Here is a 72,089-nt window from a genome sequence, read left to right as displayed (position 1 = left end):
TAGAATATGGAAACAAAGAAGAAAATTTTCATCCAACAAAATCAGTGAAAGTGTTAATGGAAGTAGAAGCTAGTGTAGCGTTTAATGCATTAGAATGTTTGTTTGCTCAACTAAAAAATGACTTTTTTTTCTCTATTTTATTCTTTTCCTTTTATTTTTATTTCTTTCTTTCTTTCCTACTCGGATTCCTTCAATATTTTATCACACAAATCACCTTGTCCTACATGTAAAAGAAAAGAACAAATTGATGTTGCAACTTGTACCTGAAAGGAGCTTTTGAAAAGTAGCACAAGCTTCCTTCCACGCTGGCCTTTCAAGGATACAAACTTATTTAAATTAGGCTATTTTAATTACAAACACAACATGAAAACCAATTATTGTCCTATGCAAGAATTTAGCCATATACTCGACCATTAAAAAAAATTCTCATCATTAGATTGCACAAGCAGCGGTAGATTCAAAGGAAAAAAAAATGGACAAATTATTGTCCTATGCAATGAATATGAAAGTAAAAGAACTAAACCACAATGTCAAGCTACTAATAATAATGAATAACTGACCTTTGCCAATGATAAGACCAAGCTGCTTCAAGGTAAGTGTATGTCCAGTTTGGTGAAATTGAGTATGAGGGCAATTGGAATCAAAACAAAATCAGAGCAGCATTACCAGAAAACCAGTTACATACTAAATCAATCTTAAAACTAAAATAAAATCACAACAGCATTTCCAAATAACCAGTTACCAAATCAACATCAGAACAACATTATACCAAATCAACATTAAAATCAATATTAGGTGACAGCAAAGTAACTCGCAGGGAAAAGCTCACCAGGGCAGTGGCGAGTTGCAGCAGAAATAGAGTGGTGATCCAGACAACAACGGCGGCACACAGCTCAACAGCGACGGCAAACCCAACCCTGCCAGCGACGGCTTGGCAGCAACAGAGGCAACCTCCTCCTCCCTCATCGTGTTTCTCTCTCTACGTGAACCCTTTCTCTCTCTTCGAGCTCCTCAGTGGTGGCAGTGATGGGAGGTGCGATGGCGACGACGTGCTCGACGGTCAGGACCTTCAGCGGTGGTAATGGAGTCCTTGATGATGGTGGCTACTTCTCCTCTCTCGCGCGCATTCTTCTCCGTCTCCACACCCTTCGGTTTGCGTGACAATGGCGGCGGCTCCACAGAACGGCGGCGACAGACGGGCAGGGCGCAGCGACGGCACGTTGTTCTCCCTTTCCTTCCCTTCTTCCCCGATTCCCCCTTCTCTTTTTTCCTTTTCTTTCTTTTCCCCTTTCCTTCTGTTTCCTTTTTTGTACTTGTGTTTAGGGATGTAGGGTAACAAATTTAGAAATTTTGTGAAATTAGAGTTTTATTTGGTAATTCTAGAATTATGGCAAAATATATACGAATAATACAATAATTTTACAAAATATTTGAGATAAAATAATAATTTAGAATTCAAATTTAATATTGTAAAGATTACTTTTAAAATGCATAAAATTTTATTCATCGATATATCAATGAGCTAAAATAATTATTTTTAATTTAAATTATAAAATAAATGTATTAATCACATTTTATAAAATACAATTTTAAACCTAAAAATATTAATTTTTCAAATTAAATAATATAACTTTTCATCATTTTTCATCGCCAGAACTTTAATTTCAAATTATATGAAATAACCAATTAATAAAAAATACACAAGAATATTAATTAACTTAACTCCAAATATTAATAAAATTAATTTAATTATTCTTAATAGATTAGTTTATAAAAAAAAGAGTTCAAATTAATAATAAGTCATAACTTTTTCATAATAAAAGTTACTTAAATTAAATTGTACAATTCTTTCTTATTTTTCAATTACTAAAATTATATAAAATATTCTATTATAATAAAATTACTTAAGAATATTAATTGATTCAAAATGAATTTATCTCTAAATCTCTTTAATTATTTTCTAATAGAATAATTTCTAAAATTATATAGTTTAAACTTAATAAGATAAAATCACAATTTATTCATATTTAGATTTTCAAAAATGCGAGATGTTACATTATATATTTATAACAAAAATATATAATATTTATTATAAATTTATTTTAATTTTATTTTTTCTAAAAATAATGTGTTATATATTTATAACAATAGTTTTTGAGTATTTTATAAATTTAGTATTTATAGAAAAAATTATTTAAATTTTTATGATTATTTATAATTATTTTTATATGTATCTTTTAATTTGTATAATTATTTAAATAATATTAGAAAATTATTGTTTGATAAACAATTGTTGTAATGGTTATAAAACCATTCTTTAAAATAGTCAAAGAGAACGGTTTTATTTTGTTGCTATGTAATGAAAAATTGAACTTCATCAGCAACACTGTAAAAACTGTTGTCTAAAACTATCTAATAGAACGGTTTTAAAGTGTAGTATTTTTGCAACGATTTTTATGCGTTTTTTTTGTACAATTATTTAAACAACAATAAAAAATCGTTGCTTGAAAGCAAATCATAGTTATGGTTATAAAACCGTTCTTTAAAATAGTCAAAGAGAACGGTTTTAATTTGTTGCTATAAAATAATGAAAAATTGAATTCAACAGTAACACTACAAAAAATCGTTGTTTAAAACTATCTTAAAGAACAGTTTTACGGTGTTGCAAAATTCGACGTTGCTAAAGTCCATATTTATTGTAATGTGACCAATATTCCACCAATTTGCCAATAATGTCACCAACATCCTGAATCGGCATTCTACTGTTTCTTCACATGTCCAGAATCAGCAGTAATATAGACAAAACTCAGACAACACCTTGTTCCTGCCAACCAACATGATCAACCGCCATGAAAATGGCTTAGTTCAAGCTTCAATTTCATTAAATCAAGACAATAAAACAAAAATCTTCTTACCCAATTCTCATACACACTTTAGGGAATTTAGGTTGCTCGAAATCTTCAATTCTTTGAGGACAAATGTTCAATACCTGAAAAAATTCTAACTCAAACAAAAAGATTAACTTTAAAATTCACATACCGTGCATTTCTTTCTTTGTGACTGTTTTTCTTCTTTACTCTTGCATATTTTTATTGCTTTTTTTAGCTTTGATTTCTTTGAGTACTGCTCACTTGTGTTGGGAGATCTCATTTTGTTGTGATTGTTGTTGTCGAAGTGTGGACCAAACTCATTTTATGAAATAAAATAATATCTTGTCTTTGTTAAAAAATTAAAATAAAACGTTCAATTATTAACATAATTAATAATAAAATATTAAAATGCAACTGAATATTAATTTAATAATATTAGACAATTACTAAAAGATAATATATAATGTTTGACAAAAGATAATTTATCTTTTAATTTCTCAAAGATACCGAAGTAATTGCCATTATATTATGGAGTAGTATTGATTGCAACCTAATTTTGTGTTTGAAAATATTTTTTTTTATATTCTGAACAGACGGGATCGTAGCCTCCTTCCCCCTTTTTTTTTTTTTTGTGTTTTAAATATATTACTAACAAAATCTTATCTCACTGGGATAAATAAAAGTCGCGTATTTCAAACATGTTAGATGGTCAAAATTTAATTTCCCGTGAGTTCGTTCCCATCAAATATTTATTTTGTTCTATTGCATAGAGTTCGGTGAAAATTACAAAAATCCTCATTATGGAGAAATTTGTACTTGAGTATGGTTAGATGAGAAAAAAAAGTATAATAATGTAGCTTCCCCACTTTCACGATATTGTTAATACCGAAATCATTACAGCCCTCCAAAAATTGGAAAAAAAAAATCAAAGCATTACATATTAAATAACGCGTACTAGAAAATTTTCTTAATCACCTAAGAATTTTTCCCCCTCATGGGAAAGAGAGAGTTGTGATATGAAAAGGCAGATTCCATTTCGATTGTAGGGTATAGCTGCAAAAACAACCATACATATATTATTAATGAATAATTATATAGTACTATAACTATAATATAATAATAATGCACAAGCAACAATAATAATTAGATAATAAAAAATAAATAATAATCAATTTGCAAGTTAATTAAGCTTTTCCTCCTTATTCTCCTCCCTATAAATGCTTTAACTTAGAGCTCCTATGTAACCATGTTCTCATCAACCCTCTTTCCTAAATAATAATTAGCCTTCATCACACACTGATAAGAGAGAGAGAGAGAGAGAGAGAGAGAATGGAGTTGTATGACCATGATTTCTTGGATGAGTTAATGTCACTAAGAAGAGAAACATGGGAAAGCACAAATAATAATCCATGTGATGAAGAAGGAAACTACCAATTACTCTTCTCAAATAATAATGGGTGGGATAATAGTGGCGGTTTTGATCATCAAAATTATTACTCATCACCTTCTTCTATTTTTGTTCCAAACTCCTCTTATTCTTGTTCTTCTTCTTCTTACCAAGAAGTTCCTCAAAATTGCAACGATTATTATTGTGACACTACCTTCAATGAAATCTATAGTTCCTTGCTTGAAGAATTCTCAGCACCACAGATCAATAATAGTGACACTACTACTCCACCACCAATACTAATGAGTGATCATCAAGAGGATTATAATAATAGTAATAATAATGAGAATCCATTATTGGTGTCTATGTTGGTGGAAGAAGAGCTTCAAAGCTTGGAGATGCAAAGAGAGTGCAAAATGGAGGCAAGTCAATCATCTTCTCCTCCTGTTTTCAACTCGGAAAGGAAGAACAATAATAGAGCAAAGAAGGTTGAGGGCCAACCCTCCAAGAATCTAATGGCTGAGAGGAGAAGAAGGAAGAGATTGAATGATAGGCTCTCCATGCTTAGATCAATTGTCCCTAAGATTAGCAAGGTAATTATAATTATATTAATCATTAATTAACCATCATTTATTATTATTATTTTTTTTAAAAATACGAAGCCTAGTTCCGGCTAAAAACATAAAATTACTATTTTGTTAGGTAGACAATGATTTTTGTAAACAATGTGAACAATAGATTCTAAAATTAATCCAATAAAATAAAAAAACACTCCACTCCCAAATTATCTTTTAAACCTTAACATTAGAATGACCATCGGCACATCTAGCAAATTGAACATCCAGCTATTGTTAATTGTGCACGAGTAAATCGAATCAAAAGAAATAACCATCCAATTAAGAATAATCAACATAATCATTTGCATACCTATTAAATTGAACATCCGACATATCCATTGTTCACGTTGTTTAGTATTTTCATTGTCTCTCTATACTTTTCCATAAAATTAAACATGCTAAATCCAACTAATACAAACATCCTATTTCAACAATTGCAAATACAAACTAAGTAAAATAAACACCAAAAGCATAAAGATTTATTATTATCTATAAAAATTTCTAATATACATATCTGTATTTTTGGTTAGTAATCAGACTCTTATTCTAATCAGATTTTGGATCATAATTTTGGTTGTTGAATGGTTTAATTTACTCAGATGGACAGAACATCTATACTTGGTGACACCATTGATTACATGAAGGAACTACTAGACAAGATCAATACTTTGAAACAAGAAATCCAAGTGGTGGATGACTCAAATGGCATTTTATCCAATGATATACACCCAAATGATATTTTAGTGAGAAATTCTCCCAAGGTACATGAACTTAATTGAAGAATAATTATGAGTGGATTTGTGAGTGTAATTACAAAATTATTTATTTAACATATATACAGTTTGATGTGGAGAGGAGGAATAATAATGGAGACACAAGAGTTGAGATCTGTTGTGGTGGGAAGCCAGGGATGTTGCTATCTACAGTCAACACTTTGGAAGCATTGGGTCTTGACATTCAACACTGTGTTATAAGCTGTTTCAATGACTTCACAATGCAAGCTTCTTGCTCAGAGGTTATATATAACTACGCTACTTACACTTTACTAAAATTCATATCATATTTTTTATTATTTAATCACATTTTTTAATTTAAAAAATTAAAATAAAAATTATTACTAATTTTTTTTTAAAAAATACAACTTTAGGTTTAGCAACTACCAACACTTAAAATTAAAGTTGTATAATTATCATAGTCACTATAACTAAGCAGTAGAATAGACCGTATCGTACTATATATATCTATATTATATCTTACTTATTTCAAAGTAATTTAGCCAAAATTGTGGTGTTTACAGGTTTTGAATTCTCAGTATGCATGCATATGTAAATAGTGTTGAGTAGCAGTGAATTAAATTATTTAATCAATTTTGTTGTGATCCTACAGGAGTTGGAGCAGAAGAGAATGGTGAGTTCTGAAGATATAAAGCAAGCACTGTTTAGGACCGCAGGATATGGAGGGAGATGTTTCTGATAATACAACAATTATTACTATTATTAATCATCATTACAAGAAAAAAAACAAAAGTGAATGCAGCAAGTGCACCTAAGCTGCTGTATGTGTATAGAAGAGGAGTTTTGATGGGTAGCTTATTATTATTATTATTATAGTGTCTATTGAGATTTACAAGTAGGGAATAAAGCTTGGTTTAATTTGTTTCTTAGCTTTAATTTCTTAGTCTTTTTTTACGGAAGTAATAATTGATTTAATTTCTTCAATAGTAGCATCATTGTAACATAGCTTTCAAATTATATATATCCCTAGCTAGTAGCTACTTATGATTCATGTTTATATTATCGTTCGTTCTCTAGTACTCTAACATATGACTATTAGAAAAGGCAATAATTTGAACAAATTATTATGAACTCGTGATTAATTAATTTTTTTAGCTAATAATAGATTAATCATATAAGTTCATCTGGGTGGTGTTAATAATTATTGTATATATGTCAGGGGGACTATATATATAAGTCAAGCAAAAAATGTAGATCTGCCTTTTTAATTTCATTCTCTTTATAGCTTAGTATGGCTTGTATATGCAAAATTAAAGAATGAACACATTTTTCTATAGAATCTTGTGACAACGATAATGTTTATTGTATGATTTTTCTTTTCTTTTCCTTTCTTTCTTTTCTTTTTTTTTTTTTAAATAGAAAAAGAATCAGACCTTGCGTGCCAACTGCCAAGAGTATAAATTGGAATTTATTGGTGGTTGTAATCGTTTCATGAATCACACATAAGACACCAACAGAACTATCAATATAAAAAAGAGAAAGAAAAAAGAAAGGTAAAATAATTACACTTTATAGGTATTTAATTAAGAAGCATCATAAGACAAATTAATTAAGAGTGTTTTTTATTCACGGTATTTTTCAATCCGACATGCTAAAGATTGATTTGCAACATATCTTAACTCTATTTAAGGGTCTGTCGTTGACCAATAAATTGCTACATATATAAGGCAGGATTCATACTCTTAACACTTGTTTGAATAGACGAGTAAACTAATCACTCGGCCAATCTAAATTAATTACAAATTAAGAGTGATATTTCCATTTTTTTAGTGCTATATTTTATTTCTAAATTCTTATAATTTTTTCTTAGGGATACAAAATATTATTTTGAAAGAAAAAGCTTAGCACTCTAAGTAGAGCATATATCAAACAAAGGACAAACATGAATAAAGAAATTAAACTAAAAGCAACGCATATGTCATCTTCACCATAGTCATCAACAATATGAGTTAAGCACCACACTACTCTCTAGAACAACAAAAAGTTCCAGCAACACAGTGTATTGTACCACATCTGTTGTCTTGTTCTAAAATATGATATCATTCATACGTAGCCAGATATTCCATATAACTGAGAAGAAGCCAACTAACCATTTTTTGCTCAACTCTTTTCTCAATGGCATGGTCCTCCAACATTTAGTGATCCACATGCACACCACATACATATGCCAAGAATACTCACAAGTAACAAACAAGTGTTGTACTGTTTTAACATTCTTGCTACACAGAATACATAAATTATCACTTTGTTCAATGATATCCAATTTGCTCAGCCAGTCCTTAGTATTAACTCGGCCTACTAGCACAAATCAGATAAACAACTCAACTCAAGGCGGAACTAGTCCTTTCTAGATTTTATTTGTGAATCTGTAGCTAAGTATATCATCTACCAAAGTATCTTATTACAGAACTTCACAAATATCCACTCTATCCCATCCCAAAATTCACAATCTCCAATTACAGATCTCCTTTGGTTTGAAATCAAGAAGATTCTCGAAAAGGGATCTTTCAGCTATTCTGCTTAGAGCCATGTATCGTCTCGAAATCTGGTTGATCTACCATCCCCTACTTCCATAAAGGCTATTAATCATCTTCTCTCTGACATGTTACTCCTTTATTTGCAGTTGATATATGTTTCTCCACAGACCCCTTTTACTGATAATATTTGAGTTGACAACAACTGATTAGGATTCAAGTTATTATATGAGCATATAATCTTCTTCCATAATGAATAATCCTCTTTTGAAAATCTCCATCACCATTTAAACAACAAAGCAGTATTACGAACAACCAAATCTTCACTCCCAACTCTCCAAGTTTCTTTGGTGTCTGTGTCATCTCCCACTTTAAAAGAGCTAAACTAGGTCGTCCTCTTCCTTCCTCAAAAGAACCTCCTTTGCAATGAAATTATTATTCGCGCAACTGCAATTGGCATCTTATACAGACTCAAATAAAAAATAGTTAAAGTATTGATGATTGACTTAATGAGAACCATCTTTCTAGCTTTACTAAGGACCTTTGATTTTCACAAGCTAAGTGTCTCTTCCACATTATCTATTACTGGCTTCCAAATTTTTACTAACCTCGACTTTGCTCCCAGGTTAATACCAAGGTACCTCACTGGTAAAGCTGCCGCCTAACACCCCAATAGCTGACACATCCATTCAATCCACTCCTAACTGCAATTCACTAGTATCAAACTGCATTTCTCAAAATTAATACTCAACCCAAACATCATTTCAAAATACCTTAGAAGTCTCTTATAATTTTTTACTGCCTCCTCTTTCGGTGGATAGAATAATATAGTGTTATCAGTAAATCGTAGAGATGATAACGCTATATTATCCCTACCCACTAAGAGTGGAGATATATATTCGCCTGTTTCTTATCGCCTCCCCAATCATCTTATTCAACACATCCACTATAAGAATGAACAAAAATGGCAAAGATGGATCTCCTTGACAAAGCCCCTCGTCATCTTGAATGGTTTCGATGGTGACCACTAACCATAATAGAGATAGATGCCAACCTAATACACTCTCTTATCCATGCTCTCCATCTTCTATTGAACCCCATCTTTTCTAGCACAATATCAACAAAGCTCCACTTAATTCTATCATAGGCTTTTTAGAAATCTATTTTGGTGATTGTTGATGCCTTCTTCTTCAATTTCAACCATTGCACGATTTCACATATAATTAAAGTTTCCACCATGTATCTTTCTCCCCTTAACAAAGGAACTTTGTGATTTTTCAACTAAATTTGGCATTACACTCCTCATTCTTCTCATCAAAACTTTAGATATAATCTTATAAACATATCCAACCATGCTGATAGGTGGTATGGAATTTTGAATACCACAACTGAATCGGCAAATGCACCGGGTCATACCAAGTAATACCTCAAGTGAGTGAGGGTCGATCCCATAAGGATTAATGGACCAAGAAACAATGGTTGAATGAGTCACTTAGTCAGACAAGCAGAAAGGAGTGTTTTAGGGTTCAAATTACATTAAATAGTAAATCAGGAGTATAGAAAGCAAGCAGTAAATTTGATGTGAAAATAATGTGAGAGAACATTTAAGGTTTTAGAGGTATTTATTTTTCCAGATTTATATTTCTTACCAACTATTTTAATCATACAAGATCTAATTCATGGCAAACCCTAATTGACTAAATCCTAATTCCTTAGTAATTTAGTCTCTTCTAACCTAATCAATCACCAATTCCTTAGTCACTTAATATAGATTAAAGGGTTAAGTCCAGTTCTAGTTTATTAGCCACAAAAACCTTAATTACTCAAATATAAGAGGATTATATATCACATATCCTGTTAAGTCCAGGTAATTAGTGATTTAGGAGGAATTACTTTCAAGCTATTATTCAAGTGAGTTAACTTTTTCAAGAATCAACAAGAATTCATGTAGAACAAGAGTTATTTTCTAATACACTCAAATTCATAAGATGAAAAATGAAAGTAATCCTTGAATTTAGATCAATACAATAATTAAAATAGAGTGATAATAGTATTAATCTATAGAATAAACAGAGCTCCTAACCTTAACAATGGAGGTTTAGTTGCTCATGACTCAGAAAAAAGTTAGGGTTCAAAAGTGTGTAAAGTGTAGAATCAGGTAGAAGAGAGGAGATAGCTCGAAGGGCTAAATCTTTTTCCTTTTTATATCTAACCTAATTTGATTTGAAAATAAAATAGAATAATAAATTCTAAACCTAAAAGAATGTGTTTTGAAATAATAATAACCAAAAGAAAATAAAATAAAACTAAATATTAATGAAAATTTAAGCCAACAAAGCATTCCTTGAAAATCATATTTGCGCTACTGGCGCTAAAGGCTAGACTTGGCGTTTAGCGCCACTGAGGTAGAGAGTTTCTAGTCTTGCTGTCTTCCTGGCGCTAAACGCCAGATTCAGCGTTTAGCGCTGATAGTGTGAAATTCTGGGTGCACTTTACGAGGTCTTTCGTGCTAAACGCCAAGTAGTAGCGTTTAGCGCCAACTCAAAAGAGCGCTTGCACACAGTACGAGGCACTTGCCGCCAAACGCCAGGCAACAGCGTTTAGCGCCAGCTTGGCAGCATCAAATTTCTTCCTTTTTCTTCTGCACGAATTCTGCTAAACTTGCCCATATTTTTCCTAATACAAATAAAACGACAATGCGCCTCAAAGTAGCATCCAAATAGGCTTCAAGCACTAAAATCTTAATAAAACTCAATAAATTTACATCTAAAATAGTAAGAAAATATAGAAAAGATGCTCACGCATCAATAAGTTTAAGGTCTTTATCTTTTTCCCCCAACAAATTTCGGAGTCAAAGCTACCCATGTAACATTAGAGTCTACTGGTAACATTGTTGTCTCAAAAAAACTCATCACAGCTGTAGTAAATTCCATTCCAATCTCCTCCCAACACATTTTTTTGTAAAAGTTATGTTATATCCATCACTACCTAGAGCCTTAGATGATTTATAACCCCAAACTACCTCTTTCATTTCCTTCACCGACAGCATCACCTCTAGCACTTCAGCTTCCTCCATCTTTATCCAATTGATTAAATCATCACTAAAGCTAATACTTGGAGAAGATATTTGGTGGTACAAGTTTTTATAAAAGTCTCTAATTACAACCTTGATCCTCGCATGATTCCCCACCAATCTCCCATTAATCACCAATGTCTCAATCCAGTTATTCCTTCTTCTCGCCAAAGTAATGTTAGTGAAAGTATCTTGTGTTCCTATCCATCTCCTTAGCATGTCGAGATCTAAATAATTGCTTCCAGTGAATATCCTGTCTAACATACCACTTCTCACAATACCTAACTAACGTATTTCTCCTTGCCTCCACTGTACCATCATAAATCCTGCTACTAACCATACCATCTACCTTTTTTTTTTTTTATCTCATCTTCGAACTTCTTTATCTTCTCAGTTATATCTCTAAAGTGTTGCTTATGCCATCTATCCAGAATTAAAGAGAGGAATATATAATTATTTTCTAACTAATACTCTATCCATATTAAAAGAAAAAAAAGTTTAGAACATTTAAGTGTAAGACGTATGGCTAACCAAACTATATATACTTTATAATAATTGATGTGTGATACATCGATGAATATGAGATCACATAATTTCTCCTATCGTATATTACAAATATCTTTTGATAGGGTCGGTAAATTTAAAACCGAAAAGCAATAAATCAGATTCATACGTTATAGCTCGGCCCTTGTATGTTATGACACTCAAACGTCATAATTCGAATTCACATAAGATAGGTATCATAACGACCTAATATATAATAATTGTCTTTCAATGAAAATAATTGCCAAACCGTAACAACCCCGCTCTACCTTATGTATAAAAGGTACGACCTCTTATCTTTGGAGATATGAAAAAATATACAATACTGACTTAAGCATCGGAGTGCCTTTTGCAGGTACACTCTCCCTTTTTGTTTGTTCTCTCTAAAAAGTGATACACTTCTGGACGAAAAGCTCGGGCTTTCAAGCCTATAGCTCGGTGTTGAGACAACAGCTCGGCATCGACTGTCAGGAACCGAGTTACATCCAGGTTACTCACCCAAGAACAATTAGCACCCACCGTGGGGCTGAGATATAACCCTCTTTTCCTTTTTTGGCCTCAAAACTTTCGTGTCCATCCATGGCTGATCTACTTCCTTTGACACCTTCCGAACTCCTTCGCATGGTAACTGAGCTACAACAAGAAAATCAACGTATGGCGAAGGAAAAGGATGGCGAACTAGATCGCTGAGTTAACTAATGCTCGGATTGAAAATAATGGTGATCGTAATGAGAGAACAGAGGAGGTGACAAACCCCAATTTGACGGTTTGTTTTGTATTGAATTTAGAGCATCTTGATAACCTTTTGTCACATTTAGCCTAGGAATTAGCATGATTTTGTTATCTCTCCCATATTTGTGCTTAAGTGTAAAAACATGCTTTTTAAGCCTTATTTTGATGAATTCTAGTTCTTCTTTGATTCCATAAGATGCTTTGATGTGTTTGCTAGTAATTTCAGGATTGAAATAGGCTAGGCATGGATCAAAGGAAGCAAGGAAGGAAGCATACAAGTGGAGAGAAGCATAAAAAGTCAAAGAAGCAAAGTCAGCCATGCACGCGCACGCACACAAGGCGCTCGCGCGCACATCGCAGAATTAGCCAGGGACGCGCACGCGTAATGTGCGCGCATGCGTCGATGAGGGCACATGACCTCACTAATGCAACACGTGCCTGGCGATTTGAGAGGGTTTCTGAACCCATTTTTGGCGCCAAATTGCTAAGGGAAAGGAATAAAACGATGAAGGATTAAGGGGAAGGCATCATTTTATCATCCCCAACCACTTTTCACTTTTAGTTTAGAGTTTTAGAGAGAGAAGCTCTCTCTTCTCTCTAGAATTAGGATTAGGAATTAGGGTTAGATTAGGATCTCATAGTTCTAGGTTTAATTCAAGTCTCCTTCTACTTCTACCTTCAATTGACGATTGCTACACTTTGGTTCTTCTCTCTCTCCCTATTCTCTTGTTGTAATTTCTCTTATTTTGTTTCTAGGTTTTGTAATCATGATACTCTTGCTCTCTTTATTTCTTTCAATAATGCAATTTGAGGTAATTCGTGATAATTGTGATTTCCTTGATTGTTGTTGTTAATTCTTTACATTCAATTGTAGTTAGAATTCATTCTTGTTGTGATTGACTATACTTTTATTTTGTGCCTTCCAAGTGTTTGATTAAATGCTTGGAAGAATTTTAGACTAGGATTTTATGTTCTTGGCTTGAGAAGGTAACTTAGGATTTATTGAGTCACTAGTGTCCAATTGATCGATAGTTGATAGCCATTAACTCTAGCCTTCATTAATCCAATTAGTGGAAAGCTAGGACTTATGGACTAGGATTGATATAACTCATTCGACTTTCCTTTGTTAATCGATTTAAGGATGACTAAGTGGGATTAATCCTTGCAACTACCATACTTGTGGCTAGTGATAGTGATGAAGACCCTTGACAACCAAACCTTGCCAAGACCATTTTGTGAATAAAGTTTTTCCTACCATTTACTATTCACATTCCTCATCCAAAACCCCAAAATAAACAAGTCCATAACCAATAACAAGAATACTACCCTGCAAGTCCTTTGAGAGACGACCCGAGGTTTAAATACTTCGGTTTATAGATTTTAGGGGTTTGTTACTTGTGACAAACAAATTTTTGTATGAAAGGATTATTGTTGGTTTAGAAGCTATACTTTACAACGAGAATTCATTTGTGAAATTCTATACCATCAAAAATCCATTCGTCAAAATGGCGCCGTTGCCGGGGAATTGCAATGGTGTTATGTTATTGGTTATTGTATATATGTGAATATTATGAATATATTTGCCTTTTGCTTCTTTGTTAGTTCTTACTAGTTTTTAGGATTTAATTTTCTTGCTTCTTATTTGATTTTATTTTTATTTTCTCTTGCTATCATGAATTCTCACTTTGGCTATGAGTGTGATTACAACTATGTTGTAGGTAATGGGGGCTACAATGAAGATGTGTATCAAGAATGGGATAACCAAAGGTGGGAAGAGCCACATGCACATGATCAATCTTCATGGCAACAACCTCCACCAATACACTATGAAGAAGAGCCATTCTTTGATGCATATCAATCTAATGGCTATGGTGAACTCCCTTGTGACTTTCAAGAACCACCGCCATATGCCTATGAGCCGTACCCTCAACATAACCCTCAACCATACTCAAAAGCCACTTTTCACCAACCACCTTCATATGACCCTCATTCGTATCTACCATTACAACAACCGTATGAGCCATATGAACCACATATAGAGCCACCACCATCTCAACATCACCACTTCCAAGAGCCACCCCCTCCATGTTATTACCAAGATGAACCACCTCAATTGTATGAAAATTTTCAACCACAAATGTATGAAAATTTTCAACCACAAGATGAATACCACTTTCCACCACAACCCCCCATGGAAGAATATTCATGTCCATCAATCCAAGAGCCATATGATCCTAATCATATTATCCAAGAGGAACAAGAGTCAAGGGATCGTCTCAAGGAAGCATTGGATCAATTTCAAGCAACCATGGAGTGTGTTGTGCAACAAGTGGAAAGAGTGGAAATTATTGAACCACCACAACTCTACCAAGAAGAACCACCTTCCTACTATGAACCCTTCCCCCAAATTGATGAACCCTTCCATCCACCCCAACCTCCAATGGATGACATCCTTGATGTTCTTGTTCAAGGACAAGAGGAAATGAAAAGGGATGTGCAACAATTCACGGCCGCCTTGGATGAGGTGGTAAACCGGTTAGCATCCCAATGCTTGAACTCTCAAGGAACTCCCATGGCTACATGTGGGGAATCAAATGAAGAGCATAACATAAAAGAGAGATTGGTGGAGAATGAGGGAAGTTGCTTTGTATTGGAACAATTGGAGGAAGCTATGATTATTGAAGAAAGGGAAGAATTGGTTGAAGACTTAGGAGATGCGGAGCCTCCATGGGAATCTAGAATTGAAGAAAACCCCTCCAAGATGATTGAAATTGATGCTAGGAAGGAAAGTGCACACCTTCCAAGACATATTCCATATGAAGATTTGGATGGGATAGAGCAAGAAGTGAGTTCCCTTGGTGATGAAGATCAAGCATCAAACCTTAGTGGTGAAGAATCCTTTGAGCATGAAGAACCTTCTCCCAACAAGATGGAAAGCAATGTGGAGGTAAATTTTTCTTACCCTCCCATTTATGACTTGAGTAGGAGGAAAGGTTTATATAAAATTGTTGAACAAAGGCTTATAATTGAGAAGTCTTGTGAAGAGGTGGAAATCCTTAGAAAAAGGAGGATGGGAATTGAATACGCTTTATCAAAACTCTTGGAGTTGTCTTTGCCTAGGTTGCCATCTACTCCTTCATTTGAGTGGGTGAAATTTATTTCTATTAGCTTTATTATCCCACTTGAATATGGTTTGCTTGAAACGGATGGCCAACTTAGGGAGCTTTGTGGGATGAAGCGTAAACGAAAAAGGTTTTGTGGTTGGCGTTGCAAATCAAGGCTCATTATGGTTGATGCATCAAACATGAGATATAAAGGTTGGAATAGTGCTCAATTAGATGGGTCTAGGAGGATTGTTGGCCACTATATAGAGAATTCATCTTGTTCACCACCCGGTTGGACTTATAATGATGATCAACCTCAAGACGGGTGTGAAAACAAAGTGTGAGATCCCGGATTACAAGAAGAGGATCAACTTTGGGAGCCCCAAGCTTGTGAAGAACTCCATCAAGACTTGGCTCAATCCATGAAGAATCTTGGGGCACAATGGAGAACCAAGCATTGGTGGGAGTTCCAAGATGAATACAAGCACAAGCCACCTTGATGAGGAGCTCCCCATAAGTCCAACTTAAGGACAATAAACAAAAGTGCTAGGTGGGAGACAACCCACCATGGTAAAATCCTTTCATTTTCTCTTTTGTATATATTGGTAGAATTAGCTTAATTTCATGTTTTGTTTAGTTAGTTGAGTATGTTTGGTAGTTTAAGTATGTTAAATAAGGTTTTATGGTGTTTTGGTAGCTGTTTGGAGGTTTGGAATGCTTGGATTGGTGCAAAAACATAGAAAAAAAAATTTTCAAAAACAGAGCACCATCCACGCGTACGCGTACATGGTGCGTACGCGCACTTACAGCATTTCCGACCATCCACGCGCGCGCGCCATGCCTGCGTACGCGTGGATTGAGAAGTTCCAACCTCCATACATTTTCCAGAGAGTTGTGCCTGCGCCGCGCCAACATTGTGCCTTTCGCACAAACCAACTCGCGCGTACGCGCACATGACGCATACGCGCCACTCTCGAAATAAGCCAACGACGCGCGCGTGCCATGCGTGCGTGCGCGTGGATGCCCTTTCTTCCATCCATTTCTTTTCTTCTCCTCCTTCCATTTCTCCCTTTTTCCTTTCTCCTCCTTTCTCCTACCCCTCATCCAACACTTCCAAACACCATTGACAACCATTTATTTTAGTTAACAAATTAGTTAGTTAGTTAGTTGATTAGTTAGTTTTAGTTTAGTTTTCATTTTATTTTCTCTCTTTTCATCATAAGTGTTGGAGTATTGACTTTGTTTACTATACATTGCTATATCCCTTATTGCCTAAATGCTATTTTAGCATGAATGTTTTTTGATAATCTTTGTTGGATTCTATGATTGAGGTTATATTTTGTTACTTGGTTTTGAGTTCTTCATGCTTACCTTTTGAAAAAATACCAAGTGATGAGAATTGTCTTCGAGCTTATAACTCTTTTGAATTGCATGTTGTAGCTAGCCACCATGTGATTTGGATCCTTTTCCCTCGATTAGGCAACCTCTTGATGGATGATGTTGTGCATTTACCTTAATGCATTGTGTTCATGATTATATCCATCCATATGTTTGACTTGAATGCTTTCATGCTTCTCTAATGCTTGTCTTACCTTACAAGCTTACTTAAAGCATCTCAAGCACACTAGGATAAGTGAAGTGCATGCTTCTTTTGTGACATAGCTTTTATGCTAATGTGTCTTCTAAACCGCGCAATTTAGAATTCACACACCTAATATTTCTTAATGTCACACTAATTCACTCACTCAATTCTAGTGATTTACCTCATTCCAACAATGTATGCTTCCTTGCTTTTATATCTTCTCATCTTATGGTGTTATATTTTTGTTTTTCATAACGAATGCACCACAAGCAACCATGGAAGCGGAAGAAAGAACACATAGCAATCCGGAGAGTCGCCGTACCCCCTTGCTCATCTTTGAGTGCACCGAGGACGGTGCAAACTTTTAAGTATGGGGAGGTCGTCCGACCGGTCGGCGATTTTGGGTGACAAATTTCTAATCCCAACACTTTTGCATTTAATTTTAGGTTCTTAGGATTCTTACTTTCATTTTCTTATTTTTTGCATATGTATACACAATAAGCTTAGTCAAAATAATGAGAATTTTTCAAGATTTCTATCTATAGGGCATGTCAATTGATTTGAGTGAAAACTTTTCATAGAACTTGCTTGAATTATATATACTGTGGAACATGTTTTGAGCTAAGAACACAAGCTTGTGAGATTTGAGCCTAATGATGTGGTTACATCTTATAACCACTTATTTTTCTTTCTTGTGTGCATTATTCTCTTTCTATGATTGTAATCTTTGATTTGTTTGATTCTTTATGTCCATTATTTTGTGTATTCATGCATTTATATGATTGAGGCCATCATTTTATTAGCTCACTTACCCAAATAGCCTTACCTTTTATCTTCCTTTGTTAGCCAAATTTGAGCCTACGCTTAACCCACTTATTTTTATTTTAGCACATTACAAGCCTTAAAGCGAAAAACAATAATTGTCCCTTAATTTGGATCTTTGATTAGCTTAGGCTAGTGTGTGTGAGTATCATTCAAGTGTGGGAACCTTGGGACATTGGGTGAATAAAAGGGTATTTTGTATTGTTATTGAAAATATTGGGAATTGGGTACATACTCATGTATTGATCAAATGTAAAACCTTATGCATTGATGCTCTTGTATATAGAAAGAACAAAAAAATGAGAAAAACAAAAGAAAAAGAAAAGAAAAATAATATGGAAAAGAAAAAAAAAATAGAAAGTATATATGCACAAAATAAATGCATTTTGACAAATATAGGTTGACAAACCCCATTTGTAGGGTTTATCTTGTATTGATTTTTGGGGATTTTATCACCTTTTACCCATATTTATTCAAGAAATAGCATGGTTTTGTATATTCTCCTTTAATTGTGCTTGAATGTGAAAACATGCTTTTTAGGACTCAAAATAGCTAAATTTAATTCACCTTGATTCTATTAGATGCCTTGATATGTTTGTTAAGTGATTTAAGATTTAGGAGGCAAATATTAGATCAAGGGAATGAAGAAAGAAAGCATGAAAAGTTGGAGAACTCATGAAGAAATGAAAGAACCGGAAAGCTGTCAAGCCGACCTCTTTGCACTTAAACGACCATAACTTGAGCTACAGAGGTCCAATTGATGCGGTTCCAGTTGGGTTGGAAAGCTAACATCCGGGGCTTCGAAACGATATAAGATTTTCCATAGTTGCATCACGCATAGGGGCGCGCACGCGCACGGTACGCGGACGCGCCGATGGTGGCACATGACCCACTTAATGCAAACGTGGCCAGCGATTTTAGAAGCCTTGTGGGCCCAATCCAACTCATTTCTAATGCTATTTAAGCCAAGGATTGAAGGGAAATGAAGATACTTTTCATACTTTTCATACTTTAGAAGTTAGTGACCATTAGTTTAGTTTTAGCTTAGTTTAGTAGTGAGAGTTAGTTTCTAGAGAGAGAAGCTCTCACTTCTCTCTAGAATTAGGATTAGGTTTAGTTCAATAACCTTAGATCTAGATTTTAATTCATGCTTTCATCTCCTTCTACCTTTCAATTCCTTGTTGTTACATTCAATCTTCTTCTATTCTTTTGTTGTAATTTCCTTTATGTTGTTCTTATGTTTTGTTGTAGATCTACTTTTGCTCCTTCTATTTTCTTTCAATTCAATAAGAGGTAATTCATAATAAATGTGCCTTCTTTGCTTTTCTATTGTTGATCTCTTGTTTTTGTAGTTGTAGATTCCTTTAATTCTTGCATTTAATAATGTTTACTCCTCTTACACTTTATGTGTTTGTTGAAATGTCTCTTTTAGTTTTAGTGTAGATTTTGTTCCTCTTGGCCTAGGTAGAGTAATTAGTGACACTTGAGTTATCTAATTCCTTTGTTGATTGATAATTGGAGAGATTGCTAATTGGTTTGGAGTGCACTAAAGCTAGTCTTTCCTTGGGAGTTGGCTAGGACTTTCCTTTAATTAGTAAGGGTTAACTAAGTGGTAGCAATGAGCAATTCTCATCACAATTGAGAAAGATAACTAGGATAGGACTTCTAGTTCTCACACCTTACCAAGAGCCTTTTATAAGTTGTTAGTTTATTTTCATTGCCATTTACTTTTCATGCTTCTTATCCAAAACCCCAAAATAACTCATAACCAATAACAAGACACTTTATTGTAATTCCTAGGGAGAACGACCCGAGGTCCAATACTTCGGTTTATAAATTTTAGGGGTTTGTACTAGTGACAAACAACTTTTTGTATGAAAGGATTAGTGATTGGTTTAGAAGCTATACTTGCAACGAGAATTCAATTGTGAAATTCTAAACCGTCAAAAATCCAATCGTCAAAATGGCGCCGTTGCCGGGGAATTGCAATGGTGTTATGTTATTGGTTATTGTATATATGTGAATATTGTGAATATATTTGCCTTTTGCTTCTTTGTTAGTTCTTACTAGTTTTTAGGATTTAATTTTCTTGCTTCTTATTTGATTTTATTTTTATTTTCTCTTGCTATCATGAATTCTCACTTTGGCTATGAGTGTGATTACAACTATGTTGTAGGTAATGGGGGCTACAATGAAGATGTGTATCAAGAATGGGATAACCAAAGGTGGGAAGAGCCACATGCACATGATCAATCTTCATGGCAACAACCTCCACCAATACACTATGAAGAAGAGCCATTCTTTGATGCATATCAATCTAATGGCTATGGTGAACTCCCTTGTGACTTTCAAGAACCACCACCATATGCCTATGAGCCGTACCCTCAACATAACCCTCAACCATACTCAAAAGCCACTTTTGCATTTAATTTTAGGTTCTTAGGATTCTTACTTTCATTTTCTTATTTTTTGCATATGTATACACAATAAGCTTAGTCAAAATAATGAGAATTTTTCAAGATTTCTATCTATAGGGCATGTCAATTGATTTGAGTGAAAACTTTTCATAGAACTTGCTTGAATTATATATACTGTGGAACATGTTTTGAGCTAAGAACACAAGCTTGTGAGATTTGAGCCTAATGATGTGGTTACATCTTATAACCACTTATTTTTCTTTCTTGTGTGCATTATTCTCTTTCTATGATTGTAATCTTTGATTTGTTTGATTCTTTATGTCCATTATTTTGTGTATTCATGCATTTATATGATTGAGGCCATCATTTTATTAGCTCACCTACCCAAATAGTCTTACCTTTTATCTTCCTTTGTTAGCCAAATTTGAGCCTACGCTTAACCCACTTATTTTTATTTTAGCACATTACAAGCCTTAAAGCGAAAAACAATAATTGTCCCTTAATTTGGATCTTTGATTAGCTTAGGCTAGTGTGTGTGAGTATCATTCAAGTGTGGGAACCTTGGGACATTGGGTGAATAAAAGGGTATTTTGTATTGTTATTGAAAATATTGGGAATTGGGTACATACTCATGTATTGATCAAATGTAAAACCTTATGCATTGATGCTCTTGTATATAGAAAGAACAAAAAAATGAGAAAAACAAAAGAAAAAGAAAAGAAAAATAATATGGAAAAGAAAAAAAAATAGAAAAAAAAAAAGAAGAAAAAAATAATAAAAAGGGGACAAAATGCCCCAAGGCAAGGTCCAATAAAATCAATGCATAAGTGTTGTGAAATGAAAAAGAAAATGCATGAGTATGTGAAAAAGTGAAGAATGGGTAGCTAGATTAGAACTTAATTGTATAGGATGTCATAGGTTAGGTGGGAAGTTTAAGCTTATCAAAGATTCAAATTTCAAGCTCACTTGACCAAATATGCATCCTACCTTGACCCTAGCCCCATTACAACCAATGAAAAAACCTCATGATACTTGTATGCATGCATGAAATAAATGTTGATTGTTAGAAGAAAAACAAATCTTGGAAAGCATGAAATAGAGGAGAATTGAGTGAATCAACCCTAAACACTTGAGCGAATAGAGTGCAAACACATCCGGTGAGGGTTTGATGCTCAATTACATGTTTTCACCTATGATCATCATTCTTCATGCAAGTTTGTAAAAAATATTTAATAACTCAATTCAATTGTGGATTAGACTTGCTAGTCCTTAGCCCTTGTGCATATATATTTCTTGGGAATTGATTTATTTTGACCAAGCACTTGCATTCATTTAGATAGTTGCATATAGGTAGATTGCATTTAGTAGATGAAAATCCATTCGTCAAAATGCCGGTTTAGTAGTAGATGAATAATATAAAAAAAAAAACTGCATTTTTGTGAATTGTATGATGGTTGAGTGAATAAGAGTTGTGAACACTAAGGGGAGCACCCAGCAAGTTTTTTCTGAAAAAAAAAAAAAGAAGAAAAAAAAAAGGGCGTAGTCGCGCGCGCACAACGTACGCGTACGCGTCTCGGTGCGCATGCACCACGAGCCACACTCTCGAGAGTTGGGCCTCTCTTGGGCAAACATTGTGCCTTGAGCCCAACCTGACCCACGCGGACGCGCACTACGTGCGGGCGCGCCACCTATTAGAACATGGAAGTTTGCGCGGACGCGCACCTGCCGCGTCCGCGCTGATTTGCTGCTACAAATGATTGGGCCAAACCCCAGAGAGTTAAGCCATTTCTGGGCTCGCTTTAGGCCCCAGGCCCAACCCGATCCGCGCGAGCGCATGCATTGCGCCAGCGCGCCATTTCACAATTCGTCAATGTACGCAGACGCGTACATGCCGCGTGCGCGCAGGTCTGGAGCGCGACTCCCAGGCCAGTCTCCCGAGAGTTAGGCCTGGGTTGGGCCAACTCTAAGCCCCTAGCCCAACTCCATGCACGCGTGTGCGCACGGTACGCACACGCGTCCTTTCCTATTTTGCTCACCCCCGCGTAAGCGCGTTGTACGCGCACGCGTAGGGCCCACGTTCTCTCAATGGACGCAGACGCGCAAGGTGCGCGCGCGCGCCGATTCAAAAATAGGGATAACCCTAGCTCGCGAAGCACACTGCGCAGTCGCACACCCCTTTCCCCAACCTCCACCTTCTTCTTCTTCTTCTCTCCCCCAACTGCCGTCGCAGCAGCAGCGCCGTCCGCCGCCGCACGACCTACCTCCGTCACCGCCCTTGGCCATCATTTCCCTTCCCCTCTCACCACCACCCGTCCTCTCTCTCTCCCTCTCACTCCTCTCACCCATCTCGCCGTGACCGACCCCTCCGCCGCCACCCCGTCATCACTGCCGGCGGCTTCCCCCTCTCTGTTCTTCCTGCACCTCCTCCTATCCTTCTCCTCTCTCACCATCACCCTCCTCCCTCAGTTTCTCACCCCTCCGGCCAAACCACCGCGCCAGCCGTCTTCACCGCCACCGTTCACGGCGGTGCCAGGTTCTGTCTCTGCTGCCCCTACCTTATCGTCGTCCCCCTTTCCATTCTCAGTTTTTCCCGGCTCCCAGGTTCCTGCTCCATTTCTGTTATTTCTTCTTCTGTTTTTTTCTTTTATTCGTTCATTTATGTTAGTTCCTGGAATTGCATGCTAGATTAGCTACATTCAAATTTTGTATGTTAGGTTAGATAGATATAATTGCTGTTAGGTAGCTAGGGCTGGATAGAGGATTCTAGGCCTGATAATTGCTCCGTATGTGCATATCTGCCGCTTGCTTCCTTGGGTACGGTGTGTTAGTTTTGGGTTGATATTCCATGCAATATGTGTTGCCAGATAATATTTGTTTGCTGCTGTGCGTGATTGATATTATTTTTTGTGCTAATTGTGCCATTTTGCTATCCGGGAACGTCCAATTTTAAGCCGGAATGCTGCCCAATTTTCAAGGAAATTAGTTTCATTTTGATCTTTATTTCAGTTTTGGGCAAATTTCTGTTTCCCTTTTTGACTTCCCGGATTTGCAAAATCATTGTGAACATGAACCGCAACTTCTCGTTCAATTGAGCCTATATATCATCATATCGCTAATCCACTTTTCTAACTTACTAATTTCTTTAACCATTTCACTTCCACTCACCTTTAACCCTCTTTAACAATTCTTTCAAAAATATGATGATATTATTGCCTTTTGAATATGAGATGTTGCCTTTAATGAGGATTACAGTCTTCGTTCATTCACTTATGCTTACTTGTTCACTTTTACGTATTCAGTGCAACATCATGATTGCTCTTTGATATTTGTCTCCTGAACATGCCTTCTTTGTTACATGCTAAATGCTTTATATATTCTATCTTATTTTTCAGGATGTCAGATAAAGGAAAAACTATAGCCTCTGCTTCCAAAAAAAGGAAGCGCTCCAAAACCTCTACACCCCCACCATCCGCTAACTATGCGAGGAATCCGCTGAATGAGGAAGAGAAAGAAAATCAGTTACTCCCGTCCACTGATCCAACCAAATTTCCAAATCTCTACTGCGAGCTACGCCTCTCCCGTTATGCAAAGAAGAATCTGAATATTGAGAAGAAGCTGAATCTTCCCAATGATGTGAGGCGTGCCATAAACGCCCGTATTTCTGAGCTGGGCTTGGATTTCGTCGATAGGGACTTGGGACGGATTAACATCTCGTGGGTCAAGGAATTTTACTGCAATTTCTTTCGACCGGGCTTGGATTCAGTATTCTTGAGGGGTAGAGAGATCATGATCACTGAGGATGCCTTGAGGGATGCACTGCTCTGCAGAGTTGGCACTCCTGAGACTTGTGCCTACCAGCAGGCAGAGGTAGCTCTCCTCTCCATGACTTTCGACTATGAGGCACTTAGGCGCGTGATTGCCACACCAGATGCTTCTTGGGTGATGGATTCGAGCAACACAAAGCCCAAGGGCATGCTATTTGCACATCTGACTAGGGAGGCTAGGACTTGGCAACAAATATTTGCCCACTATGTCTTCCCTACCACTCACTTTTCGGAGATTCCGATGGATATGCTGGTCTTGATTGGGTGTGTCATGGAAGGGAAGGAGGTATATTTCCCCCGACTGATTCGGCATAGCATGTGGAGAGCTCATATTCGCGGCTTGTTACCGTTTCCCACACTGGTTACTAGCTTAGCTGAGCTAGCTGATGTCCCGTGGGAGGACGATGACGTGACACCACCACCTCCAGACGACGACGACAAGGAAGTTACTATTCCCTGGGGTGTGTGGGTGCACGAGAGGCCACCGACCAGCCGCCGTTCTCGAGCTAGAGCGGCAGTCGAGGCAGCTACACCATCTTCTTTACGAGCAGCCCCACCTCCTTCAGCACCCGAGCCCACTTACCTATTGGTTCAGCGTCTGTTTCGGTTCTTGGAGCGCGAGAGGCTTCATGTCAGACGCCGACTAGATCGGATGGATCAGGCACTCATCTCCCTTGGCGCTGAGTTACCTCCGCTTCCAGACTCTCCGACCTCCGATGAGCAGGATCATCAGGAGGAGGACGCGGAGGCACCGGTTCAGCAGGATGCCCCTGACACGACAGAGCCGCCACAGACTCAGGAGGAGCCGGTCCCACAGCCACAGCCACAGTCGGAGCCAGAGCCTATCGTTGTACCTCCCACTGACTCTCCGGTTTAGCATCGAGGACGATGCTTGGTTTTAAGTGTGGGGAGGGCACCGGTAGCACTATTTGGGAACCGGTGAACTTTTCGGCCTAGTTATCTCATTTTGCACATCTTTGTATATATTTTGATGCATTCCTAGTTCACTTTGGATACTCTTATTGCTTATTTTGGATTTTAGATATTTTGATGCTTTTGGATATTTTTAGATGTTAGATTCCGTACTTTTAGTTGGATTCTTCTTTATACATTTTGTTTATCTTTGTTTTTAGTTTGTAGTTGTGATTAGAAATCATACTTTGGATTGCAATTATTTAGTCACCCTTTTTGCATAATATATTGATTCTAAGTGAAAAAGGAAAGGGTGAACTAAGAAAATTTTTGAACTTTTCAATCACAACGATGCTTAGTCAAACATTGAGATTTTTCAAGAAGTTTAAATATAGGGCATTAACCCAATTGATTGAAAGAGACTTTTTGAAACTTGCTTGAATTTCACACCTTGTGAAGCATGTATTGAATTGAGAACACAAGCTTGTGAGACTTGAGCCTATTGATGTGGTTACATTTTATAACCACTTATTTTCCATTCTTGTGTGAAATTGTTCTCTTTCCATGATTGTGATCCTTGATTTGCTTGATTCTATATATCCGTTTATTTCTTGTGTTTGTGCATTTATATGATTGAGGCCATTCTTTCATTAGCCACTTACCCAAATGGCCAACCTTTTACTCTCCATTGTTAGCCAATTTTGAGCCTATGCTTAACCAACTTATTCTTATTTTAGCACATTACAAGCCTAAGGCGGAAAACCAATGAAAAGTCCTTGTTTGGATCTTTGATTGACCTAGGCTAGTGAGAGTGTTTTATTATTCAAAGTTGGTGAGGCTTGGGAACATTGGATGGGATAAAAAGGGGCAGTACACTTTTATGTTTAGGAATTGGGGCACATATTCATGTATTGATTAAATATAGAGACCTTATGCATTGATGCTCTTGTATTGAGTTTGAAAGAAGAAAAAGAAAAAAAAATATATGAAGAAAAGAAAAAAAATGATGAAAAGAAAAGAAAAAAAAATGAAAAAATGATTAGAAGAGAATTGAGTGAATTAACCCTTAAACACTTGAGTGAATAGAGCGGATACACATCCGGTGAGGGTTCAAAAGTTCAATCACATGTGTTCACCCATATTATCTATATTCTTGCAAGTTTGAACTCTTTTTGACAATTCAATACAATTGTGGTTTGGACTTAGTCCTTATTGCCTAGCTCTTGTGCTTACACATGCTCTCTTGAGAATTGATTTGTTTGAACTAAGCATTTCCAATTGCTTTAGATAATCACATTTAGATAGGACTCATATAGTTTAGTTGCATTCAATAAATGTCATAACCCTTAGTTCCTTCTTATTTTAGCATGAGGACATGCTAAGGCTTAAGTGTGGGGAGGTTGACAAACCCCAATTTGACGGTTTGTTTTGTATTGAATTTAGAGCATCTTGATAACCTTTTGTCACATTTAGCCTAGGAATTAGCATGATTTTGTTATCTCTCCCATATTTGTGCTTAAGTGTAAAAACATGCTTTTTAAGCCTTATTTTGATGAATTCTAGTTCTTCTTTGATTCCATAAGATGCTTTGATGTGTTTGCTAGTAATTTCAGGATTGAAATAGGCTAGGCATGGATCAAAGGAAGCAAGGAAGGAAGCATACAAGTGGAGAGAAGCATAAAAAGTCAAAGAAGCAAAGTCAGCCATGCACGCGCACGCACACAAGGCGCTCGCGCGCACATCGCAGAATTAGCCAGGGACGCGCACGCGTAATGTGCGCGCACGCGTCGATGAGGGCACATGACCTCACTAATGCAACACGTGCCTGGCGATTTGAGAGGGTTTCTGAACCCATTTTTGGCGCCAAATTGCTAAGGAAAAGGAATAAAAGGATGAAGGATTAAGGGGAAGGCATCATTTTATCATCCCCAACCACTTTTCACTTTTAGTTTAGAGTTTTAGAGAGAGAAGCTCTCTCTTCTCTCTAGAATTAGGATTAGGAATTAGGGTTAGATTAGGATCTCATAGTTCTAGGTTTAATTCAAGTCTCCTTCTACTTCTACCTTCAATTGACGATTGCTACACTTTGGTTCTTCTCTCTCTCCCTATTCTCTTGTTGTAATTTCTCTTATTTTGTTTCTAGGTTTTGTAATCATGATACTCTTGCTCTCTTTATTTCTTTCAATAATGCAATTTGAGGTAATTCGTGATAATTGTGATTTCCTTGATTGTTGTTGTTAATTCTTTACATTCAATTGTAGTTAGAATTCATTCTTGTTGTGATTGACTATACTTTTCTTTTGTGCCTTCCAAGTGTTTGATTAAATGCTTGGAAGAATTTTAGACTAGGATTTTATGTTCTTGGCTTGAGAAGGTAACTTAGGATTTATTGAGTCACTAGTGTCCAATTGATCGATAGTTGATAGCCATTAACTCTAGCCTTCATTAATCCAATTAGTGGAAAGCTAGGACTTATGGACTAGGATTGATATAACTCATTCGACTTTCCTTTGTTAATCGATTTAAGGATGACTAAGTGGGATTAATCCTTGCAACTACCATACTTGTGGCTAGTGATAGTGATGAAGACCTTTGACAACCAAACCTTGCCAAGACCATTTTGTGAATAAAGTTTTTCCTACCATTTACTATTCACATTCCTCATCCAAAACCCGAAAATAAACAAGTCCATAACCAATAACAAGAACACTACCCTGCAAGTCCTTTGAGAGACGACCCGAGGTTTAAATACTTCGGTTTATAGATTTTAGGGGTTTGTTACTTGTGACAAACAAATTTTTGTATGAAAGGATTATTGTTGGTTTAGAAGCTATACTTTACAACGAGAATTCATTTGTGAAATTCTATACCATCAAAAATCCATTCGTCAAGAGGCAGCACACGAATCCAACCCGTCACACGTCTCCGAAACTACTCGAAACGAAGAAGCTCGGCCTCCCCGTAATGAAGAAGCTCGACCAGAAAATGAAGACACTGAGCCTGATAACTCTGTAGGGCCATTCACGATTGACATTATGAATTTCCAGATGCCTAGAAGATTCATTTTACCAAATACCTTAACCTCTTACGATGGGTTGGGAGACTCGAAGAAGCACATAAAAAATTTTAGATCTATAATGATTGTAAACAGTGCCTCTGATCCTATTTTATGCCGTTAGTTTCCTACCTTTTTAGACGGTCCTGCACTTGATTGGTTTTGTTCTTGCCTGTAGATTCTATTTCTCGTTTTCAGGAATTAGCGAAGCTATTCGAAGATCATTGTGCCTACACAATTCTGACTACTTGAACATAATCAAACAAGGTTAGAACAAAACCCTAAAGGACTATATTACCTGTTTCACAAAGGTGGCCATGAGTATACTAGATCTTCACTCTAAAGTGCATTTACATGCCATCAAAAGGGGACTCCGACCAAGCAAATTTCAAAAGGCAATCGCGGTTGCCAAACCGAATACCCTTGCCGAGTTTTACAAAAAAGCTAAAGGTCAGATAGACATCGAGGAGCTCCACCAAGCTCGGAAAGCAGACAATCCCCAGTATAACAAAGACGAGGATAAAGCTCGGGACAGCAAGAAGACTTTCAAACCAACCCCTTGCTATAATTCATATACTCAATTCAACACAAAGAGGGACGACATCATCAAGGAGATTCTCAATTCCAAGCTGATCAAGCCTCCCCGAAAGACCGGCAACTATCCAGAAGCAAAAGCCAAAATAGTTGTGTTTTTAAATCATGTATTTCCTCATCGCTTCATATATTCAATGCTCTCTCATAGATCCCTGTTAATGAAATGCATGTGCATGTTCAAGGAATACTTTTAGTAATAGAGTGATAAAATTTGGACGGAACTGCATGTGCATCTTGAAATTGAAATGCATGTCCATCTTAAAGAAATACTTTTATTCATAGATGAAATTATGTTTGTTTTTTTAGAAATATTTAAGTTATCATATTTTGGTGAAACTAAAATTTTACTGTTTCTTTTAAGGCGGATGTGTAGTTTAATTATTTTTTAATATATGGTATTATAAAGATTTTTTTAGCAAATAATGCCGTATTATTTTGTGAGTTATAGATTGAAGAGATAAATTTTAGCAACAGATGTTTTTTGCCTCTGCGTTGCACGGGTCTTCTACTAGTAGTGTATACATACTTTCAATTCTTAAGAGAAATAAACAAGATCAAGTACTCCTCACCAATTCAAAGAAAAAATATAAAGGATTAATATAAATTTTCTTAAACCAAAAGAGAAATCAAAACAATTTGGTATACAAATACACAAAATATAACTATAATACATGATTAGCAACATTATGGAGTGGTGTTTCTTCTATGCTTAGAATACCTCTATTTATAGTAGTTTTCTTTATATTCAATGCATGTAGTTTTTTTTCAAAGTTAGGAGTGAGACTCGAACCCGAGACCTCTAGGTGAGAATAGGAAGATTATGTCATTTGAGCTATAGCTCGTTGGCTATTCAATGCATATAGTTGTCATAATTGACATGTATTTTTGTATCACAGTTGTCATACCTGAATTTATACATCTACATGTCATTGTAACATTTTTTATTTATTGCAACATATGTTTAAGACAATACTACAAAAGAGTTGTTTAAAATAAACATAGACAACACTTTACACTAGTTGCTAGTAAATAGAGCTAAAACAACATTTTTTTAGTCAACAATAAAAGATACTTTTGATAAATTAGAGGACACATAACAAATGTTGCTCTATCAAATATAGAAAAGCAACTATTATAGAATTAATATATTACTTTTTATGAGAGTTTCCTTTAAATTTATTTTAAACTTCCTAACAAGAAAATAGAGATAAGAAAATGAAAAATATGTATTGAAGTTGTTGTTTACATGATAAAGAGTCATGCTATTTATAGGGATATTTCAAACTAACCTCAATATTTATCTACCAACTACTAACTCTCAACTACTTATCATTAATCTAACACAACTACTTATTATTGCTCTAATACACCCCACAAGCTGGAGGATGAAAAATATCAAGAACTTCTAGTTTTGAGAGATTAAGATAAAAGAAATGAGGGGACAATGGCCTAGTAAAGATGTTAGCCAATTGTCCTGAAGACGAGATAGGAAAAAGTTTCATCATTCCAACTTGAGCCTTTTGACGGACCACATGACAATCAACTTCTAAGTGTTTAATTCGCTCATGAAAAATAGGATTTCCTGCAATTTGTAAAGTGCTCTGATTATCGCAGAAAAGAATAGGAGTGTGATCAGTTGGAATTTGAAGAAAATGCAGCATATTGATCAACCATTGGAGCTCACAGGTGGTGTTTACAAGAGCCCTATATTTTGTTTCTATTGAAGTCCTGGCAACAGCGGATTGCTTCTTTGTTTTCCAAGAGATCAAAGACTTTCCCAAAAAGAAGAAATAACCAGTTAAAGAACAACGAGTATTTGGGCTACCCGCCCAGTCAGAATCACTGAATATGCATATATGAACAGAAGAGTCACGGGAAAAGAAAAGGCCTCTGCCTGGATTAGACTGCAAGTATCTCAAAACCCAATTTGCTGCATGAAAATAGGATTCAGTAGGAGAAGCCATGAATTGGCAAAGCTACTGTGTAGTGTATGTAATGTCAGGCTGGGTAGTAATAAGGTAGAGGAGGCGGCCAACAAGACGATGATAATTAAGGGATCAGGAAGCAAAGGGCTACTGTCCTAATGCAACTTTGTAGAACTGTTCATGGGAACAGATGTTGGTTGATCACCCAACAAACCAGAGTCTTCCAATAAATCAACATAGTACTTTCTTTGAGATGAAGAAATTCTTTGAGCAGAATGAGCAACTTCAATACCCAAAAAATATTTAAGAATATCCGAATCTTTGATTTTGAAATGCTAATTTAAAATAGATTTAATAGTAGCCATCCCAGAAATAGAATTGCCAGTGAGAACAATATCATCAACATACACCAATAACACAGAAACTTCAGCATCAATAAATTTAACAAAAAGACTGTAATCAGAGAGAGTCTGCTGGTACCCACAAGAAATTAAAAAGTTTGGATAATTTTTCATACCACATACGACTTGATTGTCATAAACTATACAGTGATTTCAGCAGTTTATAACGTTGATTTGGATGACTAAACCTGATTCCAGGAGGCAAGGTCATGTATACATCTTCAGATGAATCTCCGCGCAAAAAAGCATTGTTAACATCTAGTTGATGGATAGGCCACCTTTTCATGGAAGCCACAGCTAATACAAGTCGGATGGTAGCTGGTTTCACTATTGGGGAAAAAGTCTTCAAGAAATCCACCCCTTCTGTTTGAGTGAATCATTTTGCTATGAGATGAGCCTTATAGCGTTCCACAGAACCATCAGGGCGACACTTGATCCGATACACCCATCTATAGCCAATGTGTTTTACACCAGGAGGACAATCCACAATAGACCAAGTTTAGTTCAAATCCAGAGCAACAAGTTCAGCTTTAATCCAATGGGTTGTTCGATTGATGTTTCATGGAATTGCTTTGTTTTGAACATGTGTGGACTTGGTATGTTTGAAAATAATTTAGTACTAGTGGCAAAAGTATTACCATTTCATAGAAAACAATGTTTCTGAAAATTTCAAACTTTTTATTTTCCAAAGTGTAAATAATGTACCCTTTAATTCCATTTTTAAAACCAAGAAAAACAACTTTCTTTGCCCTTGGATCAAATTTAGAATGATTAGCCATAAGAGTTGATACATAGCATAAGCAACCAATAACCTTTATATCATTGTAGTTAGTAGATTTATTAAATAAAATTTCAAAAGGAGTTTTAAAATTATTTATAGAAGAAGGGACTCGGTTAATTAGATAAACTGCATGATTGATAGTGTAGGACCAAAATGATAGAGGTAAGTTAGATTGGAATATGAGAGCACGAGCCACATTTAAAATATGTTGATACTTACGTTCCACTCTCATATTTTGTTTGGGTGTTTCAATACAACTACGTTGATGAATTATACCATTTGAAGAAAAAAAAATCATGTAAGAGAAATTCTAGTCCATTGTGGAAATGTATATACTTAACTTTGGAGTTATATTGCGTTTTGACTAATGCAATAAAATTTTTGACATGATTTTGTACTTTGCTTTTTGACTGCAATAAAACTATTGATGAGTGGATATTTTATACGCTTTTTGGCATTATTTTCATATAGTTTTCATTATGTTTTGTTTAAGTTTTATTATGTTTTCATAGGTTTTAGTGCAAAATTCATATTTTTGGATTCTACTTTGAGTTTGTGTGTTTTACGGTGATTTCAGGTATTTTCTGGCTGAAATTGAGGAGCTTGAGCAGAAGTCTGATTTAGAAGCAAAGAAAGGACTACAGATGCTGTTAGGATCTGACCTCTGTGTACTCGAAGGAGCTTTTCTAAAGCTACAAAAGTCTAAATGGCATGCTCTTAACGGCTGTGGAAAGCTAACATCCAGAGATTTCCAGAAATATATAATAGTACATACTTTTCTTCGAAAATGAAGGCCCAAATCTGGCGTTCAACGCCAGCTACCAACCCTATTCTTGGCGTCCAACGCCTACAGGGGAGCAGCTGGCGTCCAACACCCAAAAGGGAGTCCTAAGCCAGCGTTCAACGCCCCTAAAGGGTACTAGCTCATGGAGAAACTCAAAGCTCAGCTCAAACACTCACCAAGTAGGCCCCAAAAGTAGATTTTCGCACTCCTAAGTCTAGTCTATCATATTTCTATAATCTTTAGTTAGCAGATAGTATATATATACAAGGGTTCACCCTTGTTAGAGGACTCTTGCCCACTTTCATGTTTACCATTGTATTTTTGAACAGCATGAGTCACTAACCTTCTAAGGTTAAGGTTAGGAGCTCTGCTGAGTTTCATGGATCAATAATATTACTGTTTTTATTCAATATGTCTGATTCTATTCTCTTATGCAACCTCGTTCTTCATCTTATGAATTGAGGGTGACCCGTGACAATCACCCTTGTTCTACATGGGTTCCGTGCGATTCCTGACACGGATAGCGTTGAACTAAAGTTAGAGATTGCATTACGAATTCCAATAGAGCATCTGAGCAACTTTGGATATGTGACATATAATCCCGTTGACTGTGGGTGCGTGAAGTTTCTGTGGCGTTAAGGCTAGAGTCAGAGAAGCAGCACTTTCTGATCCAGAAGATCTGCCTTATCTGTGACACCTTGAGTAAGATCGTGAAGGGGAGTGGATTGCTTAGAGATTCATCTTATGTTACAATGAGAAACCTAGAGGTGGCTTGATGAGAGGACATGAGTCATCTCAACGTGGTGGATTGCTGCAGTAGAGGAGGTCAACTTGATGAGAGGACATGAGTTAATCACTTACGGCTGCCATTGAAGGAATCAGAAGGTTATTGAAGAAGACAGTAAGAAAAGTTAATCCGGAAAGACAAAGCATCTCCGAAGTCTCAACCATTCTATCACCATTGAATTCCCATCTATCTAGTAACTTTTATTTATTTAATTCATTTTATATACTTTTCGTGACAAACTATAATTTCTATCCGCCTAACTAAGATCTGCAAGGTGACCACTGCTTGCTCAAACCAACAATCCTCATGGGATTGACCCTGACTCACCTCAGGTATTACTTGGACGACCCGGTATACTTGCCGGTCTATCTGTGCAAATTCTGCGGAGCCAGTTTCGTGCACCAAGTTTTTGGTGCCGTTGCCGGAGATTGTTCGGATTTGACAAACAAACGGAGTATCTTGTTGCTTAGATTATGTACTTTTTTTTAATTTTGTTTGAGTCTTTTGTTTTCTTTTTCGAAGAAATAAATTTTTTTTTCAAAAATCTTAGTTTTTCTTTCTGATCTTTATCTTTTTGTTTGAGTTTTTGTTTTTTTCTTGTTAAAGTTTCAAATTTTCTTGCTTTCTTTTCAATTTTTTTTTAAAAATAGTGTCTTTTGTTTGAGTCTAGTGTCAATTATTAAGTTTGGTGTCCTTTGTGTGTTCTTTGTTTCCTTTGAATTTTCGAAAATTGTTCTTAGTGTTCTTCTTGGTATTCAAGTTGTTCTTGTTTCTTTTCTTATTTAAATATAAAAATTTTAAGTTTGGTGTCTTTTGATTGTTTTTCTTTCTCTTCATTAATTCAAAACAATAAAAAATATCTTTTCTATCTTTATTTCAAAATTATTTTTGAAAATATTAACAAAAATTTCAATTTTTAATTTCAAATCATTATCTTATCTTATCCTAATTTCAAATTTCAAATTTCAAATCATTATCTTATCTTATCTTAAATTTGAATTTCAGAATCAAATCTTTTAAAAAAAATCAAAATTTTTTCAAATCTTTATCTTATCTTGTTTCAAATTCAAAATTCAAATTTTAAATTTCAAAATTCAAAATTTAAATTTCAAATTTCAAAATCAAATATTTTTCAAATTTTCTATCTTATCGTATTTTCAAATATTTCTTAATTAGTTACTTGTTTCCTCTTTCTTCTTTTTCAAAACTTTCTAGCTAATTCTTCTCTCTTCTATTTTCGAAAATCTCTTACTTCCTTCTCTCTCTTCTTTTTCAAAATTCATCATTTAATTTTCAAATATTTTTAGTTAATTAGCTTTTATTTTCGAATTCAATTAATAAAGAAAATTAAAAACAAAAATATTTTAATTCTAGTTTCTCTTTTTTCTTAATTTTTGAACTTTTCTACTTCTTCATTCGAATTCTTCTTCTCTTCTCTCCATCTTCATTCGAATTCTTCTTCACATCTCACAGGGAGTCCTCTATTCTTTGACATAGAGCTCCCATTCTTCTTCTTTCTTATCTTCTTTTCTTGTTTATGAGCAGGAATAGAGATAAAGAAACTCTCTTTGATCCTGATCCTAAACCTGAGAGGAACCTAAGGAAGCGTTTACAACAAGTTAAAGCACAGAACTTTACGAACAAGAAATAGAGAACACAAACATGGTAACCGAACAGAAACAATGGAGGAGATGCAAGGAAGGTTATTGGTGACTTCATTGCACCAACTTCTTGCCTCTATGGCAGAAGTATCTCTATACCTGCCATTAGAGCTAATAACTTTGAGCTTAAGCCTCAATTAGTCTCTCTAATGCAACAGAATTGCAAGTTTCATAGACTTCCACTGGAAGATCCACATCAGTTCTTATCTGAATTCTTGCAAATCTATGATACTGTTAAGACCAATGGAGTGGATCCTGAGGTCTACAGACTTATGCTTTTTCCTTTTTCTGTTAGAGACAGAGCTAGGATGTGGTTGGATTCTCAACCCAAGGAAAGCCTAGACTCTTGGAAAAAGTTGGTCAATACTTTCTTGGCCAAGTTCTTTCCACCTAAAAAGATGAGCAAGCTCAGGGTGGAAGTTCAAACCTTCAGACAAAAAGAGAGTGAATCCCTCTATGAAGCTTGGAAAAGATATAAGTAACTTATTAAAATGGCTGCAAACAACCAATTCATGTATACTTCTGAGAGAAACTTTGTTAACAATGGGGTAGCTCAGAAGAAAGGAGTCCTAGAAGTTAAACTCTGAATGACATATTGGCTCAGAACAAGATCTTGACCCAACAGGTCAATATGATCTCTCAGCACTTGACTGGAGTGCAAGCTACAGTTGGCAGCACTCAAGACACCTCCTATGATAGAGATGCCTATGATCCAAATCAACCCATGATGGCAGAGGTGAATTACATGGGAGAAATCCTATGGAAACTCCTACAATCCTTCATGGAGGAATCATCCTAACCTTTCGTGCAAGGATCAACAGAAGCCTCAGCAAGGCTTCAACAATAATCAAGGTGGAAGAACCCAGAATAGATTCAACAACAGGCCACCATTCCCATCTTCTCAGCAACAGATGGAGACTTCTAAGCAGAGCCTTTCTGACTTAGCAACCATAGTCTCTGAACTCTCTAAAACCACTTATAGTTTTATAACAGAAACTAGGTCCTCCATTATAAATTTGGAGGTACAAGTTGGTCAACTGAGCAAGAGAATCCCTGAGACCCCTCCTAACACTCTACCTAGTAACACTAAAGTAAACCCAAGAGAAGAGTGCAAGGCCATCACTGTAGAGGCTAAGGCCGAACCTGAAGAGGATAAGCTAGCATTAAATGCCAGTAAGGAAGACTTTACTAGGCGTTCAACGCTAATAGAAGCACCATTACTGGCGTTGAATGCCAGTAAGGAAGACCTTACTGGGCGTTCAATGCCCAAGAAGGCACCATCACTGGCATTGAACGCCAATAAGGAATACCTTACTGAGCGTTCAACGCCCAACAAGCAACCATCACTGGCGTTGAACGCCAGTAAGGAGCACCTTACTGGGTGTTCAACGCCCAAGGCAACACAAAAGCTGGCGTTGAACGCCAGTGAAGCTATTCAAGCTAGGCGTTCAACACCCAAAGACACACAAGTCCTGGCATTGAATGCCACAATAAGGATAGTTGGCAACCCTCAGCCCATTAAGAACTTCCCTATTGAAGAACTGATGGAACCAAAGGTTCATGAGGAGCCCATTGAAGTTCCATTGAATGCTTGGTTAAAGATCTTAGAATCTGAAGAATACTCTTCCTCTGATGAGGAAGAAGAAACTAGGAAAGAGTAAGTTGTTTGGTACCTAGGACTTCTCATGAAGCTGAATGCCAAGTTATTTGGCACAGAGCCATTGGAGGAAGAACCTTTAGTGCTCACCAAGGAACTCAATGCCTTGGTTCAGTAGAAACTACCTCAGAAGCTGTCGAATCCTGGACGCTTCTTGATTCCCTATACCATAGGAACCATTACCTTTGATAAGGCTCTGTGTGACCTAGGGTCAAGCATAAACCTTATGCCACTCTCTGTAATGGAGAAGTTGGGAATCTTTGAGGTACAAGCTGCAAGAATCTCATTAGAAATGGCAGACATGTCAATGAAAAAGGCTTATGGACTGGTAGAAGATGTCTTGGTGAAGGTTGAAGACCTTTACATCCCTGCAGACTTCATAATCCTAGATACTAGGGAGGAAGAAGATGAATCCATCATCCTTGGAAGACCCTTCCTATCTACAGCCAAGGCTGTGATTGATGTAGACAGAGGAGAACTAGTTCTGGAATTAGATGAGGACTATCTTGTGTTCAAGGTTCATAAACCTTAGTCTACCTCAGCTGAAGGAAGCACTATTCATAAACATGAAGTGCTTCAACCACTCTTCTCAATACAGAGCCTAACAGAGCCCCCAGTCACCAACTCTAAGTTTGGTGTGGGGCAACCATTATCAAGCTCTGAGTGGAATGGTAGTAAGAAAGTGCCCTAGGGTTGGAGGGATAAAAAAATCCCCATTGAAGGCCTCTCACTTGGCATGAGAGTCGTCTTCACAGACAGACCAGTCATTCCACACACTGTGAACAGGATCCTGTCTCTAGAACATGTGGAATTTATCCATGAGAGCACAGGCAAAAAATTCACTATAAGGGGCAAAATTCTGAGCCTCTTTCCATCTCCGTAAGGAGCTAATCGTCAAGCTAGTGACGTTAAAAAAGCGCTTGTTGGGAGGCAACCCATCAATAATTAATGTTTTCTTATTTTTCTTTGAGTTTATTTAAATTATTTTAGTTTAATTTTTATATTTGTTTAAGTTTGTGATCATGTGCAGTAGTTAGAACAGAAACAGAAACAGTCAGAGCTGAAAATAGAACACCTTGGAGCAGAGACCTTGCTGGTGTTGAACGCCAGCCAGGGAGCCTAAAGTTGGCATTGAACACTAGTTAGGAGGTAGAACCTGGGTGTTCAATGCCCCAACTGAGGCACAGACCTGGCGTTGAACGCCAAGAAAGAGGTCCCTCAAGGGCATTCAACGCCCAATGAGAGGCACATAGCTGGCGTTGAATACCAGCCAGGAGCAAGAGCTGGGCGTTCAACGCCCACAAGAGGGTAGAGAACTTGAATTCCCTATCCCCTCAGGATTAGTGGGTCCAACAAAATGCCCACATACCCCACTTTCTTCTTTCTCTTACTTTTACTCTTCTCCATACACTCTTCCCTATAAACCCTAACCCAATCACATTCATATCCCTTTCCAAAACCATCATAACTCCCACCAACCCCCCACCCACTTCAAAATAAAAATTTCCCACCTACTTCCCACCCATTCATTCGAACCCAACCTATCCCACTCCTATAAATATCCCTTCTTCCTACCCTTCATACATTAAAGTCTTACTTGGCCGAATCCACTATCCATCTCCTTCTCCTCTATTCTCTTCTTCTTCTACTAATTTCTTCTATTTTCTTTTTATTTTGCTTGAGGACAAGCAAAGTTTTAAGTTTGGTGTTGGAAAAGCCTTACTTTTTGCTTTCCATTCCCACTTATGGCACCCAAAGTCAGAGAACCCTCTAGAAAGAGGAAAGGAAATGCATTTGCTTCCACCTCCGAATCTTGGGAGATGAAAAGATTCATCACCAAAGCTCATCAAGACCACTTCTATGAAGTAGTGGCAAAGAAAATGGTGATTTCTGAAGTCCCCTTTAGGCTAAAAAAGAATGAGTTCCCAGAGATCTGAAGAGAAATCTGGAGGAGAGGTTGGGAAGTCCTAACTAATCCTATCCCAGAGGTTAGGATCTTGATGGTGCAAGAGTTCTATACCAATACATGGGTCACAAAAAACCATGATACAAGCGTGAACCCAAGTCCCAAAAATTGGCATACCAAGGTCCGAGGGCATCTCTTGAATTTCAGCCCAGAAAGTGTAAGGTTGGCGCTCTATTTGCCACTGATGCAAGGAAACCCGCATCCTTACACTAGGAGAGTCAATTTTGACCAGAGGCTGGACCAAGTCTTTTCAGACATTTGTGTGGAAGGAGCTCAGTGGAAGATAGATGCTCAAGGCAAGCCTATCCAACTAAGAAGGCTTGACCTCAAGCCCGTAGCTAGGGGATGGTCGGAATTCATCCAACGCTCTATTATCCCTACTAACAATTGGTCAGAAGTGACCATTGATAGAACCATCATGATTCATTGCATCATGATTGGAAGTGAGGTGGAGGTACATGAGGTAATACCTTAAGAGTTGTACAAGAAAGCTGAAAAACCTTTCCCCCTAGCAAGGTTGGCATTCCCCCACCTTATTTGTCATCTACGCAATTCAGCTGGAATTGTCATAGAAGGAGACATTTCCATTGAGGAAGACAAGCCCATCACCAAGAAGAGGATGGAGCAAATTAGAGAGCCAGCACATGGATCACAACAAGAGCATGTGGAGCTGCCTCAACAAGAAATCCCTGAGATACTTCAAGGGATGCATTTTCCTCCCCAAGGCTATTGAGACCAATTGCACACTTCTCTAGAAAAATTGAGCTCTAGTATGGATCAACTAAGGATAGGATATCAAGAACACTCCACCATCCTCCATGACATAAGAGAAGATCAAAGAGCCATGAGGAAAGAACAACAGAGGCAGGGGTGTGACATAGAGGAAATCAAGCACTCCATTGGATCCTCCAGAAGGAGTAGTAACCGCCATCACTAAGGTGGATTCGTTCCCTTTACTCCCCTGTTGCCTATATTATATTTTTCTGTTTTCCATGTATTTTGTTTTATTATCTGTTTCTAGTGCATGATCATCTTTATGTCTTAAAGCTATGAATTATTCCATGCGTCTCTCACCTTACTTAAAAGAAAAATTATCTTAATTGAAAAAGAAAAGTAAGATGCATGAATTTCGAGTTATATATTAAGAATAGTTCAATTATTTGATGTGGTGGCATTGCTTTTGTTTTCTGAATGTATGAATAAACAGTGCATATTTGATATTGCAGTAAAGAATGTTGGCTTTTGAAAGAATGATGATAAAAGAGAAGTATTATTGGTGATCTGAAAAATCATAAAATTGATTCTTGAAGCAAGAAAAAGCAGCAAAAAGTAATTAAAAAAATATATGCAAAAAAAGAAATAAAAAGCAGAAAAAGCCAATAGCTCTTTAAACCAAAAGGCAAGAGCAAGGATCCAAGGCTTTGAGCTTCAATGGTTAGGAGGGCCTAAAAGAAATATTTTAGCCTAGGCAGTTCAAATGAGCTGCTTCCCTAACTATATGCTTGTGGTGTGAAGGTGTCAAGTGAAAAGCTTGAGACTGAGCAGTTAAAGTCGTGGTCCAAAGCAACGAGTGTGCTTAAGAACACTGGACACCACTGGCTGGGGATTCTAGCAAAGCTGAATCAAAATCCGAAAGGGTTCACCCAGTTAAAGTGTCTGTGGCATTTATGTATCCGGTGGTAATACTGAAAAACAAAATGCTTGGGGTCACGGCCAAGACTCTAAAGAAGCTGTGTTCAAGAATAAAAAAGAACTTAACTAAGAGAATCAATAGTATCATCTGGATTCTATGTTCCTAAAGATACCAACTATTCTGAGCTTCAATTGAAAGTGAGATGCCAAAACTATTCATAAGCAAAAAGCTACTAGTCTCGATCATCTAAATGAAACTGAGCTTCGTTGAAAACTCTGAAATTTATTACATCCTTCTATTTATTTTTATCCTACTTTGTATTTGGTTGCTTGGGGACAAGCAATAGTTTAAGTTTCATGTTCTGATGAGCAGATATTTTATAAGCTTTTTGGCATTGTTTTCATATAGTTTTCATTATGTTTTGTTTAAGTTTTATTATATTTTCATAGGTTTTAGTGCAAAATTCACAATTTTGGATTCTACTTTGAATTTATGTGTTTTATGGTGATTTTAGTTATTTTCTGGCTGAAATTGAGGAGCTTGAGCAGAAGTCTGATTCAGAAACAAAGAAAGGACTGCAGATGTTGTCAGGATCTGACCTCCGTGCACTCAAATGATCTTTTCTGGAGCTACAAATGTCTAAATAGCGCACTCTCAACGACTGTGGAAAGCTAACATCCAGGGCTCTCTAGAAATATATAATAGTTTATACTTTTCTTCGGAAATGAAGGCCCAAAACCGGCGTTCAACGCCAGCCACCAGCCCTATTCCTGGCATCCAGCGCCCACAGGGGAGTAGCTGGTGTCCAACGCCTAAAAGGGAGTCCCAAGCCAGCATTCAACATCCCTAAGGGGTACTAGCTCGTGGAGACACTAAAAGCTCAGCCCAAACACTCACCAAGTGGGCCCTAAAAGTGGATTTTCGCACTCCTAAGTCTAGTTTATCATATTTCTATAATCCTTAGTTAGCAGATTAGTATATATATACAAGGGTTCATCCTTGTTAGAGGACACTTTCCCACTTTCACGTTTACCATTGTATTTTTGAACAACATGAGTCACTAACCTCCTAAGGTTATGGTTAGGAGCTCTGCTGAGTTTCATGGATCAATAATTTTACTGTTTTCATTCAATATGTGTGATTCTATTCTCTTATGCAATCTCGTTCTTCATCTTATGAATTGAGGATGACCCGTGACAATCACCCTTATTCTACATGGGTTCCGTGCGATTCCTGACCCGGATAGCATTGAACTAAAGCTAGAGATTGCATTGCGGATTCCAATAGAGCATCTGAGCAACTTTGGATATGTGACATATAATCTCGTTGACTATGGGTGCGTGAAATTTCTGTGGCGTTAAGGCTAAAGTCAGAGAAGCAGCACTTTTTGATATGGATGATCTGCCTTGTCTGTGGCATCTTGAATAGGATCGGGAAGGGGAGTGGATTGCTTAAAGCTTCATCTTCTGCTACAGTGGGAAACCTAGAGGTGACTTGATGAGAGGACATGAGTCATCTCAACATGGTGGATTGCTGCAATAGAGGAAGTTAACTTAATGAGAGGACATGAGTTAATCACTTACGGCTGCCATTGAAGGAATCAGAAGGTTATTGAAGAAGACAGTTAGAAAAGTTAACCCGAAAAGACAAAGCATCTCCGAAGCCTTAACCATTGTATCACTATTGAATTCCCATCTATCTAGTAACTTTTATTTATTTAATTTGTTTTATATGCTTTTCGTGACAAACTATAATTTCTATCTGCCTAACTAAGATCTGCAAGGTGTCCACTGCTTGTTCAAACCAACAATCCTCGTGGAATTGACCATGACTCACCTCAGGTATTACTTGGAAGACCCGGTATACTTGCCGATCTATCTATGTGAATTCCGTGGAGCCAGTTTTGTGCACCATCTATCCAAGTGAAACGGCTAAAATCATCAACAATAGTTAAAAAATATTTATGATTATAAATTGAATTTCGATGAAACGACCTCCATATATCAAAATGCAATAATTCAATAACTACATTAGCTTTATTAAAACATGGAGAGAATGAAAGTTTCTTTTGCTTGGAAAAATGATAAACATTATAAGGCTCATCATGGGGCATAAAAATAAAGGAAAATTGTCTATGTAAAAATTTTAATCTTTGTGAGAAAGATTTCCTAAACGAAAATGCCATAAATTGAAAGGTGTAATGGGTGATGAGTAGGAAATGGATTATTTGTCGTGATGGAGGTTTTAAGGACATACAACCCTTCTCTCATGCTATCCAAACCAATCATCTTCAAATTGTTGTCCTATAAGAAATAAGAAGAGTGTGAAAAAGTGAGTTGGTAATTGATCATTGAAGTTATTTTTGAAATAGAAATAATATTAAAATTAAAGTGGGATAGGTGAAGAACATCATGAAGAGTTAATGAAGTTGAAAATTTGACAACACCTTTATAAAAAGAAGTAACTTTAGAACCATTAGGCATATAAACATTAACTGGATTAATTTTAGAAAAAGATATGAACCAAGATAAATTGGAGGTAATATGATCCGTGGCACCAAAATCAATGATCCAAGTGCCTGTAAATTTATTTTGTGCAGTAAAATTATTTAAAATAGAATAAATGTAGAATGAGCACAAATAATGGCTACCCAAAGTTGGGTTAGGAAGAAGCCCAATTTGGTTGGACGGTGAGAGGTTTTTATCCTTGTTGTTTGAAGATTGAGATTAATCCCTTTCTAGAAATGCTAGAAGGATGTTGTGTTGGGCTGGAGTGAGGTCCAAAGCCTGCTCTGTGTGTGTTCTCTGATGAGGAGACCTTTCTTCATGAACTAGGACATGAGAGGGAACTGGTGGCGTGGGAGAGCCAGGAGGCGGTGTTAGCACAACAACGACATTACCGGAGGTAGAGGAACGTGATAAACCACTATTTTATGGTTTATATTGTGTTTAATTGTGTGGTTTTGTCATGATCCTTGCCCACTTATTCATCAATTTAGCATGCATTTAGATTTCCTTCCTAAATTCAGTACATGTTTAAAAATTGCTTCCTAGAGACTTTAATTATTTACTTTTAATTCTCCTTTATTCCATTCAATGCCGTGATCTGTGTGTCAAGTGTTTCAGGACTTATAGGGCATGAATGAGATGTAGATTGGAGAGGAAGCTAGCAAAAATGGAAGGAACACAAGAATTTGAGGAGATAACTAGCGAGAAGTGATGCGGTCGCATGGCTCACGCGACCGCGCGAAGGAGCACAAATCGTAGTGACGCGGCCGCATGGCTTGCGCGGCCGCACGGATTGGAAAGCGCAAGCGACGCGGTAGCGTGGACGACGCGAACACGTGGAGAGGAAAAAGCACAAGCGACGCGTCCGCATGGACGACGCGATCGCGTGACATGTGCGATCTGCATAATCTGCAGAATTCGATGGTGGCGATTTTGGACCTTATTTTGGCCCAGTTTTCGGCCCGGAACAGCAGACTAGAGTAAGAGAATATGCAGAAACAAGAGACACATTCATTCAGTAGTTTTAGATCTAGTTTTTCACTCTCTTAGGTTTTTCTCTCTAGTTTTTAGGATTTTAATTTTCAATTGGCCTTAGCATTGGAACAGGGAGAAGAGTTATTTCCTCATCAAGACTTCATCATTCTAGTTTGTTCTCTTAACTTGGTTTTATTCTTCCATGTTCTTTGTTATGTTCAATTTTGTCATTCAAATACTTTTATGATTAATTAATGCAAGGATTATTTCTCTTTAATTCAATTTCAATTCCAATAATCATGTCTTCTTTTAATTCCCTTTCATGTGCCATGGATTCTTTATTTACAATGTGTGAGTAGTTTCATCACTTGATAGGGAGTTGATTAAAAGGAATTCTTGAGTTGGAAGGATTGAAGGAGAATTTTATAGTTGGGTTAAATATTGGATTGCTATCCTGTCACCAACGCCAATCCCTTTGAACTAAGTGGGTTGTAACTCGTGAATAGATCTGGCAGTCCAACTTGTTTGACTTTCCCTTACCTAGTAAAGGATAACCAAACAGAGTAACCGTTAACTATAAATCAATCTTAAAAATCACTCCATCAATGATAGAGATTCTAACTAATCAATTCCCAGTCAAGGCTTTTATTTATATTATTTAAAATTCCTCAATTTAAATTCCAATTTACTTAGCTCAACTTCTTGGAACATCTGATTAATAAAACAGCACACTTTTCTGCAACTCGTTGGGAGACGACTTGGGACTTAAAACTCCCAGTAATTTTAATTTAAACTCTCTGTGACATATTTCTAAATTGATAGGCATATTTTCGGTGAGTTAAGAACTATACTTGCAACGTAACCATTTTAATAAATTTTTAATTCCCCAGCTTCTGCTTCCCATCAATTTTTGGCGCCGTTGTCGGGGAGTTGCAATAGAGTGCTAATTTCATTAATTAGAATTTATTTATTTGCATTTTATTTAATTTTGCTACTATGAGCTGCATGTTTCTTCCGTCAAATGACACGTTCACTTCCTGATCCGCGCTTGCTAATATTCGATCCTGAAATTGAAAGAACAATTTCACGAATAAGACGAGAACAGCGTAGGTTAGCCCGCTCTGAGGGCGAATCTGAAAGTGAATTTGAGGAAGAAACCAGCCCCCGTTCTACTGATTCGGTTGTTTTATGTGCAGAAAACATGGCAGCTAGAAGAGTTACCATTCAGGAGGAAGGAGCTCCTGATTTTACAATGCAACCGTTTCAAGCGCATCATCCAGTGGTAGCGACGGATTTTGAAATAAAGACCGCACTGCTAAATTTGATGCCCAAGTTTCATGGCCTACCTGCTCAAGATATCAAGCACTTGAGAGATTTTCAGGCATCCTGTTCTACTGTCAGGCGTGATGGCACTGATGAAACTTCAATTTTGCTGAAAGCTTTTCCGTTCTCTCTTGAGGGAAAAGCAAGAGAGTGGTACTACACTCAACCTCTAGCAAATGTATCCAACTGGGATACACTCAGAAAGGAGTTTCTGGAGAAATTCTTTCCATCTGAAGTTACTGATAAACTCAGGAAGGATATCTCTACAATTGTTCAGGACGACAATGAGACTCTCTTTGAATACTGGGAGCGCTTCAATAATCTTCTGGAAGCATGCCCCCACCACATGATTGACAAGATCGTGCTACTCAGCTATATCACACAAGGTATGAGACCCCAAGATAAGACCACATTGGAAAGTGCCAGCAATGGGTCTATGAAGAAGTACAAGACCACTGATGAAGCTTGGCATTTGATCAGTGATCTAGCTGAATCTACTCGGAACCACAGACAGAAGCAAGGCCGTTCAAAAGCCGTTGTAGAAGTATCTTCTGGCATAGAGACTGCTGCTCTAAATCGAAGCATCTGTGAGATGACCAACCTGCTGAAGCAAATGCAGTTGAATCAACAAGCTCAGCAAACTCAACCGCAGCAAAACCAACAACTAGTTCCACAAAGAATTTGCGGAATTTGTGCTGATTACAGCCATTACACTGATGAATGCCCGCAGCTCCAACAAGAAGACAACATGGAGGCATCCACTCACAACTTCTATGACCGCCCCAACCAAGGGTACAATCAAAGTGGAAATAATAACCATGGATGGCAGGACAATTCAAACCAGAATTGGAGAGACAACAATAATAGGGGAGGCAGAGATAACTAGGGAAATCAGAGGTGGAATAATAACAACAACAGGCAGCAAAATCAACCTTACCGAGCACCTCACCTGAGGCAAAACCAAGGACCACCGAACAATCAGCAGCAAACCTCTCAATTTACTCATTCTTCTGTATCTTCTAATGAAGATTTATTACAAGCTTTTGAGAAAAGACAACTGGCCATGGAAAATACCATCGTGAACAGTATTAACGCCAGTCTGAATGGTTTCACCTCTACTCTGCAAGCTCTTATGACACAACTTGGTTCAGCACAAAATTCCAGTAACCAACCTTCAAGCACCACTGGAATTCCCTCTCAACCATTACCCAATCCAAAGGGAGGCATTAATGCCATCACCCTGAGGTCCGGAACCACACTGCAGGAGAAGAATCAGGAGGAACCAAGCTCACTAGAATACGCCTCAGCTGAAGAGGTGGTAGAAATCGAAGATGTTGAAGAGGAAGAGGATATACCGGACATAGCTGAAGAAGAGATAGCTCAACCACAGGAAGAAGCACCAAAAGGCGCAGGCACCACAGAAAACACTACTCCCATTCCATTCCCACAACTTGCAAGGAAGCCCAGGAAGCAGCTGGAACCTGATCCTAAAATGGTAGAAATATTCAAAAAGGTTGAGGTAACTGTTCCCCTTTTTGATGTTATTCAGCAGGTACCTAAATATGCAAAGTTTCTAAAGGACTTATGTATCCATAAAAACAAAATTAATGAATTAGAAACTATTCCTTTAGGTAGTTCTATATCTGCTTTAATGGGAGGATTACCTGAAAAATGTAGTGATCCAGGTCCTTGCATAGTTAGTTGTACTATTGGTGGTGTAGTAATTTATGATTGCATGTGTGATTTAGGAGCATGTGTCAGTATAATGCCTTTGTCTATATATGATGTTTTAAGGCTCCCTCCCTTAAAAAGGTCGGCAGCTCGTTTTGTGTTAGTAGATAAAAGCATTATTACAGTGGCTGGAGTTGCTGAAGATGTTTTGGTGAACATTAAAGGGCTCACATTTTCCACTGATTTTTATATCTTGGAGATGCCCCATAATGATTCAGATAAGCCATCATCAATCCTACTTGGAAGACCATTCCTGAAGACATCAAAATTCAAATTCGATGCTTTTTCAGGAACATACTCCTTTGAAATAGATGGCCGCATAGTAATCTTCAATCTGAATGGAGTCATTGACAACCCCCCAGAAGATCGTTCTATCTTTCAGTGTGATGTCATAAACGAGAGTGTGGCTGAAGTTCAAAAAGAAGAGTTTGAAGAGAGGCACACTGGACAAGATCCAAGTGTGGGGACCCTCTTAACTGACAATGAGGACACTTCGCCATTTTTGCAAGCCCCAGATAATCCAGAGCCTGCCCATGATCAAAAGTTAGAATTGAAACCTCTCCCTCCACATCTCAAATATGCTTATCTTGAGGATGAGCAGAAGCTTCCGGTTATTATTGCAAGAGAACTGACTTCTCAACAAGAAGAGCAGTTACTTGATGTACTGAGGAAGCATAAGAAGGCAATTGGGTGGAGTTTGGCAGACATAGTGGGAATCAACCCTCAAGTATGCGAGCACAGAATATTTTTAGAAGAGGGAGCAAGACCTGTCCGTCAACCACAAAGAAGGTTGAATCCCACCATCTTGAAAGTTGTCAAAAAGGAAGTGACCAGACTATTGGAAGCAGGTATCATATATCCCATTTCAGACAGTGAATGGGTAAGCCCAGTACAAGTTGTGCCCAAGAAGTCCGGAGTCACTACCGTGAAGAATGAGCATGGAGAGCTCATAGCAACTAGAGTTCAGAATGCTTGGAGAGTCTGCATTGATTACAGGCGTCTCAACTAAGCTACCCGTAAGGATCACTACCCACTTCCATTCATTGAACAAATGCTGGATCGCCTGTCAGGTAAATCACATTATTGCTTTTTAGATGGTTACACAGGTTATTTCCAGATTCATATAGCTCCTGAGGATCAGGAAAAGACTACCTTTACATGTCCTTTTGGGACTTACGCTTATAAGAGAATGCCCTTTGGCTTGTGCAATGCACCAACTACTTTCCAAAGGTGCATGATGAGTCTTTTCTCTGATCTTATTGAGGACTGTATGGAAGTTTTTATGGACGATTTTAGCGTTTATGGTGATTCTTTTAACCTTTGCTTAGATGGACTATCTAGAGTATTAGATAGATGTGTTGATACAAACCTTGTATTGAACTTCGAAAAATGCCACTTTATGGTAAAGCAAGGGATTGTATTAGGACATGTGGTATCTAATAATGGCATTTCTGTAGACCCAGCAAAGGTGAATGTTATTTCTAGTTTACCTTCTCCTCTTCTGTGAGGGAAGTCCGTTCGTTCCTTGGCCATGCAGGTTTCTACAGGAGATTTATTAAAGACTTTAGTAAGGTGGCACTTCCCTTATCCAGATTACTACAGAAGGACATTGAGTTCGAGTTCAGTGAAGATTGCAAACAAGCATTTGATAAGCTGAAGACCGCTCTAACTCAAGCCCCAATTGTGAGAGGACCCGACTGGAGCCAGCCGTTTGAGATCATGTGCGATGCTTCCAACCATGCAGTAGGAGCAGCGATGGTTCAGCGTGAAGGTAAGGATCTTTTTGTTATTGCCTATGCGTCTAAGACTTTAGACACTGCCCAGTCCAATTATACTACTACTGAGAAAGAGCTACTTGCTATTGTTTTCGCTCTGGATAAATTCCGAGCTTATTTACTTGGTACTAGAGTAGTAGTGTATTCAGACCATGCAGCTCTAAAGTATTTATTAGCTAAAAAGGAATCCAAACCAAGACTTATACGTTGGATACTGCTGTTACAAGAATTTGATTTAGAAATAAAGGATAGGAGTGGTAATCAAAATTTAGTAGCGGACCACTTGAGTCGCCTTGAACATATTAAGGATGATTCTACTCCTATAGATGATAATTTTCCTTTTGACAACCTGCAAGCAGTATCTGAGGTAGTCCCTTGGTATGCACCTGTTGCTAATTATTTAGTTAGCCGCACATTTCCTCCACATTTTTCTAAATATAAAAAAGACAAGCTGAAAAGCGAGTCTAAATATTATATATGGGATGACCCATATTTATGGAGATATGGCGCTGACCAGATAATTAGACGTTGTGTACCTCAATCAGAATTCCAGTCCATTTTAGAGGCCTATCACTCATTTGAGAGTGGAGGACACTTTGGCCCTCAAAGGACAGCTAGAAAGATCTTAGACTGCGGATTCTGGTGGCCTACTCTTTTTAGAGATGCTGCTGAGTTTTGTAAATCTTGTCACCCATGCCAGAAATTTGGTAACATATCCAAGAGGGATGAGATGCCTCAACAATATATGCTTTTCTGTGAAATTTTTGATGTCTGGGGCATTGACTTCATGGGTCCATTTCCAAATTCTAGTGGATATTTTTATATATTGTTAGCTGTGGATTATGTTTCCAAATGGGTGGAAGCAATTCCTACCCGCACTGATGATGCTAACACTGTTGTTTCCTTTGTGAGAAACCATATTATATGCCGCTTTGGATCACCACGAGCGATCGTGAGCGATCAAGGCACCCATTTTTGTAACAGGAGACTAACAGGATTGATGAAGAAGCATGGGATAATCCATAAAGTTGCAACAGCTTACCATCCCCAAACTAATGGGCAAGCCGAGGTGTCAAACAGAGAAATTAAGCGTATCCTGCAGAAGATAGTAAAGCCTCATAGAAAAGACTGGAGCACCAGACTACAAGATGCACTGTGGGCATACAGAACAGCATACAAGACACCCATTGGGATGAGTTCCTTTCGCTTAGTTTATGGAAAAGCTTGCCATATTCCAGTTGAAATCGAACACAGAGCCTTCTGGGCAGTTAAAGAGTGCAACATGGAAATTGAGAAAGCCGAAACTGAAAGAAAGTTGCAACTACAGGAACTGGAGAACCTTCGCCTAGAAGCTTATGAGGACTCCAGAATATACAAGGAAAAGATGAAAGCTGTGCATGATCAAAACATCAAGAAGAGAGAGTTCCAACCTGGAGATTTTGTTCTCCTTTACAAATCTCGACTGAGGCTCATGCCCGGTAAGTTGAGATCAAAATGGAAAGGTCCATACAGAATAGAGAAAACTGAACCGTACGGAGTCTATCACCTAAGCCATCCTTCAAGTTCTGAACTTATTAAGGTTAATGGACACCGCCTAAAGCTGTACCATGGTGAGAAGGTGCAGAAAAATAAGGAGTTTGAGATCTTCCACTTGGAAGATCCCCACATAGCAGCAGATTGAGCTAGTAGAGCGTCCAACTTACGGACGTAAAAGCAAAGTGCTTGGTGGGAGACAACCCACCGCGGTATGATCGTTCCTTTCTTCACTTTTAGTTTTTCTTCTTTAAATAACTCTTCTTTTTATTAGTGCTTCCGTGCTCTTTCAATTACATGTCTTTATCTTTCCTTAAAAAAAAAAAATTTCGCCGTGCGACGCGATCGCACCAGTGACGCGTCCGCGTGGCAGGAGGAGTAAAGAAAAATAAAAATGAACAGAAAGTTACGCAGGAGGGGCGCTGGAGTCGTGCCAATGGCACAAATTACTCCACGCGACCGGGTCGCATGGAAATCAGGGCCTCCCACGTGACCGCGTGCCTCACGCGGCCGCGTGCCCTGCATTTTCGACGTAAAAGGGTGCACAATGCTATATTGTGCGAGAGTGGTGCTGGAAGCACAATCCTTGTCACGCGACCGCGTCGCCGACGCGGCCGCGTCAATTATTTTCTGACGCACACTCACGCGATCGCATGACCCACGCGATCGCGTCACCCAATTTTGGCAATTAAAATGGATCGAACAGAGAGTTGTGCTGGAGCGAGGCTGCACTCGCGCCAGCAGTGCAACATAGGTCACGCGACCGCGGGGTCGATGCGATCGTGTCCCCTTCCCTGACGTGCCCCCATGCGAACGCATGCCCCAGGCGGCCGCGTCGCATGCGCCGCACAGCTAAACCTCAATTGCCAAATTATCTTATCTTTCTTTCCTCCAAATCCTAATTTTTCTTTTCCCTCCTTCTTTCTTCTTTCCCCTTTCTACCTCACCTCTCACTCTCTCTCTCTCTCCTCCATTAACAAGGTTTTACCTTCTTCTTCCTTCTTCTCTTTTCTATCATTCTTATTATATTATGTATATATTATTATTTTCTTTTTCTTTTCAAACTTTTACTTTCTTTATTCTTCTTTTCCCTTTTTACATAGTGTTAGAAATTTTTTTGAGTCATTATCCCTCACTATATGCTTGTGACTTGTTACAATTTATTTGACAATTATTATTATTATTTTTTTTGGGGATTGCTTGCATGTTCAATTTCATACTTTTTACATCTTGTTTAACATGCACGCTATGTGTTTGTGAAAAAACCCATGTGGCATTATGCACTTCTCTATGTTCCTATACTATTCAATGCTTGCTTTTCACAACTTTCCTCTATTATTTTATTAATTGAATTCAATTGTCAATACAAACGTGATGGTTTGTTACAAAGTAATGCTTGGTCTATGCTACTCATGCCCTTTGCCAGCATGCCAATAAACACCTTGCATTCACTTGTCTTTTTATGCACTAGCTATTTCCCATTGATGGCTTTTCATATGTACTCGAGAGCATGTGTTAATGTCATCTACATTTTACTGTACATCATTCACCCTCTTTTCCGTTTCCTTCCTTGCTGTATCTCTCTTTGCATTTAATTTTCTTTCTCTTCCCTTCTTTCAGGATAGCCACCAAGAAAGGAAAAGAGAAAGCAACTTCCAGACCACCAGCAAGAAGAGGAACTAAAAGAGCATTAGTGGCAGAGCCTTCTTCAACCGCAGTCAAGCCCTCAACAAAACAAGTCAAGAGGATAATAATGGTTGACAAAAAGGAGAAAGCCTTTCCAGCAAAGGACGCTGCGCGATTTTCCAATCGCTACTGTGAGCAGATGTTCCCCATCCTGGCAGAAAGGAACTATAACAATGAATACCTTCTTACTCTCCCGTCCAATATTGCCACCTTTGTTGAGCCGCAAATTGAGCGAAGACAATGGGGTTTCTTACGGAGACAGCCGAGGCAAGTCAATCTCTCTTGGGTAGTTGAGTTCTACTCCAACTTCTACATACCGACCCTGCAGTCTGTTTATGTCCGGAAAAAGCAAGTCCCCATCACAGAAGAGGCCATTCAGCAAGCTCTGAGTCTTCCCCTTATTCCAGCAGGAATGGACGCTTTTCAAGAAGCCACCCTTCAGCGCCAGAGATACCAATTTGACTGGGACTCCGTTCTCGGAGTCATCGCTTTACCTGGCTGCCGTTGGATCTACGGATACCACCGTACCCGCCCTAAGGGTATCTTGGCTTCCGCACTTACCTTGGAGGCCCGCGTATGGGCACAGATCATATCCCATTACGTCTTTCCAAGCACTCATGAGTCCTCCTTCACTGCAGACATGGCTGTTCTACTCTGGTGCATCCTTACAGACCAACCTCTGAATCTCTCAAGACATATCCGGAATGCTATGGAACACGTACAAATCGCGGGTAACCTACCTTTTCCTGCCCTGGTCTCAGATCTTGTCTCAGCAGCCGGAGTCTCCTACAGAGCTGGGGACACCAAAGCCATGGTTCCACGGGATGATCAATATGTCCCTAACGGGAAATACCTCAGACTTTCAGCAGCCACTACAAGCCAGCCTACTGAGCCAGTTGAAGATATTCTTTCTTCAACACCACAAGCATCTACCACTGAGAAATTGCTCCAATAGTTACTTGAAAAGTTGGATCGGCATGAACAGAAAGCTAAGATGAGAGAGCGCCGTAACAAGCGCCGATTCACATACCTCAAGGAGCTGATCATGGGCAAATTCAAGGACTCAGACACTCCGGACTCCACTTCTTTTACCAGCACCGGGAGCCATGATGGTCCCGACTGTGGAGATACTGCTACCAGCCCACCCCTGTTTCTGACAGATGGCACCGAGGACGGTGCAAAGCCTTAAGTGTGGGGAGGTCGGTCAGTACCTGATTTTTGGAGGTAAATTCTCTTCTCTGGCACCAATAATTAGGATATTTTAGTTAGATTTTCTTTCTTTTATAAAATAGAATAAATTGCATAGGTTAGAATAGTTGCATGCATGTTCTACTTGATTGAAAAGACAATAAGTCTCTTTTTAAAATCTATCTTTGGAACAAAATTTCACTAATTTTTCAAAATTTTTATGATAAATCTGCTTGAGTTGTATTTGGAACATGATGTTTGAGCTAAAGAACACACAACCGGTGAAAGATTTGAGCCTTTATGTATGGTTACACTATTTAACCATAATCATTTTATTCTTGTGTGTTTACTTCTCTATGATTGTAATCTATATTTTGTTTTATCTTATATGTCCAGTATTTATTATATTTACATGCTTGCACATGATTGAGGCCATCATTTGTTTAAACTCACTTATCCAAATCAAGCCTACCCTTCTCAATTACCTTTGTTAATCACTTTGAGCCTTTAATTCCCATTTGTTCGATATTTTACCACATTACTAACCTTAAGCCGAAAAAACAATTATATATCCCAAATTGAATCTTTGGTTAGCTTAAGATAGAATTGTGTATGCTAGTTAAGTATGGGAAATTACGGGAACAAAAGTTGTTGAGGGAATATGTCATGAAAATTTAAAGGGAATTTGGATACCTACTCATGTGAAAATATAAGAATGAAAAATCTATGTGCATTGATAAGCTTTATTTATTCAAAAAAAAATTCAATAAATAAGGGGACAAAATTACCCCAATGTTAAATTCAGAATTCAAAGATCAATACACATATGATAGAATCAAAATACAAAGTTGAAACATGAGTATGGGTTGAAAAAGGGAATTATGGGTAGCTAAGCATGAATTTAAAAGTATATAGAATATATGTATATTAGGTGAGAGCTTAGGTTAATTAAAGATTCAATTTATAAAGCTCACTTAGCCATATGTATATCCTTACCTGCACCTTGGCCCCATTACAACCCTGAAAAGACCTCATGATGTTTGCATTGGTATATTAACTGTTGTTGATTGGTTAAGAGAAAAACAAAAGTTAGAAAACATGACTAGAAAAGAATTGAGTGATTACCCTATACACTAGAGATTAGAGCGTACATACATTATCAGTGAGGGTTCAATGCTTGAATTTTCATGTTTCCTGCTTTCATAAGCTATCTTCTTGCACTTTTATCAGTTTTATTGTATAATGATAAAATTAGTGGAATTTGATTTGTAACTGTTTTGAAGGGCTTATTTACTTTTGATCAAGTAGACAATAATCATATAGTTGCATTTATTTATATACGTAGGATTGCATTGCATTTCATGAGTTTCTGCATGTTCATACTTATTTCCTTGTCTCCTTCAATTTAGCATGAGGACATGCTAATGTTTAAGTGTGGGGAGGTTGATAAACCACTATTTTATGGTTTATATTGTGTTTAATTGTGTGGTTTTGTCATGATCCTTGCCCACTTATTCATCAATTTAGCATGCATTTAGATTTCTTTCCTAAATTCAGTACATGTTTGAAAATTGCTTCCTAGAGACTTTAATTATTTACTTTTTATTCTCCTTTATTCCATTCGATGTCGTGATCTGTGTGTCAAGTGTTTCAGGCCTTATAGGGCATGAATGAGATGGAGATTAGAGAGGAAGCTAGCAAAAATGGAAGGAACACAAGAATTTGAGGAGATAACCAGCGAGAAGTGACGCGGTCGCATGGCTCACGCGACCGCGCGAAGGAGCACAAATCGTAGTGATGCGGCCCATGGCTTGTGCGGCCGCGCGGATTAGAAAGCGCAAGCGACGCGGTAGCGTGGACGACGCGAACGCGTGGAGAGGAAAAAGCGCAAGCGACGCGTCCGCATGGACGACGCGATCGCGTGACATGTGCGATCTGCATAATCTGCAGAATTCGACGGGGGCAATTTTGGACCTTATTTCGGCCCAGTTTTCGGCCTGGAACAGCAGACTAGAGTCAGAGAATATGCAGAAACAAGAGACACATTCATTCAGTAGTTTTAGATCTAGTTTTTCACTCTCTTAGGTTTTTCTCTCTAGTTTTTAGGATTTTAATTTTCAATTGGCCTTAGCATTGGAACAGGGAGAAGAGTTATTTCCTCATCAAGACTTCATCATTCTAGTTTGTTCTCTTAACTTGGTTTTATTCTTCCATGTTCTTCGTTATGTTCAATTTTGTCATTCAGATACTTTTATGATTAATTAATGCAACGATTATTTCTCTTTAATTCAATTTCAATTCCAATAATCATGTCTTCTTTTAATTCCCTTTCATGTGCCATGGATTCTTTATTTACAATGTGTAAGTAGTTTCATTACTTGATAGGGAGTTGATTAAAAGGAATTCTTGAGTTGGAAGGATTGAAGGAGAATTTTATAGTTGGGTTAAATATTGGATTGCTATCCTGTCACCAACGCCAATCCCTTTGAACTAAGTGGGTTGTAACTCGTGAATAGATCTGGCAGTCCAACTTGTTTGACTTTCCCTTACCTAGTAAAGGATAACCAAACAGAGTAACCGTTAACTATAAATCAATCTTAAAAATCACTCCATCAATGATAGAGATTCTAACTAATCAATTCCCAGTCAAGGCTTTTATTTATATTATTTAAAATTCCTCAATTTAAATTCCAATTTACTTAGCTCAACTTCTTGGAACATCTGATTAATAAAACAGCACACTTTTCTGCAACTCGTTGGGAGACGACCTGGGACTTAAAACTCCCAGTAATTTTAATTTAAACTCTCTGTGACATATTTCTAAATTGATAGGCAGATTTTCGGTGAGTTAAGAACTATACTTGCAACGTAACCATTTTAATAAATTTTTAATTCACCAGCTTCTGCTTCCCATTAGAACGCTCAAGGAATTGTAGTCTCCTTGGGTGATGCGGGTGGCCAGGAGGGTAGCCATGTTTGTTGTAACAAACATCCATGGTGTGCCCTCCTCGACCACAATAAGAGCGAACCTTCGAGGAACCGCCGCTGCCGAGTCCTGGGTTTGAAGAGGCGTACCCACGACCACGACCAAGAGGAGGACGGCGAGCTTCTACCTCAGCATCAATGGTTCGTTGATTGTCCAGAATCCCAGATGTGTTTTGAAGTAGACGTTTGTGTTGAACGATAAGAGCGAAGACACTGGTGAAGGGCGGAAAAGGATCAAAAAGAAGAACTTGTGACCGGACTATAGAAACACGCTCATCAAGACCTTTAAGAAATCGAATGATGAAATCTTGTGAGCAATGTGTTTTGGCTGGGCAATTACAGACGAAAAGAAGACGTGAGTTATCAAGCTCTTCCCCACAATGTCTTCAAAGAGGTATAAAATTCTGTTACCGACTGATTTTCTTGTCTAAGAACATAAATTTCTTCTTGTAATTCTACAATATGAAGAAGATCACTTTGGAAAAAAATGTTCTTTAAAGTCAGTCCATACAGAAGAGGCAGTAGAAAAATAAACAACTTTGGATAATAGAGAGAGAGAGGGGGAATGAAATAGCCAAGACAACACCAGGTTATTGCAACGCTCCCATATTGAAAACAGAGGATCATCAGTTAGAGGAGAAGGAATAGAGCCGGTGAGAAAGCCATATTTATTTTTGGAGATGATGGCCATAGAAAAGGATCGACATCAAGAGTGATTTTTACTGCTAGTAAGGACATGATTGAGAAGGACAGAGGTTGGATTTTCACTAGGATGAATATGGAAAGAGCTGGTGGGATCTTATGCTACGTTAGAAGATGATTCTGCCATTAGAGAGGAAGAAGACAATGGGGACTGATTATTTGGGTTTGAAGTTTTCACCATGGGTACTAACAGAGCTCTTTTAAAGCTCTGATCTCTTTTAGAGCTCTGATACCATAACAAGAAAATAGAGATAATAAAATAAAAAATATGTATTGAAGTTGTTGTTTACATGATAAAGAATCATGCTATTTATAGGGATATTTCAAACTAACCTCATAAATAATTATCTATCAACTACTAACTTTCAATTACTTATCATTACTCTAACACAACTACTTATTATTGCTCTAATACTTCCTCTGGTAAGTGTTGCCTAAAATTTTTAATGCCTCTCCCAAAAATTATAATTTGTATGATGGAGAAAGAAGTTGCCACCGCCACTTCCTTACACTGCTATTGTCGGTTCTACCTTGCGCTACCAGAACTGCCTCTATTGTAATATCGCTTCCTTCACCTCCATTGCTTGAGCTCTGCCATGTTCTGCTTTTCTCTGCCGTGTTCTTTTGTTTGCGCCGTGTTTCGCACTGTTCCGCCATGGTACTGTTCACATCTTCTATCAAGCTTTTCACCTCAACCTTGATTCTTAGTAGAGATTCTTTTTCTCTCTGTTTCTTACGTTGATAAATTCTTGTCTGTAAACTCTACTTTTCCATGCTCAGTGTTTCAGTTTCTCGATGTTTCCTCTATGCTCATTGCATCGTTGGCATTTATTGAACACCTTTCTTTATGATATATCTTATCAAACTTCATAATTGTAATTAATAAAGTAATTAATTAATTATTACTTTTTCACTTCTCAATGTTTAGGAAGTATGAGGAAATTAACCTTCTAATGTGCAAGAAATCTACTACACTACTGAAGATACATACACAAAATCACAAGTAAATTTAAAAAAATAATTGTGCTTTGTTAATTCTCCTGGCTTTAATTTGGTAGATCTTGTTTAATGATTTCAAAGTTTCTATTACATTGAATTAGGACTAACTATCTATCTTTTCCTTTTTCCCTGTGTTAGTTGTTAGATTAAACATTCTCACTTTTGAGCTATTACCTTGTTGAGCTAAGTCTATTGAACTATGATTGTGTAAACTTCTTGCCTTCTATGGTAGCTACTGCTTCTTCCCAGCTTGTCATTTGCAATTTTGCATCATCTCTCCCTTTTGTTCAATACGAAAAAATAAGATAGGAAATAAATTCACAGTCTCTTGAGCATAGAAACATAAATTTGGAGCAAATTAAATTGTTGCAATTGTGAAAAATGTGATGCTGTAGTGATTTTTTATTTGAATTTTAGCAGATAGTTGATATTGACAAAACTCTGCTGTTGTTCATGGTGCTTCAAACCTTAGTGACAGGACATGAAAAAGCTGGCATTTGATCACATAATTCATAGTAAGTGCATGAACCAAAAGCATAAGAAAAAGCGAAGAACCATGCTCTGAAAGTGTCTTGTTTTCAATGCTATAGGTCTCATTTGAGTTGAACCTTTTGGTTATGTTGGCTGTGTGATTTCCTCAGATGGTTGTGCTTATTGAACAATTTGAATGAATATTTGTGTGTGTGTTTGTTCTGTCTATTTTCAAAAGGAAGAGGGTGAAGCATGAGTTAAGAAAGCGCTTGTGACACTATGTGAACTTCACAGAAGAAAAGATTGGTTTGACGAGAGAACAACTAATATAATTTGCACTGTTTGTTTCCATCTAGCACGAAGGTTTTTATTTTCCCCTTTATATTTTGTGATTGTGTGACTTTTTTGAAATTGTGATCTTAGGCATAAAAATAGTATTTGGTGTATCAGGATCATGAAAGCATCTTTATCGTCCCTACTAGATTATGAGAAAATTGAAAATGAGTCAGATAGTGAAAATGAAACCAAGGAATATATGTATTGGTTTGTCCTTGTAATAGTTACAGCAACTTGTATGTATTAGTGGTAAATAATTTAGGTCAGAATATTACATTGATGGTCATAATATTATGTGATTTTTAGGTCGTTATTTTAATAGTTTTAATTATACTACTTGAATAATAACTATAACAAAATTCGACCTCTTGATCACTAGTAGTGTAAGATTTAAATTACATAAATTTGTTTATTTTTTTTCAATCTCATGATTTAAATGTGTTGAAATTCATGTCTTTCTCCATTTGCAGCTAGATGGATATGCGTTGTGCCAAGATTAGGCTACTAGAGATCTTGTCCAGGTTGATTTTTGTTACTATGTAATACCACTACAAGAAAAATGCTGAGTACCATCAGATCTATCGTCGAAATTAGCGTCGACTTGTACTGACAGCTTTATTGTCGGATTTTCTGATGGAAAGGAGAAGAAATTCGCCACCATAAAAGATTATCGTCGGAACAGATTTTCCATCGCTAAAGTCGATGGTAATTGTTGGAGCGAAAATGGAAGTCACGCAGGCCAATTCTACTGTCAAATTTAGCGACAGAATAATCTGACGGTATATTTGTTTGATAAAACACGTCATTTTGGTGAGTTACCGTCGGATTAATCTGACGGTAAAGTTGGGGCTAAATTCAAACACGAAGCCCTTCCCCTCACTTTCCAATTCCGTTCTCTCTTTACTCTCTCTCTCTCTCTCTTTCTTCTCGTTTACTCTCACCACCCCCATGCAGCACCTACCGCGCCAGAGCTTGCTGTCGACATCGCCACCATGCCTGGAGCACCTACTATCACTGCCGCTGCACGTGCTTGTCGAATCTGTTGCTGCTCTATCCCCGTCGCATCCTTTGCCGCGATTTCTGTTCACGTTGCTGTCACCACCGCTTCTGTCACCACGAAATTAAAGAGAGACTACAGACATTATCATCAGATTGGTTTGTTGGTATGGTTATTATCTTTTTTCATATTATTTTGTGAGTATAACATTTTCTTAGGGTTGTTAATTTAGTGGTTAAATTTGTTTAATGAAGTATGTTATTAGGAGTTGTTGTGTTAATTTAATGTAAGTAAAAATTAAATTTGTCATACCTCTGTTGTATGTTGAATTCTAAGGTGTGTGTTTCAATTTGATTACAAGTCATCGTCTATGGATGTATAAGAGGGATAACGATGGCCGGGGGAGGGGTTTAAAACTATAATTCTTTGAAGGAATCAACGCGTTTGTCATGCATGTCTTCAGCATAGAACTGTTTATGTCTGAAGGGGTATCTAGGTATCCTTATCAAAAGTATCGACCGACTAAGTAGTTAGGACCTGCGAACATAATGCTTTACCTCTACTGTAATGGGTTCAAGGATGTGTATTAAATGTGGACATAACACAGAGAAGTGGACGAGTAAGGAGTTAACCGGTCTGCCCCAAAATTGAATAGGTCCAGTTGTCAATCAACGAGGATTTGAGTGGTGAGAGACCTAAACATGGATGAAATGTCTTGGGAGGCTAACCAAGAAAGATACAACGAGATGGTGTTTGATACAACAAGTGTTACAGAATTAAAAGAGGCTGAAGAAGAGTCTAACCCAGAAGCGAAGAGATTTTATCATCTGTTAGAATTTATTGCGAAACCTTTGTACAAGGGGTGCGTTCATTCGGAGTTGTCTGCGTGTGTTAGAATGATGAGTATTAGGTCAGAGTCAAATCATACCCAAGAGTCTTTTGATAAGTGGGCAACCCTTTGCAACGAATTGGTACCTATAGGGTCAACTGGCATCCCCCGAAACCACTATGAAGCAAAGAAGCTAGTTTTGAAATTGGATCTAAATGCAGTAAATGTTGATTGTTGTCTATATGATTGTATGCAGTACTACAAGATAGACGTAGACCTTAATGACTGCAGATTTTGTAGATCACCGAGATTCTAAGTCAAGAGAGATCTGCCGATTAAAGAGAATTCCAATGAAACGGATGCCTACTTGTCCTTAATCCTTAGGTTGAAACGATTGTATGTATCGATGAATTTGGTCCCTCACATGACCTGACATAGTAGCAACATGAGAGATGATGAAATCATGACGCATCAATCACACAGAGAAGCTTGGAAGCATTTTGATCGAGTCCATCCTACACTTGCGATTGAGCCTAGGAACGTTGACTGGATTTATACTCTGACGGGTTCACACCGAATTCCAATTTCGGTAATGCATACACTTGTTGGCTTGTAGTTGTGACACCTTATAATCTGAGTCCTAAAATGTGCATGAAGGACCCATACATGTTTCTAATTTGCATCATACCTGGTCCCAGCAATTCAAAGGCTAAAATAGATGTCTTCTTGTAGCCCTTGGTGGACGAATTACATGAGTTATGGATATATGGTGTACAAATTTATGATATTTTGACGAAGACAAACTTCTAACTATGGGCTAAATTAATGTGTACCATTAACGACTTTCCTGCATACGGCATGTTGTCTGGTTAGTCTACTCAGGGCAGAATGGCATGTCCCAGTTGTATGGACGATACAAAGGCATTTTGATTGACGAATGACGGTAAAAATTCATGGTTTGATTACCAACGAAGATTCTTCGACATGGATCATCCTTTTCGGTGCAACAAGGACTTGTTCAAAAAGAATAAAACTGAACAAGAAGAGGCACCTGTGAGGTTAGGTGGTAGGCAAGTTTGACACCGTGTCAAAAGAATCCCCTGGATCGTCGATAACGGGGCAGATCTGAGACCTTCGGGATATAGCAGGGACCATAATTGGACTAAACAACATAGATTTTGGGAGTTTTCTTATTGGAAATCCAACTTGGTTCGACATTGTCTTAATGTGATGCACATTGAAAAAAACGTTTGGTAACATCATGCACACAGTAATGGACGATGAGTGAACAAAGGACAATGATAAGGCTAGGTTAGACATGATGGACATTTGCAGGCGGCCAGATCTGAACTTAAAAAGACTTGATAACGGGTGTTGGGCTAAACCAAAGGTGGTGTTCGCTCTAACAAAGGAACAGAGACAAAATGTTTATAAGTGGATTAGAGGATTAAGGTTTTCTGATGATTCCGTGTCTAACTTGGGCAGGTGTGTAAACGTATCACATGGTAGGCTTACTATGTTAAGGAGTCATGATTGTCACGTTTTCATGGAGTTCTTGATTTCTACCGCGTTCCGAAAACTTTCAACCAACATCTAGAAATCCCTCACAGAAATAAGTGAGTTTTTTAGGGAGTTATGTGCTACAAAACTTTGCATTACTGACCTCACAGTCATGGACAAGAACATTCTCATCATACTTTGTAGGCTAGAGACGATATTTCCTCTATCTTTTTTTGACGTTATGGAACGTTTAGTAATCCACGTACCATTCGAAGCAATACTATGTGGGCCGGTCCAATTTTGGTCGATGTACCCATTTGAGAGGATGATTGGTTCATTCAAGCGTACTGTGAAGAACAGAGCTCGGATTGAGGACAGCATCTTCGAAGCATTCCTAGTAAGGAAACCTCAGCATTTTGCTCATTCTATTTTGATCTCATGTTGAGTCACGTAGAACAAAGGTTGCTAGGAACGATGAGAGGAGATAATCCTTGTCAAGTGAAACAACATACCCAATCTTTTTGTCGGAAGGAGCTGCAATGGGTGCAGACAGTGACTAGTGGTTAGAGCAGAAAGAAATCGACGCTGCACATCTGCATGTATTGCTTAACTGTGACCATATTTCACCCTACCTCGTGTGAGTTTTTTAAGTTTTCCTTAAAATTGCAATCAGTAAGATACTAGCTTCTTAATCTAATTAAAACTTCGTTATCCTATTCTATTATATAGGTTATTCCAAGAGGCAAATCCTAAGACCTCATTGAACAATTTTCCACTTTGGTTTAGAGAATACGTCAGCGTGCAGCTAACTGACACAACATATTTGAAACTAGTTACATTTAGTTAGGGCTCAATGAATAAGGCCACTAGCTACCCGATTTACAATGTTAACGGATATCGGTTCCATACCTTACAGTGGTCGATTGGAAAGAAAATAGATAACACCAAAATTCGGGTTCGTGGGGATTCAGGTGGGGGTCATTCTAATTGGTATGGTGTGTTGCATAATATAATTGAATTACAGTATTTCTGCCTCACTACATACAGGGTGTGCGTATTCAAATGTGAATGGTATGATCCAAGTTCGCGATAAGGAACACGAAAGCACAAGGACTGCGATATCACTGAAGTTAATGTAACCAGGAAATATAGGCGCTACGATCCTTTTATACTACCTCAAAATGCACGACAGATATGCTATTTGCTTTATCCAGGTTCATGCAAATATAGTTAGGTGGTTGTGGTTAAGACTAAGTCAAGAGGCCCCATTGAGTCTGATAATTGGATAGAGGGTCAGGAACCTTACCAGATTAACAACCCAACTCCTTCAAAAACGGTGGTTGATACCGATGAGCCAATCATCCTTAGCTCTGCTATTATGAATGATGACATCATTGACCTTGGACTAGATGCTGACGCACTTCCACCAGAGGATGATGATATTCAAGAAGAAGACGGGGTCGATAACGACAAAGAAGAGGAAGACAAGTTTGATGAAAATAAGAAAACTACCTCGGAAGAGGAGGATGGTGAACTAGAGAAAGAATATGATGAATCTTTTTAAGGTTAATGTAAACATAGTTATGTCATATGTATTTTCTTAAGAAAGTTTGCGTACTTTTAATATATATTTCAGTGAATGTAAATGTAGTTTTATGAATGTAATATAGTTAGCATTGTTTCAGATATTCCAGTTACCATCATTTCGTATTTGTAATTTATATTCTTCATACTTCACATCAAGTTTAAAACGCTATTTTAATTGTTAGTTATCAGAGTACATTAGAGATGGATGGGAAAAGATAATTAAAAAAATAAAAATACTACCATTGGAATTACTGTCAGAATATTCCAACGGTAACAGCCTAGTCAAATTTTTAAAAAAATTTTTTAGAAACATTTCCATTGGCATTTCCATTTTTGTGCTAACTGTATTCCGTCACTAAATCCGACAGTAATTACTGTCGGACGAAAAATTCCGACAATAAATATTTACCAGCGAGGTTTATACCATTTGATTGCTTCTGACGGTAAGTTAATTACCATTGTCTTTTTTATTTTTTCTGAGGGTACTCATTTTTTGTCCAAATAATTTCTTGTTGATATTGATTTTTCTGTAATGATTGAAAGAATAAAAATTTACTTCTTTTTCTTGTTCATAAATGCTCCTCTTTTGATGTTTTTCTATTATACTACTCCTACATTGTTATATTTTTTTTCGTAATTTCTGCTACTTGAGTCTTTTTATTTCTTCTTATCTTTGTTGTTGGTTTGGTACTTTTACTTGGTCACTACTATTCATTTGTTTCAAGTTATAAGAAAATACATTGTTTTTTTTATTTTTGTTGTATATATGTGATTGGTAGTCTGTTCTTACTATGTCAATAAGTTTCTTACCATTGTTATATGATATAGTTATCATTGCATGTATAAGCGACAAGAACTTTGAAACAAATATATTTAGCTTTTCTTTTCTAAGTCATGTATTTCATCTAGAAGATTTATTTAATTATCTTTTCATATTTTAATATGTGAATTAGAAATCATTACATAATAGTGTATTTGAAATATTTTAATTTGATAATATCTATCTAAGTAGAATAAGTTGAGATTTTGTGTCTTTTTTCATATCTTTAATTTTATTATACCCAAATTATTGTAGCTACAGGTAGTAGATAATGTAGTATGAGAAGAATGTTGAAATGCATATTAATAATATTAGAGGAATGTTGCTAGATTGATGCCATAGTAATGATAGAACAGCTAACACTTCTAAAGTGATGTCATAGCTGGTCAAATATGCAACACTCCCAAGGGTTGCTATAGCAATAGAATAGGCAATGCTTTTTATTAGTTGCAAAATTAGTAGGAAAAAAATACCTAATAAGCGTTGCATTAAAGTCTACTCATAAGCGTTGTCTTTGTTTCAGAATAATAGGCAACACTTTTAAAGAGTTTCTTTCGAAAGCGTTGTTTTTGAATTAAAAAAGTGTTGCCTTGATTTAAGGCAATAGCCGCATCTGCAAGGCCTCCAAAAATGATAGTTGTAGTGTATATTTATCTACTGATCTATCAATAAATTGAAAGCTAAACCAACTAATACGACGATAGTTGTAAGAATCGGACCAGACCGGCCGTTCAGACAAAAAAACTGGTGAACCAGACACAAGACCGGTCCGGTTGAGCTATTCAACCGTGCAAGGAAAAGAATCGGTGAAAACCGGTTTGGACCGGCCGATTCTAATAAAAACTGGTGAACCAATGGTTCTAAATAATTGGCCAGTTTGATCTCTTTTTTTCAACCCCGCCCTTCCCTAAAACGGTGTTATTTTGTCGCTTAAAAAAAATCCATAACTAATAACTAACCTAAGGTTCCTCGAAGAAGTGAAGCAGCCCCTCCCTCCCTGTCCTTGGGGCTCGAAGTGAAGAACTGACGAAACCTCTCTCACTTAGCCTCCGCAAAGGCAGTCTCTCTCTTTCACACTCACAATCACCAACAACTCTACCTCGTGTGTCGCCACTCCTCTGCGTCTCCGTCGTTGTGTCATCGCCTGTGTTTGTAGTCGCCTGCCCTACGTTGTCACATCTCTGGGGCTCTGTGCGTCTCTCGTCATCGCAACATTGTTTGTTGCTGCTCGCCAGTCTTTGCACTGCTCGCCTTCGTTTGTGGGTTGCGATCATCCGTCGCTGTTGGTGCAATAGTAAGTATTAGGTATTTTTTTTTAATTATTCAGCTATTGAATTATAATTTGATTAAGTGAGTAATTGATTGTTGCTGTGAGTGGTGGATTGAGGTGAAAAATATGGTGAGTTTCATTCATTGTTCCTTACTTTTTCCTTCCTTTCTCTACAAAGTTATATCTTTTTTCTTGATCCTTGTAAATTAATCATTATATATTTTAGGTGCTGCTACTCTAAATTAATGGAAACTGGTCATTGCTTTGTGGAAAGAGCAATGCATCACAATTGCCTTGTTTGCTTTGAGGTATAAACTATAAAGACTATTTTTCTATTATGGTAAAATCTTTTGAGAAGAACCCCATGATTTCATTTTGTTTGGTTTATGTATTGGTTTTTGCTTATTATGAATTTTTGTTGATTGTTGATTATTGTTGTGATGATTCTAGTTAGTTTTGCCATTAGTTACTTTGTTGATTGAATTTTTTTCTCTAATTAGATTTTGTTCTGAGTAATGTTAGGAGAAAATAGTTGTAAATTTAATAGTATAGACTAATTTTATGTCTATCATTATGTTAGTTATTTTAGAATTTGAAATTTAATTTTTCATAAAATGTTAGTGAAGATATGTATTTTAAATTTTAAGTTTAAATTTTTTACTATTTTTTATTTTTTATTTACGCAAAACTGTTTTTATCGATTCAACCAATAATTCATCGGTTAAATTAGTAAACTAGTAATTTTGACAATTATGAATACAACATTCACCTATTCATGTGGCTATCACAAATCTGGAAATGGATCCTCTCCAGTTTTTTTAACACTTGACAGAATCCAATGTGATCTCTCACCTTTGATTTTATAAGTGGGACCAGACATAAATAAGAGAAAGAGAATAATCAATAATTAGATTAAACACTGCATACCATTCATTTTTTTTTTTCATTGGAGAGGATCCACTCCCCACAAACTTTGAATGCAAAAAATCAAGTCAACAATATCCTCTAACCGTGGCCGTGGTAGTGATGAATCAGACATTAATTATGCTTGCTGAAGGGGGTTGGTTTCATTCTATCATGAACACTGAATATATTGTGTAATAATAAGGGAAAAAAGCTAACCATTTTTTAAAATAAAAATAATGGAAGATATATATAAGGTGTACGATACTCCATAATTTGAAAGTAGTATTACAGTACACACCTTCTAGAAGTATTTGTTGGGTAAATGATACACAGTAACTTTCAACTTAATTATACATATGCTCCTAATTAATTAATCTTATGAAATACAGTACGCCAAATTCACAACAAGGATACATGAGAAGTTTCTATCCCAAAAAACTGAAAAAGTGATGTAACTTCACTTAAAAGTAAACTATATAATTGTCAATATGGATCCAAAACCAAAAGCTATTATTATTATAATGAATGATGGTGTATGCTAATAAAACAAACTTCAACAAGTTATTACAAAACCTTGAGATATATTCTGTTCATCAAAAGGTTTTGGGGGCCAGCTGCTTCCCTCAACCCTTGAATGACTCCGTGATTTACCAAGTTCACGAGGAAATTTAAAAAATGACAATTTTGTAAGTTCATATTTTACCTCTTTCATATATTGTTTTTTTCAACAGCAATCATGATGCATGTTAGTTGTTGGCATTAGGAATATATATAATATAAAGAAACAAATTTGGAGACGATCGAAAGCATACTAATCAAAACCGAATCGTTCGTCGTCGATCCGGTCAAATTATTAGCTTACTGGTTCAAGTAACAGGGACTAATCGAACCATTTAATTCAGTAATAATTAAATAAAAATTTATAAATTTATATAATAAAATCAAAATTTAAATAATAAAAATAAATAAAGACAATATTATTAATAAATGTTAAAAATAATATTTCATGTACCAAAATTTAATTAATTATGTATATTATAATTTAATAAATACTTTTTTATATAATATATAATATATAAATTATTAGCACTAATAACTAGAGTAGTGGCAATTAGTAGTTTTATAGGATATATAAAATTAGAGTGAATAGTCATTTCTGACCATAAAAGATTTGGATACTGACAAAATTGACCATAAAAATATGAAACTAAAGTTATACTTATATAAGATAAGTTTTGTTTGATAAAAATAGCCTATTATTAAATTTTTGTTGATAATTTCGTAAATACCCTCTTCTTTTTCTCTTTTCTCATCTTCCTTCTATAACCACAACCATCTTTGCTGCAAAATTCATCATCCCACTAGATCTAATATTTTACTTGTCTAAATCGGATTCATTTTCCTCTAATTCACTATCGCTATTCAACCTTCTCATGCGTTTCAAACAAGACACATTCCTTCTCTTTTCCCTTGAACACAAGTCATCTGATTTAACTTCAGACTTGGAAAAATTCTCCTATTTTGTTTCAGATTTGGATTTTTCGTTAGGTTTAACCTCCTTGTCGCTCAAATCGCCTTTTTCAATCCCATATTTCACAGTAATCTCTTCATCTCTTTTTTCCTCCGATTCTTGTTCGTTCTCATGCCTAGGAGGGCTCGGCGTGACGTTCCAGATGTAATTTAGGGTAATTGATTTTACTACTTGATGAGCGGATATTTTATACGCTTTTTGGGGTTAATTTCATATAGTTTTTAGTATGATTTGGTTAGTTTTTAGTATATTTTCATTAGTTTTTAGGCAAAATTCATATTTCTGGACTTTACTATGAGTTTGTGTGTTTTTCTGTAATTTCAGGTATTTTCTGGTTGAAATTGAGGGAGCTGAGCAAAAATCTGATTCAGGCTGAAAAAGGACTGCTGATGCTGTTGGATTCTGACCTCTCAGCACTCGGAATAGATTTTCTGGAGCTACAGAAGTCCAATTGGCGCGCTTCCAATTTCTTTGGAAAGTAGACATCCAGAGCTTTCCAGAAATATATAATAGTTCATACTTTGCTCAAGGATAGACGACGTAAACTGGCGTTCAACGCCAGTTCCATGTTGCAGTCTGGCGTCCAGCGCCAGAAACAAGTTACAAGTTGGAGTTCAATGCCAAAAACAGGTTACAACCTGGCGTTGAACGCCCAAAACAGCCCAGGCATGTGAGAAGCTTAAGTCTCAGCCCCAGCACACACCAAGTGGGCCCCAGAAGTGGATTTCTGCACTATCTATCATAGTTTACTCATTTTCTGTAAACCTAGGTTACTAGTTTAGTATTTAAACAACTTTTAGAGATTTATTTTGTACCTCATGACATTTTAGATCTGAACTTTGTACTCTTTGATGGCATGAGTCTCTAAACTCCATTGTTGGGGGTGAGGAGCTCTGCTGTGTTTCGATGAATTAATGCAACTATTTCTGTTTTCTATTCAAACACGCTTGTTTCTATCTAAGATGTTTATTCGCACTTCAATATGATGGATGTGATGATCCGTGACACTCATCATCATCCTCAACCTATGAACGCGTGCCTGACAACCACCTCCGTTCTACCTTCGATTGAATGAATATCTCTTGGATTTCTTAATCAAAATCTTCGTGGTACAAGCTAGAATCCATTGGCAGCTTTTCTGAGAATCTGGAAAGTCTAAACCTTGTCTGTGGTATTCCGAGTAGGATTCAGGGATTGAATGACTGTGGCGAGCTTCAAACTCACAAAGGCTGGGTGTAGTGACAGACGCAAAAGGATCAATGGATCCTATTCCAGCATGAGTGGGAACCAACAGATGATTAGCCGTGCGGTGACAGCGCACCTGGACATTTTTCACTGAGAGGACGGATGGTAGCCATTGACAACGGTGATCCACCAACACACAGCTTGCCATAGGAGGAACCTTGCGTGCGTGAAGAAAAAGGCTTGGAGAAAGCAGAGATTCAGAAGACAAAGCATCTCTAAAACTCCAACATATTCTCCATTACTGCAGAACAAGTATTTAATTAGTGCTCTTTTATTTTTCGCAATTCAAACTGATAATTATAATTGACCTTCTGACTAAGATTTACAAGATAACCATAGATTGCTTCAAACTAACAATCTCCGTGGGATTCGACCCTTACTCACGTAAGGTATTACTTGGACGACCCAGTGCACTTGCTGGTTAGTGGTACGAGTTGTGAAAAGTGTGATTCACAATTCGTGCACCAAGTTTTTGGCGCCGTTGCCGGGGATTGTTCGAGTTTGGACAACTGACGGTTCATTTTATTGCTTAGATTAGGAAATTTTATCTATTGGGTCAGAGTCTTTTACTTTCTTTTAGAATCCTTATTTTCTTTTCAAAAGTTTTTCGAAATTATATTTTATTTTTTTTTTACTAATAATTGAGTTTTTCTGTTTGAGTTTAGTTTTATATTTTAAGTTTGGTGTCAATTTCATGTTTTATATTTTCCTTTAAAATTTTCGACTTTGTGTTCTTTGTTTTTCCTGGATCTTCAAGATGTTCTTGTTTATTTTTCTTGTTTGATATTTAGTTTTTCTTGTTCTGTTTCTTTTCTTATTTTTCTTGTGCCTTTTCAAAACATTAGTTTTCGAAAAAAAAAATTTTAGTTATTAAAAATACTTCTTCAAAACAAGTGTTACATTTACTGCCCAATTGGCTAGAGCGTTGGTCTATGTTCTTGGTAATTGGGTATCTTCTTTTTAAAATCTTCTTTTTCAAAAATAATTTTTCTTTGATTAAATCTTGTGCCAAACTTTAATTTTGGTGTTTTCTTGTTAATCTTTTTATAATTTTCAAAAATTTTAGTTTGGTTTTCTAAAAATTTTAAGTTTGGTGTTTTTTCTTCATGTTCTTGTTGTTCTTGTGAGTCTTCAAAGTGTTCTTGAGTCTTCCTTGTGTCTTGATCTTAAAATTTTTAAGTTTGGTGTTCCTTGGTGTTTTCCCTCCAAAATTTTCGAAAACAAGGAGCATTAGATCTAAAAATTTTAAATCTTGTACTATTTTATTGTTTTTCTCTTTCCTCATTAAATTCAAAAATATCTTTTCTCTCTATTTTAAAGCAAATTTTCGAAAATCAATTTTAAAATTCAGATTTTTATTTCAAAATTTAAAATCCTTTTCAAAAATCATATCCAAAGTTTTTCAAATCTTCTTAATTAAGTAACTATTTTAGTTTTAAATTTTTTGCTGTTAATTTTCGAAATTTATATTTAATTTCTAATTATTTTATTTTATTTCGTTCTTATTTGTTTATTCATCTTTTTTATAAAAAAAATTATATATATTCTATTTGCAATTCACATCAATTCCCTTTTCTCCATCATGGACCTAAGTGGAAGAGAACAGTCCAGAAGGACTCTGGGGTCATATGCTAACCTCACTACTGCTTCATATGGGAGCAGTATCTGTATACCCTCCATTGGAGTCAGTAGCTTTGAGTTGAATCCTTAGCTCATTATCATGGTGCAGCAAAGTTGCCAGTATTCCGGTCTTCCACAGGAAGAACCTACAGAGTTTCTGGCACAATTTTTACAAATTGCTGACACAGTACATGATAAGGAAGTAGATCAGGATGTCTACAGATTATTACTGTTTCCATTTGCTGTGAAAGACCAAGCTAAGAGGTGGTTAAATAACCAACCTAAGGACAGCATAAAGACATGGAAACAGCTGTCAGAAAAATTTCTGAATCACTATTTTCCTCCAAAACGGATGACACAGCTAAGGCTGGACATCCAAGGCTTTAACCAAGGAGATAATGAATCTCTTTATGATGCCTGGGAGAGATACAGAGAGATGCTAAGAAAATGCCCCTCTGAAATGTTTTCAGAGTGGGTTCAGTTAGACATCTTCTATTATGGGCTTACAGAAAGAGCTCAGATTTCTCTAGACTACTCAGCTGGTGGATCCATCCACATGATAAAGACAATTGAAGAAGCTCAAGAGCTCATTGATACAGTTGCCAGAAATCAGCATCTATACCTAAGCAGTAAACTTTCCATGAAAGAAGAGGTTAAAACAGTGACTACTGAACTCAGTGCTGCAGAACAAGCTACTGAATTCAATCAGCAATTGGATTTTCTAACAAAACAGTTAGCCGAATTCAAGGAGAGACTACAAGAGACAAGGATGGCTAATATAAATATGGAAGTACAATTAAAGCAAACAAAGTAGCAGCTGTCAAAACAAATAACAGAAGAGTGCCAAGCAGTTCATTAAGAAGTGGGAAAACATTAAATACCTCACCTCAAGGCAGCAGGAAGCCAAGAAATGAGCAAACTACCCAAAATTCATCTGAGGACAGTAAAAGCCCAGAGACGAATAATTCTGGCGCTCAAACGCCAGAAATCGGGTGGAAGGCTAGCGCTGAACGCCCAAACCATGCTCAGTCCTGGCGTTCAACGGCAGAAACAAGCAAGGAATTGGCGTTGAACGCCCAAAGGAAGCACAGTTCTGGCGTTCAGACGCCAGGAACAGGTGAGGAGTTGGCGTCTAATGTCACTCCAGCTTCCAACCCTGGCATTCAAATGCCAGAGTG

At 37.0% G+C, this 72,089-nt stretch overlaps 1 protein-coding gene and 1 non-coding gene across 2 annotated transcripts; one reads left to right on the top strand and one right to left on the bottom strand.

Moving 5' to 3' along the window:
• The first annotated feature begins 4,106 nt into the window (after positions 1-4,106).
• On the top strand, positions 4,107-6,659 carry LOC112765726 (uncharacterized). Its single transcript, XM_025811586.3, has 4 exons — positions 4,107-4,850; positions 5,474-5,635; positions 5,716-5,889; positions 6,261-6,659. Exons 1-4 carry the CDS (start codon positions 4,200-4,202, stop codon positions 6,345-6,347), a joined length of 1,074 nt encoding a protein of 357 aa, XP_025667371.1. The 5' UTR covers positions 4,107-4,199; the 3' UTR covers positions 6,348-6,659.
• Positions 6,660-45,444: 38,785 nt separating this feature from the next.
• LOC112767548 (small nucleolar RNA R71) lies at positions 45,445-45,552 on the bottom strand. Its single transcript, XR_003184991.1, has one exon. It is a non-coding gene; the product is annotated as a small nucleolar RNA R71 (small nucleolar RNA).
• Positions 45,553-72,089: the final 26,537 nt, after the last annotated feature.

The sequence above is a fragment of the Arachis hypogaea genome, chromosome 17 (genome assembly GCF_003086295.3).
Source record: "Arachis hypogaea cultivar Tifrunner chromosome 17, arahy.Tifrunner.gnm2.J5K5, whole genome shotgun sequence".
In the NCBI taxonomy this organism is placed as follows: domain Eukaryota; kingdom Viridiplantae; phylum Streptophyta; class Magnoliopsida; order Fabales; family Fabaceae; genus Arachis; species Arachis hypogaea.
The sequence above is the reverse complement of the archived record's forward strand: the minus strand, read 5'-3'. Positions and strand labels throughout refer to the sequence as shown.

Excerpts from the sequence above, each read along its gene's own strand:
- LOC112765726 (XM_025811586.3), top strand. The coding sequence starts at position 4,200 with ATGGAGTTGTATGACCATGATTTCTTGGATGAGTTAATGTCACTAAGA. Across the intron at positions 4,851-5,473 it reads TTGTCCCTAAGATTAGCAAG|ATGGACAGAACATCTATACT; the intron begins GTAATTATAATT and ends TAATTTACTCAG. Across the intron at positions 5,636-5,715 it reads TAGTGAGAAATTCTCCCAAG|TTTGATGTGGAGAGGAGGAA; the intron begins GTACATGAACTT and ends ACATATATACAG.